General features: G+C 41.5%; 1 protein-coding gene across 1 annotated transcript; it reads left to right on the top strand.

Moving 5' to 3' along the window:
- Nucleotides 1-39583: 39583 nt before the first annotated feature.
- Nucleotides 39584-41818, top strand: LOC147605611 (U-box domain-containing protein 8-like). Its single transcript, XM_086793072.1, has 2 exons — nt 39584-39736; nt 39842-41818. The coding sequence occupies exon 2, from the start codon at nt 40310-40312 to the stop codon at nt 41477-41479; it is 1170 nt and encodes a 389-aa protein (XP_086649198.1). The 5' UTR covers nt 39584-39736; nt 39842-40309; the 3' UTR covers nt 41480-41818.
- The last annotated feature ends 30271 nt before the right edge of the window (nt 41819-72089 follow it).

Genomic DNA, 72089 nt, shown 5'->3' with positions numbered 1-72089 from the left:
CGCATCTAAGGGGTGGTTGCAAGATCAGGGTGCCCAGTTTTGTCCACTCAGGCACCTTGTAAACAGTAAAAAAACAGGCATTTGTTTACCTTTAGTGGCTAATCTCTCCTAATAAATGAAGGAATTTCATTTCAAGTTCTTTTGTTGGAATATCATATTCAAAGTTGGAAATATAGTTGCATAATTTGATTAAGCATTAGATAGTGAAAAGTCCTTATTTTCTTAGGTACAAAGTCAATTTATACACCCTGTCCCAAATTTGAACTGATTCCATAAAATGCTAATATCTTTTACATATAAACTCATATGAGATTCCCACTTTGTACCTTAGATCTTCACATAATATGGAGCTTAACTTGATTTTTTGAGAAAATTTTAAGATATTTGTCTATTTTCTTTAAATATTTCAAGGTCTTTAAAGTGTTATAATACACGCCACTTTTTGTACCCACAATAGCTACCACTTAAAATCCTCAATCTTGTAGATCAAAAGAGTGGGTAGATACTGAGACATTAGTAGAATGTGGTGGTTAGTAAAAATTGCAAATCCAATGGTTGGATTTTTAATGATCTCTTTTTCAAAATTCTTCTAGACTATCAGGAGGCCTGCAAATATTAATAATCTAATTAGTAAAATTACATTTTTGATGTGAATCATCTAAAACCTATAGGGACTAGTGTACTTCTAATGGTGCATCTATGGAAAAATAAATTGGATTGCTCTAAGTATGGAAAGATCATTTGTTTATCATTTCATCATATTTTTTATTAATTTTGATTAATTAGTCTAATTTATATTAATTTAAGTTATATTGGGTTAATTTAAGGGCAAGGGTATTTTCTATTATTTGCTTGATCTCATTTTAAGTACCTTGCCTCCCAAAATTTACTCTCCAAGCATTGTCCCAGTCCAGCATAAACTGGATAAAACTGGACACCCTGATCTTGCAACAATCAAGAAACTAGAACCCACCCAACCACCCCAAATTGAAAATCATGATCATATGACATATGCAGAATGCAAAAAGCACGCTTAGGAGAGCATGCTTAGCATGGTTGAGTGTCTTGTAGGATCACTGGTTGTAATTGAACCTAATAATGCCAATCCTAAAAAAGCAACCAAAATACAAAACCCAAAGGAGTACCGCTTCCCCTTTCAAGAGGAAGACATACTCTCTATAGAATAGTCATTAGAGACAGATTGCATAAATTATGCGGTTGATAAAGCACGTGAGGAATTCTCTTCTCTCATGGTGAAACCAGCATAGCATCAGCACTTGCACCTTTAAATGCTAAACATGAGTTATACCAAGACATAAAGAGCTCCATAAAACAGGACTGTGAGGATTCGCAAGTTTCCAAACAGACCTCATTTAGAATTGTCAAAGGACCCAGTGTACCATTGTACACATTGGGTACTATTGAAAAAGTTGAGAGCCAAAACAAGGATGGAAGTGAATGGGAATATGAAACCAAAATGAGATCTGAAGCTAAAATGCAAACTAAAACATCCATGGTTCCTCTTGAAGATTCTATCATGATATGGTTGGCTTTCCCTGCTGGGCAATGATGTTAAGCACAAATGTGTGTAGATTAGCCCTCGAGCTAGTCATAACATCGTGACAATAGACACTTGGGTGTCATTGGGAGATAGCCTAAACTGCTCCCTACAGACAATGGTCTTGCAAGAGGAGCCAATGCGGACAAAACATTGAAGTTCCCAGTTACTTTAGCTATGCTACTCAAACAATCGATGGAGATGTGGAATTTAGATTCCATGTTACCACAGATCCCCTTGAGTATGATGTCATCCTTGGTGGAACTTGGATACGTGACTCGTTGTATTCAATTGCTGAATCAGCCACCTTCTGACCCAACGAGGGCACAACGTCCTCTTGTAGAGCTATCGGTGTCATTCACCCCCATTTTGTAATGATACAATATCAGGAGATTAAGTTTCAGGAATGGCACTTTGTTTCTCTCTTCAAAATTTGATGTGTCCATTGTTTGAAATATTATCTCATTGAGTCTTTGCAATATCTCTCTCCTCTTGTGGTGTTTAAGTTTATGTTTTTTCTTCAAAATTTGATGTGCGCGCATTGTTTGAAGAATTTTTGGAGTCAAGTGGATATTTCTCATTGAGTCTTTGCAATACATATCTCCTCTCGTGGTGTTAAACTTTAAGTTTTTGAGGGTAATGGTCAATTTATCTTACGTTGATCTTTACAGTTCATTAAAATCCTAAAGTCATTTATGTTCATGCAGATATGGCAGAGACGCAAGCAAACGAGCATCAAGAGTTAGCCAAGAAGGCATATGAGCGAATGAAGGCCCTTGCACATGGCCTGACAGCCCGCGAAGCTACAAGAACAGCATGCAGGTTGTCGAAATGGACAAATCCTACTTATGCCCAATGGAAAGACATAAACAAACGCGTAACCACAGAGATGATAAAGGAAATATGGCCATGTCCAGATGGCAAGATTAAGAAGGGAAGATGGAAGATTTCACGTTGCACTCACAATGATATCAAAACTAATGCCGAGCGCATTTTCTTGGAGGTGTACGGTCGTCCTCTCCATAACGCCGATGCTCCACTCTATTTTGCTAAGATGCTATATGCACAATTTATCCTAGAAACTCCAGTGGACTTCGCCTCCAGAGAGGCCACTGTCAACACCCACAACATACGTGAAGAGACAGTGACATTCACAAGGGAAGAACTTGCTCTCATGGTGGAGGGTGCTGGATTGGAGTTAAACAAGGTCAAAGAAAGCTTAGGGGCACAGCTAGCAGAGAAGGAGAAAGAAGCTGAGCGATTATCTCAAGCGTCAACTCCTCCCCCGGCCAATAGAGGGATTCAAGAGCAGCCCACAAAGATCAGCCAACATGTATAGAGCATCTCTTCACGTATTGCTCCTGTGCACCAAGGAAACCACATCTCTCATTTTTTGATACATCCTGATCTTGTGGGAGTTTCTGCTGAGGCTACTAGTTCCTCCACCCCCCAATGTCATGTATGTTACAAAGTATTCGATGGGTGGAGCGGCCAGTATATACTACCCTGTGGACACTACTACCACTTAATATGTTTAGTGAGGCAAATGCAAAATACTTCCACATGTGCATTGTGCAGTGTCCCAATAAATCAAGGTATTTATACAGTGTTCGGCATGGCTAGCGAATATAAACCACCAGGACCTTTAGATGCAACTCCTAGTGCAATTCGTAATTTATTTCAAGATGAAAGCTAAGAAAGACATAAATCCTACTTTTGTATTGATAATTTCTCCAAATACGATCATTTGTACAAGTACTTTTTATGAAATTAATGAAATGACTTCTTCCTCTATGTCAGTATCTTGCTCCAAAATTCTTTCACCGTTTACTCTCTCGTCTGCTAAATTAAGCTCATCTAAGTCAATGTCTAAATTGTCTTCTATCTCAAGGGTAGTGCACAACGTGCGTCCAACATCAAAGTTCTCGTCTACTACATCATCACAATTGTACATCCATCTGGGCATATCTTCTTCATACTCTTCGCTTTCAATGTCTCGCAAGATCTTTTCATTGCAATACATGTAAACAAGTTTATCTGCTCGATCTGCAAGAAGTCGATTGTGAATAGTACTGTGAATATATTTGTACATGCTCCAGTTTCTTTCTGAGCCTGAGTTTGAAGAGCACTGACTTAGAACCTTCATCGCAAGGTTGCGCAATAAAGCATAATGCTCACCACCACCATTCATCATCCACCACTTCCATGCAGGTTGCTCTTTAGCCATTTGTTGAACAAGGGAGTTGAAAAATAAACCCTTTTTCAATCGAAATGAGGTCATCTCCTTTATGCACTTTACATGATCATCAACATTATTATAGAAAGTGTTTACCACTTTATAAAAATCTTGCACCACCTCAACGTTGGAAATCAAATCCATATTTCAATATTCAGGATCTAACATGTAAGCAGCACTGTGTAGTGGTGAATGCGCTCCAATCCATCTAGCATGAAAGTACTTCAATAGGACTTTTCTTTGTCTACTGGAGAATGGTACACGCCATTGCTTTTCCACCACTGAATGCTCTAATTTCTTAGGACACTCTAAACTCTGCTGGACAGTCCACCATTGCATCCATGCTTTCCCGAGATTAGGCGCTCTTTGATCAAGACTTCGTACGGCATACATAACAGGCATCATTACATGGTATGCATCCATCACACTGTTCCACCAACTTCTTCTCGTAAGCGCTGCCTTCAAGACTTTGATTTTCTCTTTCACTTTTTCAAGTTGAGTGCTCTCCCAGTCATGAAATGCCATGCATGTAAATGTTTCACAAACTGCATCTTTATTTCTAAGAAGAGACTCAAAAGTGTAAACGTGAGTGCAAAACCTAGTCTCCACTGGAAGCTTTAACATAACTGACATGCGAGGTCGAAAAATATCTAACACTCTCTGTCTCTTGAGCATGAATCTCACAAGCTGGCGAGCAGTATCGACGATTGAGGCAAACCATTTGGTATCATCACTTTTATACCAATCTTTTAATACAAGATTCAAACTATGAGTATTATAGCCTACCGGAAAAACATGTGGATATTGTCGCTGTAGGATTTTGGATGCATTTTTGCAATTCTTTGCATTGTCCATGACGACTTGGACTACATTTTTGGCACCCACTTCCTCTATCACAGAGCCAATGACTTGAGCAATGTAAGCCCCAGTTTTGATTGAACCAGCTGAATCCACGGCACGGATGAAAGTCTCACCTCTAGGTGAAATAACCATTATATTAATTAATGGTTTTCTTTGTACATTAGACCATCCATCACTTACTATACTACATCCAGAAAGCTCTATATTGCTAAGAATTATTCTTTGTACACGTTCTTTTACTTGCGCATAACATTTCTCTAATAGATCATTTCGCATAGCATGGTACGTAGGCGGTGAAAACCCTGGTCCAAACTCACCAATTTTCTTCCATGCTCACTGTCCACCATCATCATAGCACTCCCAAAAAAGTAAATCCCTTCAGCAAGGGCGAGTTGTGCATCATCGAGTCGACCTTGACGTAGGCTTTCTTGCAATGAAGTTTGACGCATGGGTATATTTCCTACGTCAAAGTTTCGCTTGCAGGAAGATGCACTGGGTAGATTACTTTCTGGTTGCACATTGCCGTTCGGGGTACAAGTAGGCGATGTAGCGGGAGTTTGATGATTAGAACAACAGTGTTCTTGCTGCCTTGATACATTAACGGTAGGAGTGTCATGTTTTCTTGAATCTTTCTTTTGAATTTCTTCTCTTATGCGTTTGGCCACTACAGGTGCAGAGGGGTGGGTACATGACTTTTTCTTCGGTCCGCCTAAAAAGTGTTCTCTTAGTCGAGGCGCCCCACTTGATTTTACTGCATAGCATAGCTTACACTCCCAATCTATGAATCTATCACCAATGTTAATTGCATATTGCCACTCTATCCCAGGTGCCTTTTTTTTCCTGCTACTTGAAATTTGGACTCTATTGGAGGTATCACTGGATCCAACATTGTCCTCCATCTGAACAAATAACCTATTCAACCAAGCATATAACAATGAATACACAAATGAAAAAACAACAAAGTCACTCACGTATTACAAAACATACATTAGCAGACAAAGTACTTCGAAGCTATCTTGACAAATACAAAAGATCATCACATAACACAAAACTACTTCAAACTATCTTGCAAGGTCTTACTACAAAACTACTTCGAAACTATCATGCACATTGCACCCCCAATGAAGGATGTCATTTGTACCCAATTAAGGATACTTTACACAATCAAAGATCTATGCTTGCCCAATACTCTAGTATAGGACAATAGACCTTCTCTAACATTCACAAAGAAAATCAAAGATCTATGCTTGCTCAATACTCTAGTATAGGACAATAGACCCTTGTCTACTCTAAACTATATCAATTATCAAGAACCAATACAAGCCCCTAAGCAGGACTCTTGGCTTCATCCAACGATTCATAAAGCAGAATGAGGTAGATTACCTACGTAGCTCAAATGCAAAGCTGAATGACTCCAAATTTGTCCCTAAATCTTCGCAAGTATTAGCTACGAACCACACCCTGCCCCCAATTCAAAGAACTAAGGACGAGTGGCTCAATAGCCTTAGGAGTGCCTACAAGGAAAGACGACAGCCCCTAAGATAAGGACGTTCTTCCCAAGAGGACACTTCTAGCAACTCGAGAGCTCTACAAGTACTTTGAGGAGAGATATCACGCCCCCAAAACAAGGACTATCTCCCCAAAAGTTCCACGATGGGTGTCGGGCAGTGTTTATAAACAGAATAGAACCCCGCCGGTGTTCTTTGCTTTTCTCGGCGGGCCCGCCGGGATAAGCAGTTATCCCGGCGGGCCCGCCGGGAAAACCAAAAGCCCATAGGTGTTACGGGACTAGTGGGTTCTGGTAGGTCATTGCTCAGGTCATGTGAATATACAATGTGATCACAAGTTTTAATATGTTGACAATAGGTTTAGTTAACGTGATCACGAAATTGTGAAGACGGTAATGAAATCCCTGGAGGCAAGGCACCCTGAAAGGAATCCTACCAAGCTAACAGAAGTATTTTAGCCACCTAATGCAAATAACATAATTTTTTTCTCGAACGATACTTCTATTAGTTAGCAAGAAAACTACCAAAATGGCTACATCTTCAAATGGGAAATGAGAGTCAAGATGCATAAAAGGGGAGGATGCTCTTCTCCACCGGTTGTTGGCTGCTCTAGAAGGAGAAGGCTATCTTGTACAATGGGGGGAGGAGAAAACAACCACACAGGTGGTCTATCATGCCAAGTGGGCTTGCCACCACTATCACAGTGAGAAAGCAACCATGTTGCCAGATCCTTAGGAAGGCCTCCAAGTGCTTCCACATGCAATGTGAGCCACACTAAAGCTGCCCCCAAACCATGCAGGGTATGAATGATATTGAGCTAGATGCTACGAACTCCACTAGTGGAGTGAGGGTGTCTTCGATGGCTTTGCTGCATCAAGCTCTCCATATGTACCACGCAATTATACTGTTGCAAATCTCCTATCTCTCTGGTAAGAACTAGGCATGACAAATGACCTGTAGATGGAGTTGGGATTGGCAGCGCAGAAATGTGAAGGTGAGAGCCCTGAGAAGGGCTAGTCCCCCACCTTCTTTCTCATATGACATGACAACCGTGGCCCCAGCGGCCCAAGCAACTGTGCCCCATATAACAATACGAGTGGGGGCCAAATCCATAGTAAAAATGCATAGGATCCTCTGTCAAATTTACCGAGCCTTTAGAAATCCCAAAGACAATGACGATGAGACTCCTAGTAGGGATGGCCACATCTCGGACATGATGCTGGTCTACCCCCAATTGCCATCTTGGGGATGGCCAAGCAAGTGTCAAACTGCCATCTTGGAGATGAACAACTAAGTCCCAACTGCCAAGATCCTATGTGCCAGCTGCCACATGAAGAGGGTGATCTTTCGGTGGCCGAAACTATCCCACAACTACTTCCAAAAATGTGAGAGAAAGTGCGGTGGGAGGCCCTAAGACCACCAATGTCCTGTTTTTGCAGGAGTGCCCTCAACCTTTGACATGTTAATCATGCGGCCCAGTCATGTAGTGTAAGCAAAAAAGAGGGTGCCAGGCGTCTCCTTGCTGCCCTATGGATTTTCCATGTCCACTCTCTCTCGAGTCTCCTTAAAGACTCGTGAGAGACCTGCCGCCCTCCCAATTCCATAACACCACTGAAGACTCGTGAGAGGCTTGCGCTCCCAAATCCATAACTACCAGAGTCCCTCTCTGGCCACTAGGGCCAGAGGAGCATGGATGTGCCACTCATGTGCATGAAAACCAATCACCCTAACCTTATGCAAGGTGCATCCCTTGAAATCCTCTAAAGGGGTCTTCGCTCTCTCCAATCTACCATGAAGCCCAATGAAGAAGGTTAGTAAGAAGGCGGAGCTCTCATCCGCGCCCATGAATTGGCAACGGTATGTCATTTTTAGTATGATTACTCCCAACCCACTACTACGAGGATGGAGGGTCTGGTATCGGAACCAGCCACTCTCGAGGGATGGAGGAGTCGATGTCAAGGCTAAGTCTATCTCGCTGCCCTGGATCCCTCTTCTAGGCCTCTCTGGGGGTAGTTGTCTAGATGTGAGCTAATCTCCAAAAGTGACCTAGTGAGGCCCATGCTCGAAGCTCTCCCCATGATACGTGCAGGCAAGACTCGAGCAAGTGACCACTAGTAATAAGCAGACAGACCATGGGGTTCCATATTAGAGGGTGTCGAAGATGCACCAAGAAGCCTACTAGAGCTAACTACTGAAAGGCCAGCTTGAGATGATCTCAAAGCATGTAAGAGATTAGTCGCAAATCAAGCTTGACTCAAGCACAATTAGGTTTCAAGATAGAAACTTGTACCCATAGAGAGGCTTGAGGTAGAAGTCCTTCCAAGGCTTGAGGTAGAAGTCCTTCCAAGGCTCGCCACCCCGGAAGAAGACCTCGAACAATCAACTTGCCCAAAGGGCACAACTCTAAATGGAGGGATCGAAAGAATACTTGGGTGTAGCCTAATTAACAACATAGTGATGATCTTAATGACTTAATCAAGCTTGACTCAAGCACAATTAGGTTACAAGATAGAAACTTGTACCCATAGAGAGGCTTGAGAGTTGCTTATATTCATTGCTTGAAAATGCCCCTTTTTATATGAGGAGGCTATACCTCTTACAAATGTGATCATGTGGGATAATGTCCGAGTGTGATGTGGCCACATTCTCCTGATCCTGGTCCTCCACTCATACCTTGCCCTCAATGGCACCACAAATTTCAACATTAGTCACATCAGTCTATTCCCACTCACCAACCTCCCATTGTAGATGTATGATGATAGAACATCCACCATATAGCCATAGGCACCATGAAGCATGAGTAACCATCACTAGGGAAGGGTCAGTATACCAACGCTTTTCCCAAAGCAAACTATCTAACTAGTGGATGGATCACAGAACCAAGTGTAACCACATGTACATCACATCTCTCTATCTGCCACATTTAGACTAAATGGAATAGAAGGTAACATCCTCTTCCTCCTCCAGTTTTAGGAATCCCATCACCTAAAGCAGCACGCTTGTCCCTAGAAAAAACCCCTAACCACAAGTGGTGCTGCATCAACCTATGCGATCCATCGGTGACTCCCTCAAAGATGCTGGGTAAAGGATGCCTCTTCGATCATTTGAAAAAATTTTAAAGTTCTTCGAGTCAAGAATTGTCACTATACATCTCTCCCAGCTTGGCCACCACATATATCATGCTATGACCAGGGGTCTACCAAGATCAACTCTGATAAGGTCATTCTACGTAAGCAAGAATAAGCTTACGAGACATGCTAGCAAACTGGATGACCATTTTGTTATAACACAACTCCAATGGCGATGTTACCACATTGACGATTACTTTGAATGGATCATCCCACGATGCAAGCACTAAACAAGGGGCCTTTGATAAAGAAACCTTGAGGTCTTTGCAAGCCTGCAATCCATGCAGAGTCATCTAGATGCACTGCCTAACTATGGGTCTTGACACCCTTGAGTAGATTTGTGAGAGTTGTTAAGAGGTTGAGGCTTGTATCCAAGGTAGTGAACCTCAAAAAAATAAAACTTTAACTTCTTTTCATTAACATAAAACTCGTTGCTTTCTAGCAACTTCATTACCTTTTCAATGTCGATGTCGTGTTGCTTGACTATAGCTTAAAAAACTAGTATGTCATTCAAGAAAATGAATGTGGTTAAATGTTGTGAGGGCATTTGTTACTCCCATCTCTTGACCACCAAGCAGAAACAGTCGAAAGGGTAGAATCCACTCAAGAAGCAATTAATCAAACACTTCAGTGTTTCTAAAGTTAGTTAGATCCTTTTCTAACATTTGCATCAACTCATCTTTGGGAATATTTGGCTTTACCTTCTGAATACTAAGCTGATTCTGCTGTAGGGTTTATGTAGAGTACTCTTCATAGCTTCCCGCAATACCTTAATTAGATTCTCTCTCTACCTCCAATCTCTCTCCGATCTCCAACATTTTCCAGTTTTCAAATCATACCTTAGTCTGTTCCCCTTGGGTCTATCAACAAACAAGTCAATGCACCCCCTATACCAATCTTATCTGGACCTCATAGCAATGAGCCAGGATCTTCCTAATATAATAGGGTATGCCCCAACCTCAGCTGGCATAATATGCATGTCAATCACAACCTTTTTCCCTAAAACATTCATTTTCCATGGCTTCAATTACTCCCAAGCATTTGGCTTTAGAGTTTTTGGCCATTTTAACACTAAAAATGAACTTCCATGGCACTTTCAAGCCTAGGTCATGGACTACCTCCTCAGTCATTACACATACTTGGGCCCCTCCATCAATATATACTTTACTTACCTTTCTGCCCTATATCCAAACATCCACTATTGGTAGTGTGTTAGACACCCTGCTCAGCTGCACTACATTGGCTTGAGGTGTTTTGACCTTGACTCTCCTAACACTAGTAACCAGCTTATGCCATTCTCTTGTAATGTTTGAATTTAGTTGTAGTAGCTGGCCAAAGGTTATATCTGCCTTCTTATTCTTGACATCTGTCAAGAGGCTATATAAGGTGGTTCCCCTTCTCCTAGTTGGAAATCATCCATCCCAATTTTCCTCCTCCTAGCTTTGACTTTCCCATGCTTACTAGACTCTCACTTCTCCATGGATTCCTTCCCTTTCTCTCTTTTCTTTTTTTCCCTAGTCTCCTTTGCAGCCCCCTCTGACTGAGATCTTTGGAATCTGGCCCTCTTGTTTGCTACCATTTATGCCTCATCTTCCTCCTCTCCTTCTTCAATAGTCTCCAACATAAGCACATTTCCTAAGGGGCCTTGGGGGGGTACCCGTCCTCATACTGGCCCTGGAATTCCATTGTTTGCCTCCCTATTTCCAACTCCCTTGTTCCCTTCAAGCCTCTGAATTATGGGATAAACTCCCCCAGGTTCCCTCCTTGGCTAGGTACACTGTGGAGCAATGTGCCCCCTTTCTCCACAGTTATAACATTGAAAATTCTCCATTCTATTCCTCAAAGGTCTATCAACCCATGGTATTCTAACCTGATTTTAAATCCCTTACACATCAAGTTTCAAGTTCCCTACTTGCTCTGTAAGCTTCTGGATATCCTAATGCAATCCCTCCTGACCTCTATCTCTAACCTATGCTTCCCTAAGAACCTCAGCACTACATCCTCTCTCTACATGTACTTCAACTGGAAATGGCTCCATTATAGGCCCATCAACTCCAAATTCAAACCTGGATGTCAGACCTATCTCCCTCTCTTTACGTGCCAACTCCTACCTCCTAAAACCTATCAGATCCCTCTTGTTGACACCCCGTTGTCTCAAACCTATCCTAGGTGATAAAAAACTTGGTCGGATACCTGATGTAGAATTCACTCATAGTATTTTCCCTCCTAGATCTCTATGATGACCTCTTCAACTAACATCAAACTATTAACCACAGAGCCATATTAGATATCCCTCTATGATCTACTGACCACTAGTTGACACAGATCTAATTGGATTCTACTATGCATCAGTTGTATCGTTCTAGCCCTAGAGCTGCCCTAATTTCATTATATGTTCTGAAGACACTTAGCTGCCACGACTTCTATAATTTGATCTAACATCTAATTTGCTAATTGTTGATTGTTGATACAACTGAAATAGACTCTTTTAGCTTTTGGGTCAACTAAGACCTCAAAAAACCTTTAAACACTCAAACCAACCTAAAATACGATCCACTTGACATTCAGCTGATCATTTTCTAATCACACAGCTGCTCTAGATAAATCAATCTACTCACAAACCAAGCTATCCTCTAACAAATTTTGAGCATCATACTTGACTTAGAATGCTCTCCCATGCACCCAAAATTATTAAAATAACCCCTTTTCTTAATCAACCAACCCCCTAGACACTTGACTGCCTGGTTGTCTCTCTTCTGACCCATTCTAGACCAGTATACTCTCAATAGAAGTAGGCAGTTTCAAACATAAAGCCGCTCAAGCCTCCTAAATCGATAAACACTACCTCACAGGTATTCAATCTCAACTAAATTCAACTGATCAACTCAAGTTAAATCCCAAAACATAATTACTCATCGATAAATGCTTAGATTCAAGCTTCAAAACTCATTGTTCTCTCTCGAAAGCCAAAAAGGATGTCTCAACAACCCTAATGGGTTTAAAAACATCAAACAAACACACAGAAAACTTGTAATTACTCCAGAGGTAGGCTCAAATTATTATCCAATCTACAATGAACTCACTGACTCAGACTGTAGGCTCTTCTCAAAAAGACTCTATTCAGTGCACTACTGACCTACTATAGTAATAATTAAGCATAAAATGGGCTAAATCAAGTATCTAACATAGCCGCCTTCTAGACACAATCAGGAGTGCCTCTCTTACTACTCGACTCCTTAGACCAAGGCACCACCTCTACTTTGATGTCCCCAAATTTACCTCAATTGGATGCCTCTCAAGCTTTATGACCTTTCAAAACTGGAAAATCCCCGGTTTGCAGACAGCTTCCTTCATTATAGCCTTTTCTTTTCTCTTCTCACAACAGCTTCTCCCTTCCTAGTCCACCAATTTCCCCCATTCTTTTTTCCCCTATTCTGTCCTCCTCATTGTCAAATCCCCCCTTTTTCCAGCCGCCTTCTCTACTCCATCACCTTCTACTAGAAACTTTGCACTGTCTCTTCACTTTGACCATACATCTTATATTTTTATTTTTTGGACATTTTCTCTTATCCCCTCTGGCTGCCACGTTGTCTCTTTGCCACCCTGGTCTTTTTTCACATCATCATTTATCATTATTATATTTCCTCATCTCATGTTTATTTTAGACCTTGGGCACCTCTCACATCAAAAAAATATTCTACTTTGCCAACAAAGGTGGGTCGTGGGGTAAGAAGCATATGTTGTTTACATGTATGGCGTATAGTTGTGGGATGGAATTGAAGTAAAAATAAATCGATCAGATTACCTCCAACAAATCGCTCTTAAGGGTGCATAAAAGTCATGTAAGTGTGTCTAGAAAGGTGGTATGCTAGACACTCTCTAATAATACCATCCTTGACAATATGGATCTAGCATTAGTGCATTGTTGTCACTTGAAAGCTTCTCAAGCTTGAGAGGGGTTGAGAAGAAGAAAGTCATTGAGATAAATTGGAAAAAACCATAAAAATTGATTTTACCTCCAAGTTTGGCTTGATTCTCTATTAGCAGCAGTGAAGCCCTCGACCAATCAATTGGTCCACCAAGAGGAGAAGAGCAACTCCAAGAGTTGTTGTAGAGAGAGAGAGCTCCAAGCTCCCAAGAGAGAGGAAACTTTAAGGGATAATAGAAAATATGATTATTTTAATATAATATTGGCATAGTATAGCTCTAATATTTTTTTACAAAATACTAAGGGTCTATTTATAGGTGAGGAAATCCACTAACCAAGTCCAACTAGGTTCTAGAATTTTTTAGGTTCAGTTTGACTCAATTTGGACAAGATTTGGACCAGTTTGGCTCCCTTTTTTATTTGGTTTGATCCAGGAGAGAGGAGAGATAAAAATATCACAATTTTTTTGAATTAAAAACCCTTCCACACATGTGAAAAAGGCGCCTACCTCAAGAGTCCCCCTCTCCTTACCAAGGTGTCAAAATGCATCATTATTCCAAAATATCTCATTTTTTTAGTAATATCTCATAATTTTTAACTAATAAACCTTGTACTCAGTCAGCTCTTCATCTTATGTGAGAATTTACTCATTTTTGGGTTTTTTTTATTCTTTTAGATTTATCTCATCCCAACACTTGAATTAATCCAATTGGCCCTTTGGAACCTTAATTGGACCATAATCCAAAAATTTATGAAAATGTAGACCCTTAGGCTAAGGTCCCTTATACACATTTTCAATTAATTCCTAATGCACCTTGGAAAGTTCATTTTGAACTTCTATTTCAGGGGAATCCATTTTAGACACTAGGAGGATTTTTATATCCAAAGATATCTCAATTTTGGATTATCTCTCTCTAGACATTTCCTCTCTCTAGGTCAAAATAGGGTAAAACAAGATCTTTCTTCTAATTTAGAGAGGGGAATAATTATAAGAATAGAAGGGGAGGTTCTTACACCTTTACACCTCAAAAGCTGGAGGGAGGAATCTTACACTCCAGACAATGGATCGTACCATGGGCGAGGCTTATGGCCTCCACCATGGTACCTCCATCTAGATATGTAGAGTGTTTGCATTAAAGAGGTTAGTTGTAGTAGGTACACGTGTACATGCATGCCATGAGATGCGAGAACTGAAAAAATTATGATGCTTGTAGTGAAATATGTAAATGACGTGTATGGGCAATGATGGGCAAAAGATGTGCTCGTGTGGGTGTACTCCTCTAGCATGAAGACTTCTCCAATATAACTACATTATTTGACTCTTTTTGCTACTTTCTTTGAAATTACTTCATAAGCCTTTTCTTGGAGAGTCAAGATCAGTAGAGTGTTTGAGGCATGGCAACAAATTTACACATGCTATAAGGGAGCCAAACGGCCTTTGTGTCTTGAGGGATGTGGCATTGTTGAGCTTGTGGGAGATAGAGGCGATGTGGGTCAAGGGCTAGGGTGGTCAAAGATGAGGCCATAGAAGGCTCTTACTAATTCTAAGAAGGTCCAAGTGATGGGTCGTACTATGGGCCAAGGCTTTCGCCCACCATGGTCCCCCAATCCAGAAATGTACCTAGAGGGTTGTTAATGATAAGGCTCCCTGTAGGTTTGTGTATGAATAATGCCTATGTGTCTATAACATGCAAATCCCATGTACATATTGTAGGTGGTGCGCATGGGCATTAACTAGGTAAAAGGTGGGCTTCATTTGGTGAAAACTCCAAAACACTACTTACACTTGTCTGCTTTCTTTGACACTTGTCTGCTTTCTTGGACACTTATTTTTCAGCTTTCGTTGACCTTACACATGGTTTGAGCTAGGAAACAACTAGTTGATGCGTAACGAGGTTGGCCAATAAGAAGGGTGGGAATGGAATTGGGTTGTCCATGAGAATAGATGATAGGACACCCAAACTAGTCGGTACATGGGAGAACCACGAACCATGGGTGGCTTGTTAGACATGGCCAAAGGGATCTAGGTGCTTCTTGAGATTTTTTTTTACATGTTGGTGGTGGCTATTTGGTCCACTTGTTTGAAGCATGGTGATGTCAAGGGAAAGAAGAGAAGCAATATCGAGCTTGTGTGTGGCAGGGGGTGAACTTTTAGAGCAAACACTACCAACCTTGGGCATGTAATGATACTTTGACCTTTTGGGCATCTCTACCTCAGTTGATTAGTAATGAATGTAGGCCCAATTTTTACCTTGGAGGGAGATGTAGAGCGTGGTTATTTGAATCTCTGCATTTTTTAGCTTCGGTTACATTTACTAGCTTTTCACCCTGGGTAGGTGCTCTTCTCGGGGGAGGCTTTTATGTGCCCTCTCTCTCTCTCTCTCTCTCTCTCTCTCTCTCTCTCTCTCTCTCTCTCTCTCTCTCTCTCTCTCTCTCTCTCTATTCTTCTCTTGCTCTCTTTCTCTCTTCTTCTCTTCTTTTTGCTTGCTTTCTTTCTCATGTTATTATGATTAGTATTAATAAAAATGTATTTTTAAAGAGTTTTTTTGTTTTAAAAAATCAGATGATGACATGACAACGTGAACCTACATGATAATGTGACAATGGTGGCTAGAAATAATTAAGGTATGTGTGTAGCTAGAAATAGTCAAGGTATGTGTGTAGCTATTTCTAGCTACACGTTTTGTCTGAGGTGTCTCATCTGAGGTATGTGTATGGATACACTTCAAGGGATGTGCATATGTGAGGAGATGGGTAGAGGATGGGTGCATACATGGCTAGAGGTCTAGGCACGTGCATGGCTAGAGTGGTAAAAGGTATGGGCTTGTGCATGGCTAGAGGCATAGGTATGTGTGTATTCAAACTCAAGACACATAGGTGGATTGATCCCCTAGCATAATTTTTAGCACTTTTTACTATCACGTAAATCCTTGATTTTAGTTCACCCTATATGTCTATGGGTGCTTGATTTGGTAGGAATAATTTATAGTGGATAAAGTGGGTGAGTGTGGGATGTGTCGAGATAAGAGTGCACTAGATGAGTGCTCTTGTTCCTATTCACAACATTACCTCCAATTCCTTTTCTCCAATGTTATCTACTGCTTTTTTCCTGGCTCTCAACAAACCTAATTTCTTCAATCCTCTTTCCTAATTTATTTAAAATTTTATTTCTCATTCCCTTTTTGAGTGTCAAGTTGGACATGCTAGCTCCAAGTTCTAGAGCTACTCTGGCACATACACTCCATGTTTTCCTAAATTCTTCCAATACTCTTGCTTTCTTGGACTCTCTTTGAATGTTTTCTTTGATATTTTACTCTCCATCCCTTTTTTAGTGGACTGAGAGCCTAACTCCATGGGGCAAGAAACTCCAAATCCTGAGATAAGGGGTTTTTGCACAACCTTTCCCTTACATGAATATGCAAAAGGCATGCTAAGGATGACGTTTAAAATGGAAAGGGGTGTTACCACATAGCTATTAGGCTGAGGCTGTGTCTACAACATTTTATATTATGAACAGGACTCCTACTACAGCCATACATGATGTAATGCCAGAGGAGAAGTTTATTGGCAAGAAACTTGATTTGTCTCACTTGAAAGTTTTTGGATGCATTTCATATATACATGTGCCAGATGAGTTGCGTAGTACTAAGCTGGATCCAAAGGTACAAAAATGTGTGTTTATTGTTCATTCCCTTGAGCAAAAGGAATATAGATGCTATAACCCTACTACACATGAATTGAAGGTAAGAAGGGATGCTATATTTGATGAGATGAAGTAGCTGGTATACTACTGAAAAAGATGTTGTTGGGACTGATGTAAGTGGAAATGTGGTTGCATAGAATGTAAGTTAGCAATCACAGTCATTGAGTGGACTAGGAGAGTCCTCATGCAAGGGTTTTGTTGATAGACCATAGAGTGGAAGGCTACATCATAATACTAGTCCTAGAAATGTAGTTGGTACATCACATAAAGGCAAAGAGAAAGTGGTTGAGTCCCTTGGTATGCTTAATATTTATGCAGGGCATTCTCTTGTTGATGGAGAGTATAGTGACTCAGAGATGAGCCTTGAGGAGCTTGGTATTCTAGCAATGAGAGGACACCTGGTGTAAAGAAGGGTTTGGAAGCCATGAATGCAAAGTTACAAAGATCTGGAAGGATCAAAAACCATGTGCAGAGGTTGACTTACGATCGTTATGTGGCACATCACTATGCTTACATGGAAAAAGTTATGCATGTTGTAGAGCCCACATGTTTTGATGAGGCTATTGGAAATGTGGATTGGGAGAAAGCTATGGATGAGGAGATGGATGCATTGTATGGAAATGAGACTTGGGATTTGGTGCCATTGCTTGAAGGCAAGAAAGCTATTGGATGTAAGTGGGTGTATAAGGTGAAACATAACAGTGATGGTAGCACAAGCAAGTACAAGGCTAGATTGGTAGCCAAAGGATATGCGCAAACACATGGGGTTGATTATGAGGAGACATTTGCCCCAGTTGCAAAGATGGCAATTGTGAGAGCTGTGATTGTGGTGGCTGCAGCTAAAGGCTGGTTTTTACATCAGATGGATATAAAAAATGTGTTCTTGTGGTCACCCAAGGTATGTATGTAAGCTTCATAAGGCCTTGTATGGGGTGAAGCAAGCTCCACGAGCATGGCATGACAAGATTGCTGAGTATCTTGTCACTATTGGGTTTCATATGGCAGATGCAGATCACTCTTTGTATGTGTGGAAGAGTGATAAGGGTATTGTGATCATCACCATCTATGTAGATGATCTTATTGTTGGGGGTAACAACTTGAAAGAGATTGAACATGTGAAATGTCTTCTCAAAAGGAAGTTTGACATGAAGGATTTGGGAGATCTACGCTACTTTTTGGGCATTGAGGTCATTCACACACCTGATGGCATTTGGCTGTCACACAGAGAAAGTATGTATTGGACATACGGTCCAAGTATGGGATGGTTGGTTGTAAGCTAATCTTGATGCCATCATTAGATCTAAATAACAAGCTCAATGAGGATGCAGGTTATGTATTGGAGGACCCCACTATGTACAGAAAGATTGTGGGGAGTTTGATCCACAGGCCAGATTTAAGTTACACTGTTGGCTTAGAGAGCCAGTTTATGCAGGTTCCGCGCACAAACCACATCTTAACAGTGTGTGACACGCACTTTGGTATTTAAGGACCATTGTTGATTATACATTTTTTTATGCAACAGGTGTACCATTAGAGCTATATGGGTACATAGATGCAGATTGAGCAGGTAGCATCTCAGATAGAAGATCTACAAGTGGATTTATGTTTTCATTGGGGAGTGCTACTGTGACATGGAGCAGCAAGAAGCAGCCAGAGTTGCCTTGTTAAGTACAAATGCAGAGTATAGAGAAGCTGTGGTGGCAGCATATGAGGTAGATTGGTTACACAAGCTACTTTTGCTAATTTGGGGTTGCATGTGGAGATAAAGGTTGTCATATATTATGACAATCTTAGCAGTATACAGTTGGCTAGGAACCCAGTTTTCCATGTGCGAATGAAACACATTGAGGTACATTACCACTTTATCAAGGAGAGAGTCTTGCCATGTAACATTGACTTGGCCTACATCAGCACACAGGGTCAGGTTGCTGACATCTTCTCATGAAGGCCTTGGGAGCTGAGAAGCTCCACAAATTTTGAGATATGCTTGGAGTTCACAAGCTGGAGTTGAGCTTGAGGAGGGGGAGTGTTAAGATGTCAAGCACAACATGAGCTGACACTCATGAGGCGACCATTCGACATTTACATCACTGGTGGGTTTGGTAGGAGCTAGCATCGGCATATCTTCGTCAGAGATTCTACAACTGGATTACACTGACTAGTCCACACCTAACTACCCACTCCACGTTAGCGTGTTCACATTATGGACCGTTTGTATATACTCTAGTATGTGTGTTAGTCACTTTATCTCCTTTTTAGGCCTCTTTTGTTGAAGAAGAAGAACAACAACAATTTTTCGCCTCTCACCTTGTGTGTTCTCTTTGTTGTGAAGTGTGTGTGTGTGTGCTTGCAAGAGCTCAAGATCCCTTCTCCCCTACATCTTTTCACCATTGATATAGCCTTCCATCTCAACCCATCTAGGTTCTCTATCTTTATTATGCCTTAAAGAGTAATTCTTGTGATTCGATAGGACATTGGCCTTGGTACTTAGGTTTTCATTTGGTGTTCTTGACATTGTACATGAGTGCCATGTCTCCTACCTCCATGACTTTATCTTTCATCGTAATCATCAATCCATACATGGGTCACAATCTTTTCTTGCTTAGTTACTCTAAGGTGAGTCTCTATGAGAGGGTTTCCCTTAGGTTATGCCTTTCTATCATTCAAAGTCTTGGAACTAAGTGTTACATTGGCATCACTATGTCAAGCCCAAACATAAGCTTAAAAGTTGTGTTATTGACAAACAACCTTATATATGTGGTGCAATAGGCCCATAGAGCAAAGTGCAACTTGTTCTCCCAATCATTTCTCGATGCCCCTGTTGTCTTGGTGAGAATGTCTTAGTGATAATGGTGCACAAAGTCTTGTTTTTGCTCTCAGCTTAGCCATGTGCTTATGGGTAGTGAGGTGTTCTTTCTATGCACCACAAGGAATTCTTTGAGTGCAAGAACTCCACCACTTCATTTAGAAAATGTGTACTAGCCTCTCACTATTTTTAGTAGGCAAATGTGTAATACTGATCATAGTTTGGCCATTTGCTTGTGGGTAGTAATGCATCAACTTTCTATGTATCACAATAAATTCTTTGAGCACAAGAACTCCACCACTCCATTTATAAAATGTATATTATGATTTGCAACAAGAAGATGTATACATGATGTAGCCACTACGTTAAGAGAGTGATGCACACCTAGATTTGCTAATAGCATTGCCATAGAAGTTATGTTGAACCAAGAAGGCTAACCAGTGACTTTTGAAAGTAAGAAATTCAGTAGTTCGCAATGCAAGTGGCCCACACATGTTTTAAGGAGTCTTTGAGTTGTTTATTTTTTAAACTCAACTCCTCATATATTCTCATAGGGTTTCCTAGATCCAAAATAGCATCCATCATCATGATAGGAGCTACTTCGTTTCTGATCAAACTTCCCTAGGTATTGAATGGGATCTCCAATTTCATCATCAATGCTCGTGCTATCTTTGCAATATGATTGTTTTTTTGCTCAGCAACTCGATTTTGCTGCGAAGTGCATCCACATGTAAACTATCTCTGAATGCCATTCTTCCACAAGAAATCAGAGAACTCATTGGAGAAGTATTCTCCCCCTCCATCGGACCTTAGGCACTTCACATGCTTTCCTGTTTGCTTTTCAGCCATCAATCTGAAATTCTGAAAATGAGTGAAAACTTCACTCTTCGCCTTCATGAAATGCACCCACTTTCCTCGTATGGTCATCAATGAATGTTACCTGTAGCCACCCATAGACATAGTCTTCGCAGGACCCCATACATCTAAAAGCATAACATCTAGTACATTCCTACTCACATTTCTATCATGTGGAAATACATGCTTTGTTTGCTTTCCAAATTGACATGCTTCACATACTTTCTGCATACCTTCAACCTTAAACTTAGGCAGCCTTATCACAATTTCTTTAGTCTGCATAGACTTCATTCTTTTCACATCTACATGCCCAATTCTCTTATGCCAAATGTTTGTATCTGCAACAACTCCTAAACCATTTACAAACATTGCAACACTCGCTTCTGGCATATTTACATTCAATGTAAACATTCTAACCACTCTATTGCCTTTTGCAACCAACCTACACTTATCTTTAAAATCTTCTACATAACAACCATCAGGGTTAAACCGCACCTGCAAACCCTTCTCAATCATCTGGCTAATAGAAACCATATTCTTTGTAATGTTCAAAACATGAAGTACATCTGCAAAAGGTACTTCACCTTACCATCCTGCATAGACAATGGCACATCTCCAACATATGAGTAGTGTCATCCCTTATTTCAACAAAACCTGGTCTTTCAAGACTCTTGATTTCCTTGAACCACTCACCATGACTTGTCATGTGGTTTGAAGAACCTGAATCAACATACCATACATCATCCTTGCATACTGCTACATCATTTCTAGACACATCCATTATCCTCATTATTTCTGCTAGAGGATGTATAGTTCTTTTGTTACACTTTTCCATTTCGCATGTCATTCTGCTTCTTATAGCAATCTGTATGCACATGTACAAGCTTACCACAATAAAAACAACCTCATGTATCATTACTGCCTTTGCCAATTACCATAACCTCTTTGACTCCCCTACCTCTAAACTCGTCTCTTCCACCTATGTGTTGTTGTTGTGAATCTTGGGACTCTTGCTGTTGTTGCTAACCATAATTCTAATTACCTGTTTGTTGGCCACGGCCTCGGCCTCTACCTACGCTTGTGTAGAAATCATGTCGCTCTGAAGAACTACCTTTGTTTTGTGAAGACTGGTCTTCACCCAAACTCTTTTCTTCAATGATCAGCATTGACACTAAATCTGTAAAGTTGGGAATGTTCTGACGTCTTAAATGCCTTGTATTATGGCCCGAGACCACGTACGTATACATACTTCCACCTTATCATCATTATCAACAAAAACACCAATAGTTAGATGCAAGAGATTCCACAATGCCCTTGATCTTCAAGGCATAATCATTCACAGACATGTTTTTCTTCTCCATAGTATGAAGCTCATTCTTCAACTGAATCTTTCGTGCCTTGGTGTTAGTTTCATACAGCTTCACCAAGGTGTCCCATGCCTCCTTGGGTGACTTGGCATCCTATATATACCCAATCATGGTGTCCTATATGCTAATAGAAAGCTAATACATGAATTTCCTTGCTCCTTGATTCCAATCCTTGTATTCTTTTATATCTGTAATAGTTGGATTAATCTCTGGTATCTCTGGTGCCTCCTCATGTTTACCTTCAATGTAGTCCTAATAGCCTTTTCCCATCAAAAAATTTGTCAATCTAAACCTCCAAACATGGAAGTTGTTCTTGTCAAGATTCTCCGCAACAATTTAGTTAATTCCATCATTTGACATCTACAACACAAATTCACTAAAAATAGCACCCTTGTTTGACCTACACAAACTATTGTATTCTTTGTTGCAGCGGTACTATGCTACACCAAAACTATCACAACCAATGACCTCAACTTGCATACATACTCCCAATAGCACCTGTAAAACCTCTTTTTTGCAGTACACACAGTGTCTGCACAACCAATCGCCCTTCCTGTGTAGTACCAAAAATATAATTTTGTAGAGAGTCAAAACTTACCCACAATGCCCGTGAATGCCTGCAAACTAAAGAACAGAGGTCCAGACTCACCTGAAACATGTTTTCAGCCTTAAAAATTAGTCCAAAGGACAGAATAGTTGCCCTTAAGCTCCGCTCCCATGAAGGAAGCTCCTCAATCAGAGTTCATTTGCCAGTGCATCTTGAAGAGCTCATGTTGACAAGGGTGTAGTAGCCAACACAAAGGGGAAGGAGTAGATGAAGCTCTTACCCTCGTACCACTTCCTATGCTTCTCTTGCTTGTGGCTAAGCTCTTAGCATGAACTAGGCTTTGATACCACGAAAAGATGCAGGGGAAGGGAGCTTGAGCTCTTGCAAGCACACACACACACACTCTCACAAACTCTAGAAGAGAACATACAAGGTGAGAGGCTGAAAATTGTTCTTCTTCTTCTTTAACAAAAGAGGTCTACAAAGGAGATAAAGTGACTAACACACATACTAGAGTATATACAAAGCGGTCCATAATGTGAACACGCTAAAGTGGAGTGGGTAAGTATGGACTAGTCAGTGTAGTCCAGCTACTATAGAATCTCTGGCAAAGATATGTCGGTGCCAGCTACCAAACCCACCAGTGATGTAAATGTCGAACGATTACCCAAGCACCTCTTGAGTGTAAGCTCATGTTGAGCTTGATATCTCAACAAATGGTAGCAAACTAAAACGCTACTATTATGAACCTCTCACACCCAGGACATGATCTATCAAATCCATAAAGAAAAGGGGGGGATAAATGAGAGGTAGACAATGAAAAATAGAGGGCACACCTCAAGGCAATCTTTCGGATGAAAAAATAATTAAAGAGTTTATAGGACCCCAAGTGTAAAGATCTTTGTACAAGTAGCTAGCCTTTTAGGATGCGGCTAAAACTGAAACACTAGAGGAACGTGCTTGTCACCTTGAGCTAGAGTTCCTCCAAAAAGGCCACCTAGTTAAATGGCTAGCCTTGGTTAACAGTAGGGCTAGTCACAATTTCTTTCTGTGAGAGACATAAACCTCGTTAGACCACCCACCTCTCATACCATCTGTAACTACCATTACCACAGTAAACAATTCCTAATCTATAATCATTGCTTGTTTTGAAGTGGAGTTTTTCGTTAGATTTAAACCTACATCTTATAAGTTTAATGTGACCCTCATAGTATAATGAAAGAGTGCATCGTCGTTATAAGGGGGATGGATCATGGCCACAAGTTGTGTAGTGAGCTGGGAAAGAAGAACCATGAGACACTTGAGCTAGGGAATGGTTATCGTACCCTCGAAGATGAGGACACCTTGAATATTTCAACACCCCAAGCCTCCTCGTCCACCTCAACTCGATGGACCCCAATCACAATGTGTTAGAAGCTCAAGGATTCTACTAGGGAAACCCTTCTGTCTGGGTCCCAAAAACCTCATCATCCACACCATAACACCCTAAGCCCAAGAGAGCCAAATGACAACCCCAACAGCCAATGCCACACCCCAATAGGCATCACTTCTCTAGATCACAACAAAGCTATTGGAAGCTTAAGGCTTCTATGAAGGGAACCCTACATTTGGGTTCCAAGGCCAAAGAAACCCATGGACAAGGCCTTGCAAATGCACCATCAAATGTCAAATCCAAGATGGTGTGGTGACATAAGGCCATGCCTCTGACACTGCCCCCAAAGTTTAAGCAACAATGGAGAGCAGTGGTGGCTACCACCTCACCACTAGAGTCTATGCACGTATCACTAATCCCATGTGTGGTGGACCTTACCTCGTCAATTCAAGTCAAAGAAGAGTCACCCTTGGTGCCAAGACCCAAAGAGAGTCATGCACACACTCTCTTGGCACCACCAAGCAACCCCAGGGCTAAAAGGGATCACCACAATCCCATAACACCTCCGTATACTATGCCACAATACTAACTCATATAGTTGGTAGGCCCAAGTTCCAACAAGTATACCAACAAAGCTAACTGGCGGCAGCGTCCAAGCTTTCAACTTGGATAGGCAAGCGATTCTCACCTTTTCTCATTAAGCCCACACGATAAGCCATAAAATTTAAACCAAAGTTGTACATATGTAACGTAATAATCCTTACCAATTATACAAACACCTCTATTAAGAATGATTATGTCATGGATTATCCGTCCGTCCTTCTGTGGTTAATTGGGGATGCCTAATTACCACTATGTTCGTAGCATGGCACTTGGGTAATTCTAAATATTCCATGCATAGGACATTAAATTAGGGATGGCTAGAACTAAGTGGTGGAATTAATACCTATGTGTTGTTGTGTACCTTTAGCATGTGTTGCTAATTTATAATGTGTTTGAATGGCGAACCTTGTGTAGGTTGGTGAGATTGACGAGCTTTATGCTCATAAGCTGGGATGGCTGGGACGTGATGGTGGCGATATGGCGTGAGCTATTACCGGGATGGTTTTCACCTTGGTATTTTTGTCGTAGTATCTACTGCAAGATTTTGTACCGTTGTTGGCCGCCCAATTTTGATGTACTCAGGTGTGGACCTATTGAGCCGCCCACTTTTGTTATATTGGGCGTGGACTTATTTATTTGCACGTGAATTAGCCCTTGGGATTATTTTTGTAATTCTCCTTCAGTGGAGTTAGATAGGAATACTTTACATAAGCTTGTGTTAAAAGTAATCCCCATTTTTGTAAAGGGCAAGCCCATGCATAAGCGTGCATCTATTTTTGGCTTATGGGCTATTTTTATTAATAAAGCATAAATAATCAAGAAGTGGAAGAAGGCCGACACTTCTTGAGGGGGGATAGATTGCACCCAATACTCTCTCATGTGTTTATTTCATTTATGTTTTTATGCTATCTTGCTCATGGTAATACTTGAAGTTTATATTTTAATCCGTTTGAATAGTAAATGATGTGTTTGAACAGTAAGTTTATATTTTAATCCGTTTGAATAGTAAGTGATGTGTCTCTCAAAGATCCTATTTCCTGTCAGTGGTATCAGAGCTTTGGGTGAGAGAAGGTGAAAAATATTTAGTGTAAGAAGAAGGATTTTTTTTTTAAAGAAAAATTCCAAGGCTTCAAAGTGGATTCAAAATTCTTCACGTCGACACCAAAAGAAGGTAAAAGAAGGGCAAAGAGAAAAAGAATTTAAAAAGGCATAACTAAGGCTAATTAGTAGGGCTAGTACAAAGGCTAATTTCTAGCCTCTATAAGGTCTACACACAAGACACACAAAAAAAAAAGGAAAAAAGAAAACGCTAGTATGCAGAAAACGTAAAAGCGCATGTGCCATGTGCTTGGAAGCTTTGGAAATCTGACGAAGTTGATGAAAGCTAGATCCACTCCATTGGATGCATCCGAAATGCTCTCTTGCATAAAACTTATACCCTGTCTGCACCTTCGTCAAGGATCTAGTGATTTGAAATTGCAACGATGGTTGTGAGTCTGCAAAAATCTATGGCCTCCATAATTCCCATCTTCTTTTACTCATAAAAAGCTTAAAAGATAAGAGGAGATTCATGTGTGGGAATCTTTTGAGTCAAAAACCCTTCAAAAAGTGTGGCTTTGAGCTGAAGAAATTTTCAGTGTTTCACGCTTGTTCTAAACGCAGAATTACAACAAAGTTTTCAAGATTTTCAAAAATTGGTCACCATTCAGTCTTTTGAAGCTCAAATTCACTTCCGGTACTCAATATTTTTCCACCGGTCGACCTTCCCCAACGCTTCACCACCACTACTTTCGGATAATTGGGGATTACGTTGGACAGCTGCATCACTCTTCTATTTTTCCACGAGTTACACAAACTTCACAGTTATTATCAAGAGCGGGAACTACTATAAGTATTTATGAACTTTTGCTATTCTTTTTTATTTTTCATCAATTATGGCTATTTTTCCTGCATCTCCGTCTATTCAAGAGCAACTGACTGCTTTGCAAAATTGGTCACCATTCAATCTTTTGAAGCTCAAATTCACTTCCGGTACTCAATATTTTTCCACCGATCGACCTTCCAACGCTTCACCGCTACTTTCGGATAATTGGAGATTACGTTGGACAGCTGCATCACTCTTCTATTTTTCCACGAGTTACACAAACTTCACAGTTATTATCAAGAGCGGGAACTACTATAAGTATTTATGAACTTTTGCTATTCTTTTTTATTTTTCATCAATTATGGTGGCTATTTTTCTTGCATCTCTGTCTATTCAAGAGCAACTCACTGCTTTTGCAAGAACAATTAGTTAATGAGTGCACTCATAGAATTACATTAGAAGACCAATTGAAATCTCGTAAACGGCACATGCATGATAATGAAAGTGATAGTGACAAGGATTCTATTCTTTGAACTGTGAAGGCAACTTTAGATGCTCAAACGGCTTAGAAAGAATCTCGCATTAGTCGCAAGGCTTTCTCTTTTCAAAATTTTTATGGAAAGAAGGATGCACACATTATTTTAGCTTGGCTTAGCCAATTTGATGACTATTTTTCAGGAGAGAAATGTTCTAAGAAAGATAAGGTCAAGTACACTGCAAATCATTTGATTGTGAATGTCGCTTTATGGTGGAATGCTACCAAGAATGGGCAATATAAACCTCGTACTTGGGAGGATATTCAGCATAAAATTAAGAGACACTTTCTACCTCCTCAATACAAAGCCAAAGCCCGACAAACATTGGGACACTCTTAGACAATTGAAAGGGGGAGGATGTCCAAACTTACATTGAAAAATTTTGGAATGCTCTCATTCAAATGCAGTCTATAGAAAAAGTGCATGAAAAGAAGCTTAATAAGAAGTTTATTTCAGGGTTGGATCCAAAGATTAGAGCGGAGATTAACATGTTTCATCCTCATACTCTTGTCTCTGCTAAATCTCTTACTTTAAATTGTGAAAAGAAAAATGGTGTGCCCAAGTTCCAACAGGAGAATCGTGCTTCTAAATTCTCCAAAGCTTTAACATCTTCTAGTGGTTTTGATAGGCGTTCTTCATTCAGACGACCTTTTTACAAGTGTCAAGATCAACAAAGAAGCCAGCAATTCAATAGGAATAAAGTAAATATTGGCAACAATAATAATGGAGCAAGTGGAGAACCAAAGAAGATAGATGTTCCAGATTCAGCAACTCGATGAAAAAGCAAAGAATATCCAATGTTACATTTGCCATCAAAGGAGACACTATGCTAATAGGTGTCCAAGTGACGACTACAACAACAACAACAAGAAGCCAATTGCACGACTTAACATGGTGGATAGAGATGAAGACCTTGGCATTGGAGACAATGATGATGCTTACGATGATGACTATGACCCAAAGTTTGATAGTAACGAGTTCAACAGTAATCTGATCAAGAAGGTACTTCTAACCTTGATCCTCATTCTTTTTCACCACACACTTTACTTAAAACGAAAGAAAAAATTCAAGATAAAGAAATCACAATCTTGCATGATGATAGTAGTACACATGATTTTATTTGTGAACGTCTTGTACATGCTCTTCATCTTGACATGATTCCTTCTCATTTTAAAGTAAAGACTGCTTTTCAAAATCAAAAGTATAATTGCACTAAGAAAGTGAAGAATCTTGCTTTGTCTATTGCACAATTTTCTAATGAACGTACTTTCTTAGTAGCACCTTTGCATGGTATTGACATGATTTTAGGAATGTATTTTTGACATCAGTACACACCACATATTGATTATGCAAAGCACACAATGTCTTTTATGAATCATGGTAAGAATGTTTGTTTACAAGGAATTTCTAAAGGCAAGAATTAACCACTTTTGAGCCATACTCAGGCCAAGAGGGCTTTGAGGAAGAGGGAGAAAACTTTTTCAATTTTGGTTAACCAGCTTAGTACTGAAGAACCATCTCCCAGGGATACATCCCATGACTCTTTCCTTTCTAAAATTTCCAATTGTTTCCTCAATGAGTTACCTCCTGGACTCCCTAGCACACGTCATAATATCATCAAATAGACATTATTCTTGGAAGTGCACCGCCTTGTAGAGCACCTTATAGAGTTAACCCTCTTGAGCAAAGAGAAATTCAGCCCTCAAATCAAGGAATTTCTTTCTCAAGGACTTATTAGACCAAGTAGTTCACCATATGGAGCACCGGTCCTTCTTGTAAAGAAGAAAAGTGGTACTTATCGTATGTGTGTAGACTATAGGGCTCTCAACAAGAACACTATCAAGAATAGATTTCTAATTCCTAGAGTTGATGATCTACTTGATAAATTAAGGGAAGCCAGTGTCTTTAGCAAAATTGACCTAAAATCCGGATATCATCAAGTAAGAATGACCGAGCAAGATATCTATAAAACTGCTTTTAGAACTCAGACTGGTCACTTTGAGTTTTTAGTGATGCCATTTGGTCTTACTAATGCTCTTGCGACTTTTAGTCGCATGATAAATAGGATCTTTCTTGGTCATCAAAACTTTGTGGTTGTCTTTTTTTATGATATCTTAGTTTTTATTAAGTCCAAAAGAAGAGCACGAAAAACACTTGGAAATTGTATTTAATTTGCTCAAGGAAAATAAACTTTACCTTAATCCTGAAAAGAGTAGTTTCTTCTAGAGTGAGATTGAATATTTAGGACATATAGTTTCTACTGAGGGTATCCATGTTGATCCCAAGAAAATAGAAACTATTGCGTCAAGGACACCACCTAAGAATCTGTTACAATCTTTTCTAGGGTTATGTAGCTATTATCACAAGTTTGTCCATAATTTTGCATATAAAGCACATCATCTCACTGAACTTCTCAAGAAAACCAAACCTTATGAATGGATTGAACTTCAAGAGAAATCTTTTCTTGCATTAAAATATGTACTCACTCATGCACCTGTGTTACAATTGCCTGATTTTTCACGTCCTTTCTTTGTGGTTGTAACTGATGCTAGTGGTAAGGGCATTGGTGTTGTATTAATGCAAGATCATGATTCTATTAGGAAATTTCGTCTTGCTAAAAGTAAGTATAGCACCTATGACAGAGTTACTACTGTAGTCCATGCTTTAAAATTTTGAAAACATTATTTGATGTACTCAAAGTTTGGAAACATTATTTGATGTACTGAAAGTTTCTTATAAAAACTGATCATATTCTCAAACACTTGCTTTCTCAACCGCTTATTTCGAATAGACATATTAAATGGGAAGCTTTCATTCAAAGTTTTCAGCCTATTATTCAATACCGACGTGGTAAAGAAAACATGGTTGCTAACGCTTTGAGTAGAAGACCTTCCATTCAAAATATATCTGTGATTGAGAATACATCTTTTGACTCTATGCGTGAGACTTATAACCAAGACACTGACTTTAGTGACATTTGGTCTAGATTGAGAGAAAACCATTGGAACCCTTTTGTTGAGTATTCCTACGATAATGGATATCTTTTCTTCCAGAAAAGATTATGCATTATTCAACCCTTTAGACATTCTATTCTAGAGGAATTACATTAGCCACCTTATGCGGGGCATTAAGGTGTTTCATCTACATTCCAAACCATCTCTAATGATTTTAATTGGCCTAAAAGGAAATATGATGTAGCTAGATTTGTTTTTGAATGTGATGTTTGTCAAAAGTGAATAGTTACAACAGTAAGAAACTTGGTTTTCTTATGGGTCTTCCTATTTCCTAACGCTCCTTGTTGGGAATAGATTTCTATGGATTTTATCATTGGTTTTCCCATGACTGTAAGCCATAATGATATGATTTGGACCATTGTTGATAGATTTAGTAAACATGCATATTTTCTTCCTTGTAAAAAGACTCTTACTACAAATTAAGCTGCACATTTGTTTGTTAAACAGATTTTCACACATCATGGTTTACCACAAGTGATTATTTTTTATAGAGATTCTAAGTTTTGCAGTGATTTTTAGACTACATTGTTTGATAATCTAGGTACTAAATTAGATTTTTCCACTGCATTTCATCTTGAATCTAATGGTCAAACTAAAGTGATAAATAGCATAATATTGGATTGACTTCATGCATAGGTTTCATCACAACCTAAACAATGGGATGAGTATATCCATATTTTACAATTTGCATACAACAACACACCGCATTCATCCACTAGAAAAGTACTTTTGCAATTGTGTAATGCAAAGATTTACCTACTCCTATCACTTATTTGTCACACACTATTGAAGCTGCAGATCAATTCACCATTGATTTTACTTCTATTCATGATCATGTTCGTAAGGCTATTTCTAACAACTCTCAAGAGAAATACACTAAACAGGCTAATAAGAAAAGAAAACACATGGTTTTTCAAGTAGGTTAATATGTTTTTCTTCATATTAAAAAAGGACGTCTTAAAAGTGTTGAGACTAACCCTGTTGTTAAGTTAGCTGCTTGTTTTTGTGGTCATTTTCAAATTACTCATCATAATATTAATGACCTAGCATATAGGCTTTCACTTCCTTCTCATTGGAGAATTCATAATTCTTTTCATATCAGTCTTTTGAGACCTTATAGGGGACAAATCCCTACGCATCCTGTATATGAGGAAGCACCCAGTCTTGTTGACCATTAACCATGGGACCACTACTACTCGCACATGTACTGTGTATCTTAGATATCTTTTGACATTCAAAAACTATCCTCGCGAAAATGCTAAATGGATGCTTGAGTGGTTTTTTCGTGCCTATCCCGACCTCACCCAATCTTACTTTCAAACATGGGCCAGTTGATATGATGCAACTAAGGATAGTTGCTATCCCCCCAGGCAGGAGGGATGACACAGCTTGTCCATCCATCCTTCTGTGCTTAATTGGGGATGCCTAATTACCACTACGTCCGTAGCATGGCACTTGGGTGATTCCGAATATTCCATGTGTAGAACATATGAAATTAGGAATAGCTAGACTAAGTGTTGGAGTTAATCCTTATGTGTTGTTGTGTACTTTTAGCACATGTTACTAATTTGTAATGTGTTTGAATGGACAACCTTGTATAGGTTGGTGAGATTGACGGGTGCTCGTAAGCTGGAATGGTTGGGACATAATGGCGATGATATGGCGTGAGCTATTATCGGGACAGTTCTCACCTTAGTATTTTTTCCATAGTATTTACTACGAGATTTTGTATCATTGTTGGCCGCCCAATTTTGATGTACTCGGGCGTGGACCTATTGAGCCGCCCACTTTTGTTATATTGGGCATGGACTTATTTATTTGCACGTGAATTAGTCCTTGGGGTTCTTTTTGTAATTCTTCTTTAGTGGTTAGATAGGAATACTTTACCTAAGCTTGTGTTAAAAGGAACCCCCATTTTTGTAAAGGGCAAGCTCATGCATAAGCGTGCATCTATTTTTAGCTTGTGGGCTATTTTTATTAATAAAGCATAAATACTCAAGAAGTGGAAGAAGGCCGACAATTTTTGAGGGGGGATAGATTTCACCCAATACTCTCTCATGTGTTTAGTTTATTTATGTTTTTATGCTATCTTGCTTATGGTAATAGTTAAAGTTTATATTTTAATATATTTGAATAGTAAGTGATTGTTGGAATTAGGGTTGCAGGAAAGCACACAAAGCTTGGAGAAGAAGAAGCAAGAATGCACACAACACAAAGTGTATTAGATTGTGTCAATGTACAAAAGATAAGTTAGCCCTAGAAGGATGGGCGTATATACAAGCCGGGGGAAAAAACCTCCTAAAGAGGGAAAAAGTGCCCCGGCGGTCCTAAGTGTGTTCACACACATCACTGCCTATATATATATGGCAACAAATCCCCCCTGGGAGTGATGGTGTGAATGAGAGCTGGCACTCATGTATAGGGGAGTGCCATGCCCGAAGTAGATCAGTCCACAAAGGGGAGCAAGCCCAAAGCTTTGCGAAAAGCTTCGAACTTCTCACGAGGAAGCGCCTTTGTGAAAAGATCGGCGAGGTTGTCCTGTGTTGGCACATAGGCCAAGCTGATCTCTCCTACTGAGAGTCTCTCCCTGACATAGTGATAATGCACTTCAATGTGCTTTGTGCGAGCATGAAAAACTGGGTTTCTCGCAATTGCCAATGCACTCTGACTGTCAGTGAAGACAGAGGTGGCAGACTCCTGTCCAACACTCAACCGTAGCTGTGAAAGCTGCCCTGTACTCAGCTTCACAACTAGAAGTGGCCATAGTAGGTTGCTTCTTGCTCAACCAAGATATGCATGAACCACCGAGCATGAAACAAAAACCACTTGTGGACACTCTTGTGTCATAGCAACCAGCCCAATCTGAGTCCGAAAAGCATGTAAATCTGGCGGCAACGATCCCCCCTTGGGATAAAACAACCCAAGATGTATGGTGCCACTCAAGTAGCGAAAGATGCGTTTAACTGCCTTCTAATGCTGAGACCCTGGGCTATGCATAAACCTGCTCACCTGTGAGACTGCGAATTGAATGTCCGGCCTCCTAATGCATAAATAAATGAGGCAACCAACAACTGTTTGATAAAGTGTGACATCAAAGTGATTTTAGCATCATGAAGACTCAACTTCAAACCTGTCTCCATTGGAGTAGCAATAGGCTTGCAGTCTTCAAGGCCAAATCTCTGCAACAATGTCTCAATATATTTTGTCTGACACAAAGCAATACCTCCATCACACTGCTTAAATTGTATCCCCAAATAATGATGCAAATGTCCCAAATAATGATGCAAATGCCCCAAATCTGACATCTCAAAAGAGGCATTCAAATCAGCCTTAAAATCAGCAATATGACTTTCATTTGGTCCTGTGAGCAACATGTCATCGACATAGAGAGCAATGATTAGATGTACATCATCCACACATTTAACATATAAAGTGCTTTCTGTTGGACTATTCTGAAAACCATGTGCAGTCAAATATGCATGTATCTTTTCATACCAAGCTCGTGGAGCTTGCTTTAAACCATATAAAGCCTTTTTCAACCTGCACACTTTGTTTTCCTGCCCTTTTTGAACAAAACCACGAGGCTGCGATATATACACCTCCTCATGCAAATCTCCATTCAAGAACGCAGTCTTTATGTCTAACTGATGTACATTCCAACCATTATGAGCTGCCAATGCACAAATGCTACGAATGGTAGTCATACGACAAGTGGGAGCAAAGGTCTCATCAAAATCAATGCCCTTTTCTTGAGCATAACCCTTTTCAACAAGTCTAGCCTTATAGCGATCAACACTGCCATCTGGCTTTCGTTTCAACTTAAAAACCCACTTACATCCAATGGCCTTTTTACCAATAGGCAAATCACATAAAGACCATGTACCATTCTTCATTATAGCATCATATTCACTTTGCATTGCAGCCAACCAATTTTCTGATTTTTGTGCCTCATCAAATGAAAGAGGTTCTTCCTCTTCACACATACTAGACACAGCCAAAGCATAGCAATCTGATGCATAAGAGGCATGCTGAAAACCTGAACGAGTACGACTAGATATAGGTGCATCAATTTTACTATCACGCAAGGTTTGCACCAGCCATTTAGGCATACCTCTAGCCTGCTCATTTTCAGCCCTATCCTCAGAAATTAAATCCTGTAAATCTGCATCATCAGAAATGGGCTGATCTATGATGTCGTTTGATATCTACATAGGCTGAATATTTGCCTCATTAGGACTTACATTTGAATTCTCACCTGTAAACAGAGGCAACAATGTATCAAATACATCCCGTGAGCTCACACCTGTCTCTTTGGTACATGATAACAAGGGCTGCACAGCATCTTCCACAAAAACAACATCTCGACTAATCAAGATACGCTTTGACTGCGGATGATACAATCTGTAACCCTTGCTCTCAGGACTGTAACCAACAAAAATGCATTTAACAGCCTTATCATCCAATTTTCTACGTTGTTGCACAGGCACTAAAGCATAGGCCAAGCAACCAAAGACACGCAAGTGACCAATAGAAGGCTTCCTGCCATGCCAAGCTTCGTATGGAGTAATAGACTGCAAGGCCTTAGTGGGACACCTATTGAGTACATATGCAGCACACATGACAGCCTCAAGCCAAAACGCATGTGGCAAAGCTTGGTGGCTCTTGACCATACATCGTGCCATCTCCATAAGTGACCTGTTTTTCCTCTCAACAACACCATTTTGCTGAGGGGTATACGGCACTATACATTGGTGTTTTATCCCACGACTAGCCCCACGACTAGCCAGAAATGCATCAAACTCTTTAGACAAGTACTCCCGCCCTCGATCAGAACGGAGGGTGCCCACAGTACAATTGGATACATTTTCAACCATAAGAAAAAACTATTTGAAGCACAAAAACACTTCGGACTTTGCCTTCAGTGGATATACCCATGCATGCCTTGAGTAATCTCATCAATGAAAGTCACGAAGTACAAGTGTTTACCAAATGACGGAGTTTGCATAGGCCCACATACATCACTATGTACAAGTTGCAATTTGCGAGTGGCCCGCACAAAACCATCCTTTGGAAATGCAGAACGCTGCATTTTGCCCAAAATACAACCTTCACAAACATGTTTCAATGGTGCCTCAAGAGGGGGCAATGAAGCAACCATATCAAATTTCTGCAAACGCAGCAAACTAGCAAAGTTCAGATGACCAAAACGAGCATGCCATAGTTTTGCATCTGAAACTGCCTTTTCATCAGAAACTGCATTTGCTGAATCTTCCACACACTTGTCATAAGAATTGAGCCTATACAGCCCACGAAACAAGGTGCCAGATGCAATAATCGTATCACCAGAAGTTAAATCATGAACAGTACATCTGTCATCCACAAATTTGACCACAAATCCAAGTCTAGCAAGCGCAGAGACAGACAATAGATTCTTCTTTATCCCTGGCACATACAAAGCATTTGAAAGTGTGAAAGCGCTGCCATTTGCAGCAGTAAGCATAATTTTACCAACGCCCTTCACTGGGTAAGAAGCATTATTGGCACGTGACAGTATTCCCATTAGAGACAGCCTCAAGACAAGTGAACATATCACGATGTGAGGTAATGTGCTTTGTAGCACCACTGTCAAAATACCATACATTAGAGTCAACAAAAACTGCCAAACATGCATCATGTACAGATGGGTCATACTGGCAATACACGCTAAACGCCCATTCTGTATCCTGCACAACATTTGCAGAATTTGCATTTGTAGAAGCATCCGCTATTGTGGCTGCATTTGACTCTTTCTTCTTTGCCTCTTTAGCCTTTAGCTTAGGGCAATTCTTAATGACATGATCATTTGCCTTACAATAGTTGCACCTGGTCTTTTTCTTACCTTTATCAAGAGCCTTCTCAGACTTATTGTTGCTACCTGTGGAAGGAGAAGAAGTTGCATACCTACTAATAGGAGAAGAAACAGTGGAAGGGGCTGCCTTACCACTTCTTCTCTGCTGCTGGGCAACAATAAATGCTTGATCAACTGCATGCTGCCTGGCCCTGTTTTGCCTGGACTGCGCTTCTTGCAAGAGCTTGTTGACTAAAGTATCATACTTGACAGCATCAGGTCTGTCCTTAGTAAGAAGTCTCCACGTGGAAGCAAAAGTCCGATATGTCTCAGGTAAAGCATCAAGAACAGTCTGCACAAGAGAATGATCAGGAATAATCTCACGTGCAGAAATCAACTGTTCTTTGAGATCTTTAATCTCAGCAAGAAAAACATTCATGTCATCATCTTCCTGCATAATCTTCAATTCTAGCTCTTTACGCACGTAAGAGATTTTTGCCTCGTTACGACCTGCATACAAACCAGCTAGAATATCCCAAGCCTGTTTTGCTGTTTTAGCTGAACGAATATGTGGGGTGATGTTACGTTTGACAGAAAGTGCAATCAAGGCATGAGCCTACGCATCTTTACCATCCCAACGAGCTTGTTCAGCAGTGGGTAAAACAACAGCAACAATAGAGTTGCTAGAACCTGCAACATCCTCAACAGATCCTACATCCACAGAACCTGGACGTACATCCATACCCTGCATAATGTTCCACACTCCTTTTGCAACCAAAACATGCTGCATCTTGTATGCTTAAAGTGGGTAGTTGCCGTCTCCATCCAGTTTGTCTTCAGCAGACAACATGCGAAATACATCATTGCTGTTATCAGCCATGGCCACTGACTAAAACTGATGCAAAAGCTGCCTGTAATGAAGCAAAGACTGAACAGAAAACAACTCGTGCTATGTAGCACCGTCCATAATAGAATATGTATGCCTGTTTTGTAGAAAACTGCACTGTCAAAATTTCTGCAGAAAATGACGAACACCTGTGCAGAGCTTGCAATGCAAAAACGGAGCCCGAAATGACCTCAGATGCGATTTCTGAGAACGCTAAGCCCTACGGGCTTACTTGCAGAGTATAGGGACTTGCAAGCGATCGTGAAAGCTCACCTCAATTGGAGAACATGAGTCGGAGGGTGCTGACGGCGTAGCCCTGGGAGCCGATGCCTGCTCTGATACCAATTGTTGGAATTAGGGTTGCAGGAAAGCACACAAAGCTTGGAGAAGAAGAAGCAAGAATGCACACAATACAAAGTGTATTAGATTGTGTCAATGTACAAAAGATAAGTTAGCCCTAGAAGGATGGGCGTATATACAAGCCGGGGGAAAAAACCTCCTAAAGAGGGAAAAAGTGCCCCGGCGGTCCTAAGTGTGTTCACACACATCACTGCCTATATATATATGGCAACAGTGATGTGTCTCCCCAAGATCCTATTTCATGTCATATTATAAACCTAAAAACCAAAACAAAACAAAAAACAACAAAAAACTAAAACAACTACATGGACACATAAATTACACCCACATATAACACACCCCCCTCTATCTATGCACACACGTTCACAAACACACTTGCACGCATGCAAACACATAAAACACCCTCCACACACCCTACTCGTAAGTGCATGCACATGTTCACATACGCACATACAACATGCACACGCACACAATTGCACATGAACACACATTCACATATACACTAATAAACTTGTACACACACACATGCATGTATGTGCACATGACACTCACACAACCACCCGCACATGCACACACATACTCACTCGCATGTACACACACATAAAATGCACGTACACACTCCCTAAATATAAACACCTACACATGCACACCCTCTAAAAACTACACATCATGTGCACAACATAGACACACCCACTTACACTCACACACACACACACACACACACACACACACACAAAACCCCCCCTCCCCCTCCCTCTTTAATTTTTTCTTATCCCCCCTCTTTAATTTCATTAAAAAAGATTCTCTTTTTTTTAAGGGGGGAGGGGAAACTTTTATTTTCCTTTAAAAAAAACGTAAATTATTTTTATATTTTTAAATAATATTAATTTTACAAAAATTATTTGTGGCCACATGGCCACTTATGCATGTGGTTGCATGGCCAACCAAGGGCCACAAGGCTCCCCCACATGGGTCAGGGCCGTTATACGCCCATGGCCAAGACCCTTATAGGGGCCAGTTAAGGGCCACAAGGCCCGTGCACACGGGTTGGGGCCGACCGTCGCCCATGGACTCGATTAGCCTTATGCACTCAACCATCACGTAGGTCCCCGTCTCTCAACCCCTTGGCATAGATCCGTGTCTACTAACGCCTCTCGACACTCACCGATTTACGTTACTAACACCTCTTGACACTCACACAATAGCACGCCTCCTTCACAGCCCCCCAAGTAAATTGGACGCAAAGCAGTGCTACCCACAAGCACTTTCTTACTTCTCCACACCACCACCATGTGCAAGCGTTACATCACCCCACAACACCACGAACCCTTATCGACATGTGCACCATCTTCCATGTAGAGTCGCTCCTCACTTCTCCATACCATTGATGCCTTAGATCCAATGAGAAGGAGCCCCTTTTTTTGCTTCTTTTTTTGTTTCTATCTTTTTTATCAGATCGAGCTGTTTCGTTCTACTAGTGCACAGAGAGAGAGAGAGAGAGAGAGAGAGAGAGAGAGAGAGAGAGAGAGAGAGAGAGAGAGACCACTGACAACGACTGAAACAAGCAAGACATGCAAAGAAAACCGAAAGAGAAGGCCCCAAGCCATAAAAAGAAGGCCGGGCACACAAAGAAGAAGGGGTGTATCATACCACAGAAAGTAAGAGGGCAACAAAAAACAAGATGGTAATGACCCATGAGAGACCCCCTAGAAAATGTGAATTGTGAGGCCCATTATACACTTGGTGTTGTGGATTCAATGAGTGGAGACTTCAAATATGTTGTTAGATTGACGTGATGGTATTAGAAAAGAGGTATTGGAAAGGACGTTCTACACAGTTCTTTGTGAGCTTGAAGTTGTGTACATGTCCTTGCAAATGTGAATGCTCCATGCGAGCAATCAACCCCTTGCAAATTTTAAGGCCTTAGTTGTGGACTTCAAGGGTGAAAAGTTCAAACATGCTCTTAATCTAATGCACTATTGGAAGGGATGCTCACGCGATTATTTATATGCTTTAAGTCATGCATTCACTGTTGCAAAATTGAATTGAGAGGCCCATTCCACATCGTGGAGTCCATGGTGGGAAGTTCAAAAATGTCATAATAAAACGCTATAAAATGGTATAGAAAGGGATGTTCGACGTGATTCCTCGTGCGCTTGGAATCAGTCTTACAAACATGAAACAAGCCTTGAAGAACCCTCTACGAAATGTGAATGACAAGCTCTTGCAAAGTGTGCAACGAAAATTGTGAGCTCCAGTGCTCCAAAACAACTTAGCATATCTTTACCGGCAACTAGAATTATCTTTACTTACAAAGTGTGGAAGGAAAATTGTGAGCTCGAGTGCTCGAAAACAACAGCAAGGTAGTGTATCGTTAGTATTTACCAGCTAGAATTAAGCAAAAACGCCTAGGATTTTTCATTGAGGTTATTTAAAGATGGTATATTTTAGTGATAAGGCTGGGTAGATTAAAGGAGTAATGTTTATTAGATGGTGGGCTGCTCCTCTGCAAATAAATGGGTTTAAAAAATGGGAGTTATTGCATACGGCGTCAAGCGGACGGCTGAGCGCGTGAACTCGAGGGCCAATCCTTGTTACACCGCGAGGAGGGGTATCCTGTGGACTAATCGCTACACGCTAGGAAGAGAGAAATCGTGTGGGGCGCACACACACAGCATCACAAGAACGGACACCCCAAGGGCCGAGAGAGAGAGAGTGAGAGACACAGAGAGAGAAGAGAAGAGAATGCCCACCATCAGACCTGCACCAACACTCAGGTAACGCCTTTCTCCCTCTTGTCTGTTGTGTTTTTGCCTTTGATTAAATCAATCGCCGTTTCCTGCATTGATTCTAGGGTTTTTGCCCTTTGTTTCTCCTCCCAGCTTGCTTTCAGCTATGGCTGTGTAGCTTTTAGGGTTTCTGCCCCCTGATCTTTTCCCATTAGGGTTTCTCCCCTTTCTCTTTGCCCCCCCTTTTGGCTATGGCTCAGTAGCTACTTGGGCTTTTTTTAAAACCTCACTTCACTTGCCTTCTTTTAGTCATCGCTGGGTTTCTTATTTTGCCTCTGCCCCTCGCATATTTGGCAACATAGACATTTTCTTTTTTCTCTGAATCTCTGAAGCTTTCAGGATTTATCTGCTTTTCCAAGCTGATTCAGCGCACCTTGTTTGAGCCATTAGGGTTTATCTGTCCTTGCTGCTTTATTACATCTATCACGTTCTAGCCATAGCTGAGTATCTACTTCTATCTGATCCAGTTCTTACATGTACACGTCCTGTCATAGTGGTAATCAGAGTTTCTTCTTCTTGTTCTTCCCTTTGTTTGCTGTCCTGTGAATCCCCCTGCTCGCCATGGCTTCTGCTCCACCTGAAGATTTCCGCTGCCCTATATCTTTGGAACTTATGAGTGATCCGGTCATACTGGCCACTGGACAAACCTATGACTGTGCTTCCATCCAGCGATGGCTGGATGCGGGACACCGAACTTGTCCTAAGACCAAGCAGGTTTTGTACGACATCAAGCTTATCCCCAACTATGCCCTGAGAAGTCTCATCTATCAATGGGCAAATGCTAATGGGGTTGACCTCAAGAAGCCGGCAGAGAATTGCACATCAACTCACACTGCAAGCTTTGGAATAGCCAAGAGGGAGGGCCTAGTACGCTCGAAGGTTCTAGTGGAGGACTTGGTGAAGAGTCTCTCCAGCACAGTTCCACAGACCCGCAGAGATGCCATCAAGAAGATCAGCAACCTGGCAAAAGAAGGTAAGGAGAGCCGGACTTGCATTGTGGAAGCAGGCGGAATTGCTCCCATCTTGTCGTTGATATCATGTGGGGATCTTCAGATAGAGGAGGTTGGCTTACAGTCTCTTTTGGAGCTGAGCTTGGATGATGAGAACAAGGTCGGTCTTGTGGCAGAAGGGGCCATCGATGTCATTGTACAGGCTTTGAAAACAGGCTCCATGGACACAAGAATTAAGGCAGCCACGACTCTGACCAGTCTAGCTCTGGTTGATGTCAACAAAGCCACAATTGGCAGCCATTCTGACACAATTCCAGCTTTGGTGAAGCTGCTTGCTGAGGGGAATCTGCGAGGAAAGAAGGAGGCAATGAGTTCCTTGTGCGCGCTGTGCATGTTTCACGACAACAAACCTAGGGCAGTATCTGCAGGAGTTATCCCTCTTTGCCTTGCCCTTCTGATTGAAGGCCGGAGTGAACCGGTAGAGCATGCTCTTACTGTACTTGATTTTCTATCAACCTCTGCAGAGGGCAGGCTTGCTATAATTAGAGAACCTGCATTGCCAACTTTGGTGAGGTTGCTCAGATCTGGGACAGCAAGAAGCAAGGAGCATGCGGCAGCTGTGTTGTGGTCCTTGTGTACAAACAGTAAAAAGTATACATTGCAGGCTTCTAATGCAGGAGCCATGGAAACTTGCTTGAGTCTTATGCAAGTGGGCACCATCCGAGCAAAGAGGAAGGCTTCAGCACTTGTGAAGGCTTTCCAAGAATGTGGCCGATGGTAGCAAACAGTAATTACTGAGCGCATCAAGAGTATTCTAATACTAGCAGAGGAAAGAATGAAAACCTTGGCTGTCACTTGAAGGGCACAGGTGTTTCGTCACTTTAACTTGTCTTTGTTATTATTATTTTAATTATATATCTGCAAATGGTGAGTTTGAAGACATCACCAGTATGAAAGGAATTATTTAATCTAGGATATTGCAGGCTCTTGAGCCTTCTAGCATATGCCAGATAATTTTCCCATAAGAAGACTGGGATTATTACAGTTTCCATTGCATGCGTTGCTGTCTTGTAAAAAAGTACACATACACTACTCTATTTATTGGTGGATTAAGTAGCATTTACTGCTGGCCCAAAACATCATGTGGTAGGTGGAAATTGCTTGTTACTACATGACACACAAAATCATCTTTATTACATGTAAACTTTTTAATCATAACCTTTTTTGATTGACTGCCTGACTATCTTTTGTCTGCATGTGCCTGCCCGTGTGTGCGTGCGTGTGAGAGAGAGAGAGAGAGAACTTCCTTGAAACCCTTTCCAAGAGAACTTGCTACCAGTCTTTTCTCAATCAATCTACATGAAAGCACATCATCTTAAAATCCTAGTATTCTTCTTTTAAAAATAGAGACCCGAATCCACATCATCTTAAAATCCTTTTATTCTTCTGTTAATAAGACACTCAAATCCATGCTAGAAGCTCTCATCACTGCACCTTACAAAGCTTTGTGGATTTTATCATGTTGGTGTCTGTTCTATATCATCAGGTGATCAGCCTGAAGTATTCTTAAGTGGACTGGGGTCCACATGTGCTGCTCTTCATGCTTTGAATTCCACATATATTGCCATAGTATTTGAGATGGTAAAACCATGTACTCTTTTTAAACATCATATAACTTGAGCACAAGAGAAGTTCTGGATTCATTTTAGTTTATCGCTTGACACAAAATCCACGTTAAATTGTACTTTTATAACTAATAAATTTTAAAGATATTGTCTTGTAGATAGTCTTTGTAAACTTGAGGATTGTCTATAGTAGTTTGAGATTTCCACCCTATATGTACAATTTGCATATGTGCCTATGATTGAGCCCCCTTTTCTATCTTTGACTCATTTTGTGTACTTGGCTCACTTCATAACTCTTATGATTTTTTTTTTTGGGAAATTGCTTGTGTGTGTGTTTAATGGAGAGAGAGAGAGAGAGAGAGAGAGAGAGAATTTTCATTCATATGGAATTGAAGATTAATATTCCAAGAGTGACTTTCTTGACATGAGTCAAGGTTTTTCAATCAAGTCAATTTTTTGAGCAACTGAGATGGAGGCATGCAATTTACACAAATAGACATGTTATGTCTATGTGCCTTACACTAGTGTTGAATTGCTATTGAATTGCTAGTGTGTATGCAATTTGTTGAATGAGTAACTAAGATTGAGGCATGCAATTTACACAAATAGACATGTTATGTCTATGTGCCTTACAAGCAATTCAACACTAGTGTTGAATTGCTAGTGTGTATGCAATTTGTTGAGTAACTGAGATTGAGGCATGCAATTTACACAAATAGACATGTTATGTCTATGTGCCTTACAAGCAATTCAACACTAGTATGTGTGCATATTGCAAGCATGCATGACATAACTAGACATAACTAGTGTGTATGCATTAGAGAGAGAGAGAGAGAGAAAGAGAGAGAGAGTGTATGTGTGCATAAAACTCATATCCCAAATGCATAATACACTTCTACACCTCTTTGTACGATGCATTTGAATATATTTTTTTTCACTCACTCTCTCTCTCTCTCTCTCTCTCTCTCACACACACACACACACACACACACACACATATATGTACTATGCATTTGAATATAAGTTTTTCACTCACTCACTCTCATGTGGGTGTTTGTGTACATGCATAAAAATTTTCAAGGCTACAAAGTATCCAAAACACCCTTTTAAAAAAGGCACATTTGCAGAACCTCTTTTGAATAACAATTTTGGAATTTTGGGGAAGACTTTGCACTTTGTGCAAGATCACTTTTCCATGCATCAACTTGAAAAATATCTTTACTATATGTTTAGATCAAATACGACTCGCAAGATTATAGCAAGGTTGTGCCCACCCACACAGTGTATGCACAAAAGAGAGGAAATAAAACTACCCTACTACTAGGGATTAATACATCCATCTATTTGTTGCTTCCCATGGGAGGCTTCCTAGCTACTATAAAAGACCGCTTTGATTGTCATCCTCCAACTGTCATAGAGAAGCACCAAGGGCAAGTCCACCCCATAGCCTAAGGAAGGCCATGTGTGTGCAAAGAAGCTAATATGCAAGAGAAAACCTCACTCACTCACTCTCTCAGTATCTCACACAAGAGGATAAGGAAGCAATGGCTTAAGAACTCACTAGTTTGCATAAGGAAAAGCTCACTCTCATTAGTTGAATATTTTTTATACATCATTATAAGTGGTCATGCACCCTATTTGGGCAATCACACATTGTTTATAATGTCTATGTGGCCTAGGCCATCTACTAGTGTACATGAGAAATCGATGTTGACATTACACATAGCTTGATCATCTATTGTTTACATCGGTGTGTCTACTAGTGTACATGAGAAATCGATGTTGACATTACACATAGCTTGATCATCTATTGTTTACATCGGTGTGTCTACTAGTGTACATGAGAAATCAATGCCAACATTACACACAGCTCGATCCTCCATTTTTTACATCATGTATAGCACATTTGAGCAAAAAAATTCCATAATATATACATTAAATGTAAAATCACTTAGGCAGACATAAAGTGATGTGAAATAAATGATTCCTTGATGGCAAACACTCGCGTAATAGCTTCAACTTTGCAAAAAATTTACCTATGTGACTCATTAAAATCATCCACCACTGAGTTAACCACCATAAAAGTGGTTAACATCTCCCCCCACCTAATTAGGTATGTCCTTGGAGATGGAGTCCACCAAAGTCGTCTTCATGAACTAATGTTGCAGCTAGATTACCTACATGTGCTTAGTTAGCTTCCTTGAAGGATTTAATCAGATGTTGCAGCTAGATTACCTACATGTGCTTAGTCGACTTCCTTCTAGGATTTAATCAGATGGATTGCTACTTTGAGGAGGTGGCAAATATCATGTACAATGTATGTGCATGGGCAAAAAAGAATAAAAGTGTCTCTACTGCATGCACTTGAGAGATGAAAGTGCATATACGCTCCACATAAAAGAACATCATGTTGTGCAAAGAAGCATATGGCAGGGTTATCCAAGCGCTGGGTTGTACCTAAATAAAAGTGTGCCTAATGCATGTGCTTGAGAGAAGCATATGGCAAGGTTATCCAGGTGCTGGGTCGTACCTTGGGCCAGTGTTGCCCCACCGCAAAGATCCCATCCGAGAATGTTCTTAGAGGGTTTTCATTGTCGAGGCTTCTATCCTAAAAAGGTTATGCACTATGTCCATATGTAGAAGCCAAAGCAAGGACGATTCTGTTTTTAAGATGCTTTTATATAGAATATGATGTGCAAGACTCAAAGACTATGTCGTTGACTTAAAAGTCTCAAGTGACTTTGACTCTGAAAAATTACTCAGGAAGGCATAAGTGATGTGAAATAGATGATTCTTTGATGATGATTGACAATCACTTGTAAATAGCTCTGACTTTGCAAAAATTTATTGATGGGCCTCATCAAACTCATCCACCCAATTAACCACTATAAAAGTGGTTAACATCTCCCCTTGCTTGATGATGTGAGTCTATCCTTGGACATATGTGAAGCAGTGCAAGGGCTTGGAGGTTAGTTCATGTGTCGATGAAGAAAAAGCTAGGGACTTGGAGATGGAGTCCACGAGAGTCAATAAAGTGCATCAAGGACTAATGCATTAGGAATTTTTTGAACCCAAAGAGGGCCTCTTGGATTAACTTTTGATTAGGAATAGACCAATAGGAAGAGGGCTGGGTGCACATTTTTTTAACCCAAAGAGGGCCTCTTGGATTAACTTTTGATTAGGAATAGACCAATAGGAAGAGGGCTGGGTGCACATTTTTGACTTCTTTGACCCTAGGGGGCCTAGGCTTTGGTTTGCTAATGGGGCCTAATTACTACTCTTGTCCCCCTACCTCTTGGGCCCAAACTTAGAGGTCCCCCCACCTAGAATTGCGCAGATTAAAAACCCTACCCTAAAAATTTTCAATTTTCAATTTTTTCCCAAAAGTGTGTTTTCCCTCTCAAACTCCCCCCCAACATACTCTAGGTTTGGAAAGCTCATTTTGAACCTCTTTTTTCCTCTTCTAATCTCTCGATTGCTGCAGAAACTCCATACCTCTCAAGCTCTCCCTCCTTGTCAAGCTCCCTCAGTCTCAAGCTCCCTCTCCCTCTTTCTTCCTTTTCTAAGCTCTCCATTGCTGCAGAAACTCCATCCTTCTCAAGCTCTCCCTCCTTCTCAAGCTCCCTCCCTCTTAATCTCCCTCTCTCTCTCTCTCTCTCTCTCTCTCTCTCTCTCTCTCTCTCAAGCTCCCTCCCTCTCCATTGTTGCAGAAACTCTATCCCTCTTTAGTCTACTCTAGGTTCAGGAAGCCTATTCTCAAACTCTAGCCCTCTTTTAAGCTTTCCATTGCTGTACTGAAAACCTTGAACTTTCTCTCCTCTCCACTCCTCTGTTGTAAAACAAGCTTTTCTTTTTCCTTCTTCTCTTTTCTTACCACCATGGCCTCTTCCAGTAATGTGAGAAGACCTAGGGAGAAGGTGGAAGAGCTTGTGCTGCATAACACAAGAAATGAGAATGGAGTTTGGGATCCAACAAGATTCAGGGTTGGGGCTTAGGTCTACATGCAACCAAGCTCTAAGGGACCACATCAAGTGCGTCAAATTGGGGAATATGCTACATCATTGGAAGGGGCAGCTATAAGGCTTCAAGCATACTAAGAAGGAAGGACTGGTTGCCATAGTGCAACATGTGTATACCCTTGGAGACCTGTACATTCAAGGCCAACGACCAATCTAATTATGTTGAGGAACAACCACTCCAAAGCCTCACTGGAGTTTTCTGTGCTATACATGCATCCATTGGAGAGGTAATGTTTGTATCTCAAAGCCCAAGTGATCTTGTACAGAACAATATCTTTTTCTTTTCTCACTCATATTTTGTAGATAAAAAACCAGGTTTATTTGGCAAGCTAGAAGAGATCCCCAACCGCCCTCTTAAATCCCGAATGGCCCAAACCTGATGCTTGGACCATCTTATGCTTAAAGTTTAAGATGGTAAGTGATATTAAGACATCACTCAAGTTTTCAAAGGCATCTAGGTCAGTAGGGCTAAATTGGTTTTCTCCTTTACATGTTTTTGTGCACATGTTCAATTCCATGCCAATGCACCAAACAAAAACAATGTATATTTGTAAGGAGGTACGGTCTGACCTTATTCAAGGATTACTAGGAGAGGGTTGGGAGGTTAATGAGGGGTCACATCAAGGTGATGTGTACAAGTGCAATGTAGTAGATTCTACAGTGTCTTTCAGGTTCTTGAAGGCACGCTCTATTTTGTACATGCGTGTGCACTACCAAAGATGGATGCAAAAGCACGGGACATGGATCCCACTTCAAGCGTCAGAAGAAGAAATTATGTCTATTGAGGTAGCTGTGATGATAGTCAACAAGGAGATGGAGATCAACATGAAGTAAATGTCACAAAAGGGGCAAAAAATGAAGACATTATAACAATTTTAGATTAGATGACATGCTTGTAATTTTGTAGCAAGCTCTTTTTTAACCAATCTTTATTTAATTGAAATCTTAATATTTTTACAAACTGTAATTTTTTTGTCCTAGCGATCTAGTGTGAAAAGACCAAACTTTAAATTTTAACTATAAATAGCCAAAGGTGCCTTCTTTCTCATTTTCACGCGATAGAAACCAAGCACGAGCTCACACTATCTCTTTGGATTCACATGGCTACCCACTTTGACAACTTCTGTGAGTTCCTCTACTCCACCAAGAGTGAGCTCTTTGTCATGTTCTCTCGTGAAGTCAACTTTGAAAAGTTGCTCACCCTTGCGTCCCAACAATATGAGACGCAGATTGCATACATGGAGCAATACTTGGCTCCCCACTCCATCTCCTTTCCCCATTGCCCCTCCAATGATCGATGGGTGCCTGTTGAGCTGCTAAGTACATTCAACAATATGCCCGCCCCTACATCTAGCGCCTTGAATGCTTTATCGGCATCTACATCCTCGCAGGAGCTTATTGTACCTTCAATAAGCAGGAGGTGAAGAGGTTAGGGAAGGGCAATTTAGGAACTAGGTTCCTCTCGTGGCTCGCCACTTTTGCATTCCTCATCAACGATGAGGATTCGGATGAGGAGGTAGAGATGCCTGCATTGCAGTTGGTAGGGTATTTGAGGGATGACAAGGAAGTGAAGGCAGTAGGAAAACGAGTTTCTAGAGGGTGCACAATCTGCAACTGAATAGTCCACTGTAGTAGAAGATGCGGGGCCATCTTCCCCACACGAGGAGAGCAAGGTGCTGCTAGAGCTTGAGATCAATCTCTCGAGCACCATTGTGGTGGAAGGTGAAGAATACTTATTTCTTCATGACCTTGAAAAGGCAGCTGGCTTGAGAATGGATGAATGCTTGGGCATTATATGCATGCGATGTGAGGTGGACCTTGATACGTCCAACCTCGGTCCTCACCTAGATAGTGCTATATTACCCCTTGGAGAATCTATCGCAGAGACAGCTGCTTTGGTCAAGGAAACTGTGGTTAAGACCGCGGAGCAAGCCCTAGTTCCAGAGGAGGAATTCACAACCTTACAAGATAAACTAGAGGCTAAAAAGAATACCCTTGCTGTTGCTGGAGTGATGGAGGAGACCAAAGCACCAAAATAGGATGAGGCTAAGTCCTCGATTGACCTCTCCGCCCCCACGAGCACTTTGGCAAAAGAAGACATTGAGCAAGAGGTAATAATCGACCTTTTACAACCTAGAAACATTTGTAATTATGTATAGGAAAATATTTTGATTTTTCCTTTGATTGCAGAGGGTGGTTGAAATTGACGCATTTGCTGGGAGAGGCGGCGACAGCAGAGACCAGGCCAAGGTCCATGGACATGATGCTACGTTGGCGCACTATCTTGGTCGACTTCCTGTGGATGGCATCGCCATTATCCACAGGGACTACACCCCTCAATCTGCCTTCACTCTCTTCTTTTTGAAAGCCATCTCTAAGGTGCTCTCTATAGCCTCTATGGCATAGAGCACCAAATGTATAGTTCTGATTAAAAAATCCCTTGCCTTCGATGTTTTTTTGTTCTGGATTCAGGGGTTAGCTTCTTGCTTGTATAGGTATAGCCAAAAGCATAGGCATAGAGGATCCTCAAGAAATAGCCCAATCACTCCTTGAGCACACTCTGCCCAATAACAAGAGAAGGAAGCTCAATATTGTAAGAGCTTTTGACGTGGTGATGTGCTGGTGTCCTTACGTGGGTGTCTACGTAGATCTTGAGCTCAAGCTCTCTAAAAAAGTGAAATGAAAATGAAGTGAGAGAAGGAACTATTAATAGTTTTTTTAAAGGGAAAAAAAACCTAACTAAACTTATTTTCTTAGCCTTATTACATCTAGATTTATGCTGGTGCGTGCACAACCCAACGCCTCCCTTGTCTCCTCATTCGTGCACACCAAGCACCATGCCTATAGGAAGCATTGGTCTGAACCATTCAAGTCGAGCATGACTTTTTACAGCTTTGCGTGCCTCTTGCGCAAGGAATACGAATGTGTAAATCAACCTTCCATTTTCTAGCTTCACAAGGGGCTACACACACAGCTTGCAAAGGCTCCATAGCTAAGCAAAGGAAGAAGCTAAAGCAGAGAGATCCTCATATAGGGAGGGAGAGAGAGAGAGAGAGAGAGAGAGAGAGAGAGAGAGAGAGAGAGACTGTTAAAACTTTGCTATTGCACGTTTAACACAAATCTGTTTTTCTAAGTAAAAAATGATATTTTTGATATACAAATATAATAACATGGATTTTTTCATCAATAAATTACATTTATGAGAAAAATTAAAAAATAATAATTTTTAGGGTCCCCACAATTTCGGGATCTCATGGATGTAGTGGTTCCTAACAGTTAGTTATGTTTATGGGGTTGTGGGGACCTGACAGTTAGTTATGGATGTACTGGCTCCTGATAGGCTTCTGACGTGACCCTTGAATTACAAGCTTTTTGGAGGGAAAAATTATTTTCATCATACATATTGGTTGGGTGGTGTTTTTTCCACCTCAAAATGTAAAAAAATAAAAAATAAAAAATTTTCACTTTTTAGGGCCCACCTAAATACGAGAATGTTTTGCTGATATGGAAGGGAGATATGGTGGGAGTTAATGAGAAATGAGATTTCAAACTGACAAGAAAGATTCAATTTGTAGAGAGTGAAGATAAAAAAAATTCAAAAAGTAAGAGAGAAAGTATGAGAAAAGTCAAAAAGTAAGAGAGAGAGTATGAGAATATTCCCTTTATAAAGTGAATCTAGGGGGTATGGCTGATGTGGCAAGGCAAAAAATAGGGGTTATCATAGCCTTTCTCTCCCTTAAGCTCAGCTTTTTAAGCTTTAAACCCTTAAAATTAGGAATCCTTAGGAGGCCCTTTTTGGGTCCAAAAAATTCCTAATGGTTGCAACTAGATCAGTTGCATGTGGTTGGTCCGCTTCTAGGATTTGATCAATTTAGATGGATTACTACTACTGATTGATGAGGAGGCAAATATCATGTGCAATGCATGTGCATGTGGTTGGTCAGCTTCTAGGATTTGATCAATTTAGATAGATTACTACTGATTGATGAGGAGGCAAATATCATGTGCAATGCATGTGCGAGTAAAAGGGTTCCTAATGCATGTGCTTGAGGGATGCAAGTGCCTATACGCTCCACATAAAAGACCATCATGTTGTCCACATAAAAGACCATCATGTTGTCCAAGGGAAGTATATGACAATGGTTATCCAGGCATTGGGTCATACCTTGGCCTAGTGTTGCCACCTCCAAGATCCCCCCATGTAGGAATAATAATGTTCCTCCTCAAATCAGCAGGAACCTTCTGTAGCCTCTTCTTTGGCCCCACCATCCATTGATCTACATTACCTCTATCCCTAATGTGTGCCAACACTAAATCTCAAGCCATAGAGGCCACCTAGCTCCATCATAACTATGGGCAAAGTCCATTGCCATGCCTCAACAATCCTCTAATCTTAACTCCCTAAGAAAATGTCAAAGAAAGCAACAAAGAGAGTCGAGAAAGTAACTGAGTTGGAGAAATCTTCAAGTTAAGAGTACACACATAGGGGCATAACTTCTGTCCATTGCCCCATCACCTATATATTTCACTACGTGCATCATTTTTTTTTTATATCTCATATCTCACGACATACACACAAATACATGCACCTGCAATTAACCTTGCCAATGCCAACCCTCTAGGTATATCTTTGGATGGGGGGACCATGGTGGGTGCAAGCTTAGTGGCCCATGGTGCCAACCTTGTTGGATGAGGGCGAAGATGCTCTACACACTCACACAGACACACACGCACACATCGTGATAGACAAGCTCAGTGAGCAAGAGCGATGAAGCTCGATGCTAGAAAGTACTCGATGATAATGATATGAAATGAGTGGACTACAAGAGTACTATAGCCCTTGCCCTAGGGCTGATGTGGCTAACACACAAGAGTGTGTTCACACGGGAAAAAAAACCCTTGCCAGCACAAGGTCAAAAGTGCCCGTGTGTAGGGTTCTTCACACTAGGGACTTCTAGGCTAACAAACCCCCTTGAAGTGAATGGTGTGAACGTGTACATGTTGTAGTAGAAACTTTGTAAACCCATCTACCACATTGGCTTGTGTAGGCACATAAATCAAGGCAAAGTGGTGGTAGAAGATGGTTGTCTAATACCAAGATCTGCCAATTGATAGACAAAGCCATACTTATTCGTGAGAATAGGTGTGAATGCTACTATACTGAGATTCACATGGAGTGTCTTCTATCGGTGGAAACAATTACCACTGATTGACACCTTAGAGCTAGATCATCATGCGCAATAGCTATCAGTGGAGGCGGCAAGCATGAAGAAAACACATTTCTACTTTACTACATGACAATGCCGAAGTTGGGGCAATGCTAAAATCCGCTTAACTGTGACGCTTAACTGTGACATTGCATACTGAATTTCAAGACGGGGACTGTATATGTAATAAGGCAACTGAATGGTTGATCAATCATCAAGTACAATTGAAGCTGAAGCTGAAGCTGAATGCTAAATGTTCAAGTGTTGACTGAGAAAAGCCGAAGGCTGGTCTGCTGACTAGGCCAAGCCTAATGGACACAGCTTAATGGTGGCTAGCTAGGAAGAATCAACGGACACATAAGTCCAATGCCAAAGGGAGTGTTGAATGGCTGACCATGCAGAATTGACGGACTCAGAAGTCCAATGCCAAAAGCTAAATGCTAGTATTCACACAACATCAACAATAGCATAAACAACAAAACTCGATGAATACCGAAATCCAATGCCGAGAGCTTCTAAAAGCTTGAGTTGAGTGTAGTGCTAGTGTGTGGGGTTGGCTAGAATATACGACAGCATAGAGAAAAGTTAACCAATGTACACAGTAGGCAAAAACCCTAGATCTATGTAAAGTTAGAAGTGCAAGAGCTTACCCAGGCTTGTGGCGAGGCGGCGAAGATGAATGGATATACAACGACATAGATGTAAAACAGCGGCAATTTACACCAAGCTTCACCACTTCAGAGACTAGTGAGACGAGGAGCTAATGGCTCTGTGGCCAAGCTCTGAAAAGCCAATAGGTGGCCATGCCAAACGAGGAGAGCATCAAGGCCAATGGCAAGAAGTCGAGGCAAGAGGAGGCGTGAATGTCGATGGTAGGTGCCAACAGTCAAGTGCGTGCAAGCTCAAAAACTAAGACACTGGAACTGAAGCAAACCTTAGCTATGATACCAATGTTGGATGAGGAAGAAAATGCTCTGCACACTCACATACACACACATACACACACAGTGACAGACAAGCTCACTGAGTGAGAGAGACGAAGCTCGATGTGCTGGAAAGTACTAGATGATAATGATATGAAATGAGTGGAGTAAAAGAGTACTATAGCCCTTGTCCTAGGACTGATGTGGCTAACACACGAGTGTGTTCACATGGGGGAAAAACCCTCACTCTAGCATAAGGTGAAAAGTGCCCGTGTGTAGGGTTGTTCACACTAGAAACTTCCAGGTTAACAAACCCATCACTTGGAGAACCCTCGACCTTGCAAGTACCTCCAAAGAGCTTCAATGCATGTAACCTCTACGTCGAGTCTAATTCAACCAACATAACCTCGCCCTAGCCGCCAACATGTTAATCATGACGAAGCCTAATCTCTAGGCATCCCGCTATGAGCTCGAGGTATAAGATCATGACAATCATCTATCCATGCAAATCATTCCATGTTGTTCCGGCCAATCGGACCTCTTCTACTACTACATAATTTTGAAGGGTCCTAGAATTTTCTATAACAAAAGGCCTCACATGAAGATCTTCTACATCACCTATACCTTTAATGCCACCTCGATAAGATGCCTACCACCATGGCTACCCAAAGTTGATCCCCAATATGCCCTACATTTGGTTGTGGAGGATTGGTCCCAAACTATACCTCTTAACCTCACACGCTAACTTCACGACATATCCTAGACCATTTCCACCTTTCCAGCCCAAAAATAACTTCACCAAATCGATTGGGTAACATGAGGACATCACCATTAGGAAGGGTGATATGTCAACTCTGTAGGTTAACATGGTTTTACCCACTCGACCTATCGTAAGGTGCTTTGTCCTCTTACCCGCTTGAATGGCCACTTGTCTTTTGTAAGACGGTGATGGAACATAGAAATCATCCTTACCTTGTGCTTAACATCAAATAGGGAAAGTCTAAGGACTTCATGTACATACTTGCTTAAGACTAGTAATAGAGGTGGACCATTTTTAAGTTTGGTCGGCTTAGTGTGAAAACTAGTCATTTGTATATAAGTCATTTTTTTACAATAAGCTATACACAATCATTCCCTTGCAATAGAATACTTGTGAGCTCTTCTCTTCTCTACCCTTGCTTTCTTGTATGCTATTGGATTCATGCATGCTAGATGGATGCTTGCGTGGTTTCCCTCTTCCATTACCCACCTTTGTGAGAGAGAACCACTCACGAAGGACCATCTATTTGGCTCCATCTAGGTGAAGAGAGCTCTCCGTTCACCACATGGACAAGGAGCATTCTGATGTGATAGTGGAGTGAGAATGCAATGACGATGAGCTAGCGCACCCACATAGGGAAGTTACAATTATAGCCCTAAGGCAAGACCTAATGGCAGCAAGGCTAAGGTAAGCTCTTGGCTTCAACACTAGCCAACCTTTTCATTTTTTTTGTTTCATTATTTGCACATGTTGATTCTTGAGAATTTTCATTGGATATCATCCAACATCATTACGTTCTTCATATTTTTATATATCTTTAGGTGTTATATATACAATGTAGCCCATGGAAACCCATCATTACTTTCTTCATATTTTTATATATCTTTATGCGTTATATCTACAATGTAGCCCATGGAAACCTCTTTTAGAAATTCCAAATCCCCTCTCTCTTCTACTCCCTTTTTAATTGCTCATCTTGAGGATTAATGATTTGACTTTTTTGCTATCTAGCATACTCCTTATATTGTTCATGGATTGAATTCACATACATTATCTTAATATTTCCAATATAATCATCTTTGTCCTGTAATAAGTTGGCAAACCATCAAGCCATTTTATTTTATGATTGATCCTCCTTGATTAGATACACATCTTGTATCTGCTCAATTGCCACACTTTCTGGTGCATTAGCCAACTTTGGCATTTGGCAATTCCATACCCAAATTTCTCATGTAGCCCACATACTATTGGAAGGTGTAGATGAAGTCCATGAGTTTAGTGGATTGGTGATCCACATGTGCAACAAAAGCTCTTATACTTAGTGTAGGTTTGAACTCCTCCAAGAATATTGGCACCATGGTGTCCCAACTTCTGATTGAGCAACCACACCTTTGTTGCCATATAAAGGGAGAACAAAGCTAACTTTCACATTGGGATCTCAAAATTCCCACAATGTACAAGTGTAAGGATAGTGTAAATGGGTTTTTGGGTCTTGGCAAAACATAGGTAGTCGCAATCTACAATCCCTAGGAATACGCACCACTGGGTGCCATTGTTACTAAGGTGTCAAGGTGACTACCATCCTTCTTCTCCAAATGGTACTTTGAAAAGCATCATTGACAAAAGTGTTACTAAAATAATAAGTGTCAAGTTGACTACCATCATTCTTCTCCTAGCATTGTTACTAGGGTGTCAAGTTGCCCACCATCCTACTTTGAAAAGTATCATTGTTAAAAGTGTTACTAAAATGTCAAGTTGACTACCATCCTTCCGTAGGTCTATCATGAAGCATGTCAAATGGCCTCTTGCTAGCTCCTCTTTGCCTCTTAGAGCCTCCTTGTGATGACCCTTTTCATGGGTTTACCCTTGCTCTTTGTGTGATGGCCCTTTCTATGGATCTAGCTTGAAGCATGCCAAATGGCCTCTTTCTAGCTCCTCTTTGCCTCTTAGAGGCTCCATGTCCCTTTCCGTGGGTTTACCCTTGCTCTTTGGTGTGATGATCCTCTCTATGGGTTTAACCTTGCTCTTTGGTGCGAGCAAGCATCGTGGTCTCCTCTTTCCCTTTCATTTCCCCTATTTCTTGTAGGAAAGAGCCGTCTTTTTTTCCCCTATTTTATCACATTTCAGTCAGATCGATGTGCGTACGTAATAAGATTTACGGGCTGGTGTGCGTACTGATCGGAACGTGGACGCGTGCGGCGTGGGCGTCTGGGTGCCAGGTGGTCCGTGGTCGCGACTCTGCACGGGTGCCAGGTGGTTCAACACGTACCATTGGGCTGGAGACTCGAGACTCCATGCGGGGCGTACCAATGGCTGCTAAATCGGCACGTGTGGGTGCCGACCCGTGCGTACGGCTGATCATATCGACATGCGTAGCTCTGGCCAATGGCGAGCCAGTTGCTGCCATACCGCGGCATTTTGCAGCATCGCTAGTCTCCAGGTGTCCACGTGGGTGCCAGGTGGACCCGTTTGCTGCCAAATGGTCCGGGCTTTCTTCCGACATGGTGGGCCGTTGTGCAACTCCGTCCCTCGCTGCGGCTCCGTCAGTCCCTACTGACGACCACCGTTTACCCCCCCCATTTGACCATTAGTTGTTGCTACCTTTTCTTTCTTGTTCAGCTGCTTTCCTTTCCTTCCCTTTCAAGGTTTTATAACAATGTTCCAGAAATTATTTTTACCAAGCATCACATCAATCCTTTTCTTCACCACATTGTAATTTTGAACAATCAGTTTCTTCATTATAATTAACTCTTGATGTTTTTGAGGAGGAATATATAGAGGCATGTTCTAAAGCCACATCAAAGGGTGAGAAGCAATAGCAAATAATAGAGGGGCAAGTGGACAGCCCTATCTAACTGACTTGTTTATTCAAATCCCCCAACCACCCTCCCATTCAGCAATAACTTGGAGTTTCCTCCCAAAGTAAGGATATGTATACAAGAGGCTATTCTGAATCCAAACCCCATTTTTTCCATTACTCTAGCCACAAATGACTTGTTTACCCTTTCATAAGCCTTCTCCAAATCAAGTTTGTAGAAGGATGCATTTTTGCTTAGTTCTCAGAGCCAAATCTCTCCCCAACATAGTAGCATAGATATTGTCATGTATAGACCTTCCTTTAATAAAGCCATTTTGTTTCTTAGATATGATCTCTTGAAGAGCAGGAGTAATCCTGATGGCAATGATTTTAGCCAAAATTTTGTATATAATAGTCTCAGCAATGTAATAGGCCTCCAATGATTAAATCTATCATAGGCATTCTATTTAGGGATGAGTTTCACCAACCCTTCCTTTAAATCCTATCCAAATTACCTACCCTTGAATGCTTCTCTGCAAATTTTCCATACAAATTCCTTTAATGATAGCCAGAATGCAATGAAAAACTTAACAAATAGTCCATCCCATCCAGGTGGTTTCTCTCTTCCCAACTTTAGAAGGGCATCCCAGCATTCATCTAACTCAATATTTCTCTCAACCATTTGGCCATATTAGGATCCAATCTCTTGCTGATTTTCTCTAGAAATTTGGCCTCAGCTTGGAACCTTTTGGTTGAATAATCTTCTTTGAGACTAAGGGTTGACCCCAAAAACTTGACCCATTTTTTAGCTATTAGCCTCATCATCTCTATCTCCATTGGGTCTTAACTTTGAGCCGTTAAATGCAACTTCCCATTGTGGGTGCACTATCTCACGTCCTCACTCCGTTATCACACCGAGAATGCCCTAAAGGAGTGAAGGGAGAGCTCTGAATGCTTAGATGGAGGCAAGAAGAGAGGTCCTTCACGATGGTTCTCTCTCACAAAAGGGAGGGGGGAAGAAGAAGCTAATCAAAGAGGGAAACCTACAATCAAACCTATTCAAGCATGCATCCATCTAGCAAGCATGAATTCAAAAGCATAAAAGAAAGCAAGAAAAGGGAATGATTATGTCTTGCTTATTGTCAAAAATGACTTATATACAAGTGACTAGATTTTACATTAGGCTAACCAAACTTAAAAATGACACGTATACAAGTGACTAGCTTTTACGTTAGGCTGGCCAAACTTAAAAAATGGTATAGCCTCTATACTAGTCTTAAGAAACTATGTACACTAACTCCATAGACTTATTTGATATTAAGCTCTTGGTAAGGCTTCTTTATATGTTCCAACGCCGTCTTACAAAAGTTAAGCTGTTCATGTGGGTAAGATGGCAAAGCACCTTATGGGTGGTAGGTCGGTCGAGTGGGTGAAACTATGTTAACCTACATAGTGGGCTTAATAGATCACCCTTACTAATGGTGGCCACGTCCTTATGTCACCTAAATCGATGGTGAATCTACTAGTGGTGGGAAGTGGATAGTCCAAAAGATACACCATGGAGTTGGTGTGGCCGAGGTTAAGTGGTTAGTTCGGGACTAACAGGGCAAAGTGATGGGAATCTTTAGGTAGCCTTGATGGCAAAAGAATATTCTCGAGGCATCATGGAAAGTGATAGGCAATAAAGAGGTTCTTCATGCTAATTGTGGAAGTGGCGTGGACCTTCAACATAAGGTAGTTAGAAGAAGCAGTTCACATCCTGCGTTTAGCAAATAAGTGCCAAGATGAGGTTTTGTTGGTGCTGAATTAGAGTCAAAGCAAAGGATATAGGCATAGAAGTGTGTTGGAGGTACTTGTAAGGTTGAGGGTTCTCCAAGCTCTTACCGTGGGCCAAGCTTGCACTCGTCATGGTCTCCCCATCCAGAGATATACCTCGAGGGTTGGCATTGATGAGGTTGGTTGAAGGTGCATATGTGTGTGTGTGTGTGTGTGTGTGTGCGCGCGCGCCATGAGATGTGAGATGTGAAAAACTTTTGATGCCCATAATGAAATATGCAGGTGACGTGCATGGGAAGTGGGAGAAAGGTGTGCCTGTGTGTGTGCACTTCTCCAAACAAAGAATTCTCCAATTTAACTGCTTTCTTTGACTCTCTTTGTTGCTCTTTTTGACATTTACTTGACATCCCTTTTCTTAGGGAGTCAAGATCATTAGCTTACAGCAGATACATGACAATGGACTTATACATGCCCACAGTTGTGCCACAAAAGAGCTAGGAAACCTTTGTGGCTCTCCAAGGATTTGGCATTGTCAGTCTCTTAGGATAGAGGTTGAAGGGGGGGAGAGGGGTTTCAAATCAGTGGCGTGGCTGGGAAATAGAGCAAGTTCCTCCTATGTTGAGGAAGATCCAAGCGATGGGTCGTACCGTGGGCGAGGCTTGCACCCCATCCATAAATGTACCCGATGATGAGGCTCAAATGCAGGTTCATGAAAGAATAGTGCGTATGTGTGCAGAGCCAGTGGATATATTGCAGGTGGCATGTGCATGGGCATCGGAAAAAAGGTGGGCCCATGTAGAAGCTTCTTTTAATGAAAACTCCAACATTCTATTTCTATATGACTTTTCACTCTGCTTTCTTCGACTCTTTACATATGGTTTGAGATAGGGAATTGGTGGTTGATGTGTAATGAGGGGAGCCAAAAGGCAGGTGTGGCTGCAGTTAGGTTATCCTTCAGAATGGAAGAATTTAAGACACCTAGTTTTGCAAGGACATTCATAAGCTTTGAACTATTGGTGGCTTCTCGGACATGGCCGAATGGATCAGGGTGCTTCTTAAGCCTTATTTTGAAATGTTGGTGGCTTTATGGTCCACTTACTACTAGAAGCACGACGATGTTAGAAGATGGAAGGGAAGCATGGGGGTGAAACTTGGAATCATCAGACATTGTCGACCTTAGACATGTGGCGTGTTGCTGCTATGACCTTCTGGGCATCTGTACCTTTCTTGTTTAGCACGGATGTGGGCAAGTTGTGTGTCATGGAGGGAGATGCAGAACATGGTGGATTGATTCACCGCTTCTGTGAAGATCATTCTTTAGGTGTGAGGGCTCCATAGAGACTACAATCGGGATGCCCATTTGATTGGGTACGATGGACCCGATGGCATCCTCACAAATTCCTATCATGCCATGCAAAAATGGTAGGCTAGGAGCCCTTGTGAGTGTGCAGACATCGAAATTGTGTCATGGATGGAAAGAGGGTTCGATTGAGCAAGAACAAGACTTGATGATTAAGACGAGACTCCGTGAGGCACCTATTTTTGGCCCACTTCACAAGGCTGGAGAGGGAGGTCAGTGGTGGTAGGGAAGTGGGTGATGCGTGGCCCTCTACTGCATTATAAGCAGCGGAGTTTGAGGTGGAAGGAATATTAAGGCCCATGTATTCTTGGAGAGAGTCTTGGGTTTCCATGAATTGGTAAATTTTTTCCTTGCCCTTTGAGTGGTTTGCATCAAGGGTTACTATGTTGCTGGGAATCTTGAGTTGCCAATTGCCATCGCTCCTTCTAGTGCTTTTTGTTGTGCTTGAAGAGGTTGGGGGAACCGATTGTGTGACCTTAGGGACCTAAATGTTTCTCTTCCCTTCATAATACCCTTGGGCCACGAGAAGCATGTCAAGCACCCACCATCTTTGTGTAGCACATTGTCATGGATCGGATTCTCCGATGAGGCGGCGTGCAAGAGTTGCCACTGCCCAACATAGTAGCCATGGGCCTCCAACAACTCTTTTTTGACAAACCATGTTTTTGGTTTGGGTTGGAGATTTGGTGTTCTAGTACATGGTTTGGCCGCCATTGGTGGTGTGGCTTGGACTAGTGTATGCGAAACCTTCTGCTTGGATACCCAAATTTTCCATTGCCCCTCATAGTAACCTTGTTTGGAGCAATACTTTTACTACCCACCACTTGTTGCCTTTTTCATGGAAACATTGGTTCGGGTGGGGACGGATATGTTATCTAGTTTCTACAAGTTTATAGTTTCTACAAGTTTAGATATGTTAGTGATGTTAGTTGCATTAGTTTTTGGAGAGGCCACTTATGTCGAGGGAGTACTCGATGACGAAGGTGTATCTTACATAGGTGAAGCATTTATGGAGGCTTGGTTACTCACCCCTACAAGGATAGGAGAGCCCTCTTTTTGTGCGGCTTGACTGGGGTTGCACAGGCCTTTAGCTACTTAATCCAATAGCCTGTGGGTGGGTAGTGAGATGATAAATCACGCTTGAGTGGCACGAGCCACCGCACCAACAAAGTCAATGCCCCACTTTTCAAATGGTTGAAGAGACACTATAAGGTGCAGTGACATTTTATCACAGTTGTTGTGAACACTAGTGAATCACTGACATTCGTCTCACAACCCTTTTACAAATTTGGTTGTATCTCCAAACAAAGTGCGCCACCACAAGCCTTCCAGTAGTAATTTTTTGGTGGTGATGTGTCCGCGGAGAAATGTCCTCTAGCTACCTTGGAGTGGGCTTTCTCAAGGATGTTAATATATCAAAATTCTTGAGGACAGTGTCCAATTTGTACAATTGTCTAGATATCGATTGGAAAGGGGCTACCTTTTTGATAAGGCATCAGGCTCTGTCACATTGACGGGTCTCTCTTGGTGGCGAAGGCCATCTTTGACCCATTTTTCTAGAACAATGTAAAGTCTGAAGAACGGGGTGTCAGGAAGTTTGTCCTCTACTCTGACCAACAATTTACCATTGGGGATGTGTGACAAGTGATCAGCATGCACATGTTGTGTGAGCCTTTCTACACAGTTTCCTTCAAGAGTTTGATTTCACGATTTCATCATCATGAAATCAACACTAGAAGGATTAATAGCCATCTGGTTATCCTTCTTGTGGCATAAGGCTTATTGACTTGGTAGATAGGTGCGTGATGGTCAACGAAGAAGGTAAATTTATTGGCCAACAGATATTGGTCATACTTCTTTACAGCATAGACCATCAAAACTCTAGAAGGATTAATAGCCATTGGGTTATCCTTCCAATGGCGTAAGGCTTATTGACTAGGTAAATAAGTGCCTGATGTGGTTAACGAAGAATACAAATTTATTAGCCAGTAGGATAATGGTGGTACTTCTTTATGGAATAGACCATCCAAAGTCCTTTTGGTTCTGTAGTAGTGTAGTTTTGCTCAGCATCATTCAACTGGTGGGGGAAATCCACACTATACTCTCCTGATTATGCCAAAATGTAGCCAATTGTGAAAGCTAAGGCATCTATGTCCATGTGAAAAATTATATCCCCGTTGGGAGAGCATAGAATTGGTGCATTTTGAAAGTGTTATGCACTCATCCATCCACTCAAAGATGAAAAGTAGCTTGTACAAGGGTCTTGCTATGTCAGCGCGTATAGGATTATAAATTGTCTATAGTATCCGACATGTCCCATGATATGTTGGACACCCTTGAAGTTAGTGGTGGTGGAAGCTCAAGAATTAGCTTCACTTTACTTTGGAGCTGCCATGTTTGGAAATAATGTGGCCTAGTATTACTCCATGTATTACTAAAAAATGGCATTTGAGGAGGTTGAGGGATATTTGATATAATCTGCATTTTTCCAGTAGCTTCCTAAGGCACCAGATATGTGCTTTACATTTGGGATTGACATAAAGGTCATCCATGAAAACTTCAAGGAACTCCCTAAAGTATTCCTTGTATGGAGTGCCACATAAGCCTTTAGAAAGTGCTTGGGATGTTGGATAGGCCGAATGGCATAACTCTATACATATAAGTGTCCTACTCTATGGAAAATTCAATTGTATGTTGATCATTTGGGTTTATTTCCACTTGGTTATGGCCTGAGAACCCACCAAGGAAGCTCTAGGCCTCCTTTCCTGCTACTTGTTTCCACTTAGTTATGGCCTGGGAACCCATCAAGGAAGCTGTAGGCCTCCTTGCTTGCTACTTGTTCCAGGACATGCTCGATGAATGGTAATGGGCATCTGTATTAACCTTTTTGAGGTTAACGCAAACCTGGATCTTCCTATTTTTCTTAACTACTATGTGACTATTGGGGATAGCCATTTCGTGATTTTTCACTGATCTCATCCTTCAGGCCTTCTAATAGAAACATTACAAGGTGCAATAGATTAATGAATGGAGTTGGGGCACCAAGTGCGATGGTTCTATGAGGATACTCGGCAACACAGTGTAGGCCTTGTAATGGAAGCATTACATATTGGTGGCCTACGTGGCATGTTACTAGAACAAAGAGGTATGGTCTATGGTTTGTGGTTGTTCTATCCATATGAATCATATTGCTCATATGACTCATAGCTCTCCTATTTAGACACTCGTAAGTCTACTCGTACTGTCACCAATTACTATTGTGCTAGTGCAGTTCTAGGAGGAACCGGTTGGGGTGGTAATACTGGAGGCGGGTATGGCATTGGTAGTAGTCTCTAAATACCCCTTGGAACAAGGTTTTGATGAATGAGCACTGAATTATGCACTAGTTGAGAAGCATTTGGTATAAGAAATAGTGGTTGCTTTAGCATTGGAAGCATAGGTTATGGTGTCGCGTTTCCCTATAGTACCAACAATGGGTTATACCATGGTTCCCATGGCACTGGAAATGAGCACAATATTATTGTTATATCTAGGCCTTAGCAATCAGACACTCTGTGCTTGTATGGTTTTGAACAGCTGGCGAGCGAGGAGTCATCGAAGGACGTCTCTCGCACGGTAAAGCCTGCCAAGGTCTTGACCAGCCTCAGTACAGTTGAAAATGGTGCGCTTCTGGTACAATGGGCGAGGGCCGATGAAGCGGTCCGTGAGTGAAGTGCTAGGACACCTAAGGAGGATCCTAGAGGGTTCTTACCAATAGGCGATGCACAGGCTCACGGGCTACTAGGACACCCATGCGTATGTCGAGGAAGATATTCATGGATTGGCGAGAATTGTTTAAGTGAACTGGAAAACTATGAAATTGGATCTCGTTGATTGACTAGCTGGTCTTCAACTGAGAGTCCGGATGAGACTTGTTTGTAAAATAATGGAACTTGAATATTGTTGGAATTAGGGTTGCAAGAAAGCACACAAAGCTTGGAGAAGAAGAAGCAAGAATGCACACACAACACACAATGTATTAGATTGTGTCAATGTACAAAAGATAAGTTAGCCCTAGAATGACGGGCGTATATACAAGCAGGGGGGAAAAACCTCCTAAAGAGGGAAAAAGTGCCCCGACGGTCCTGTGTGTTCACACACATCACTGCCTATATATGGCAACAAATCCCCCCTGGGAGTGATGGTGTGAACGAGAGCTGGCACTTTTGTATAGGGAAGTGCCATGCCCGAAGTAGATCAGTCCACAAAGGGGAGCAAGCCCAAAGCTTTGCAGAAAGCTTCGAACTTCTCAATGAGGAAGCGCCTTTGTGAAAAGATTGGTAATGTTGTCCTGTGTTGGCACATAGGCCAAGCTGATCTCTCCTGCTAAGAGTCTCTCCCTGACATAGTGATAATGCACCTCAATGTGCTTTGTGCAAGCATGAAAAATTGGGTTTCTCACAACTGACAATGTGCTCTGACTGTCAGTGTAGATAGAGGTGGCAGACTCCTGTCCAACACCCAAGTCAGCCACCATAAGCCGTCTGAGCCACACACACTCAATCGTAGCTGTGAAAGCTCCTGTACTTAGCTTCATAACTAGAAGTGGCCACAGTAGGTTGCTTCTTGCTCAACCAAGATATGCATGAGACTACCGAGCATGAAACAAAAACCACTTGTGAACACTCTTGTGTCATAGCAACCAGCCCAATCTGAGTCCGAAAAAGCATGTAAATCTAGCGGCAACGATTCCCCCTTGGGATAAAACAACCCAAGATGTATGGTGCCATTCAAGTAGCAAAAGATGCGTTTAACTACCTTCCAATGCTGAGACCCTGGGCTATGCATAAACCTGCTTACCTGTGAGACTGCAAACTGAATGTCCGGCCTCATAATGCATACATAAATGAGGCAACCAACAGCTGTCTGATAGAGCGTGGCATCAAAGTGATCTCCAGCATCATGAAGACTCAACTTCAAACCTGTCTCCATTGGAGTAGCAACAGCTGTTTGATAGAGTGTGACATCAAAGTGATCTCCAGCATCATGAAGACTCGACTTCAAACCTATCTCCATTGGAGTAGCAATAGGCTTGCAGTCTTCAAGGCCAAATCTCCGTTAACAATGTCTCAATATACTTTGTCTGACACAAAGCAATACCTCCATCACACTGCTTAAATTGTATTCCCAAATAATGATGCAAATGCCCCAAATATGATATCTCAAAAGAGGCATTCAAATCAGCTTTAAAATCAGCAATATGACTCTCATTTGGTCATGTGAGCAGTATGTCATCGACATAGAGAGCAATGATTAGATGTACATCATCCACACGTGTTTAACATACAAACTGCTTTCTGTTGGACTATTCTGAAAACCATGTGCAGTCAAATCAGCTTTAAAATCAGCAATATGACTCTCATTTGGTCCTGTGAGCAGTATGTCATCGACATAGAGAGCAATGATTAGATGTACATCATTCACACGTGTTTAAAATCAGCAATATGACTCTCATTTGGTCCTGTGAGCAGTATGTCATCGACATAGAGAGCAATGATTAGATGTACATCATCCACACATGTTTAACATACAAACTGCTTTCTGTTGGACTATTCTGAAAACCATGTGCAGTCAAATATGCATGTATCTTTTCATACCAAGCTCGTGGAGCTTGCTTTAAACCATATAAAGCCTTTTTCAACCTGCACACTTTGTTTTCCTGCCCTCTTTAAAGAAAACCACAAGGCTGCGTTACATACACCTCCTCATGCAAATCTCCATTCAAGAACGCAATCTTGTTGGAATTAGGGTTGCAGGAATGCACACACAACTTCAAGAAGATGAGGAAGCTTGAGCACAACACAGTAGTGTATTATGAGTGCCAAAAATGAAAGATTACAAGCCCTAGAAGATAATGGGCGTATATACAATGCACGGGGGAAAAAACCTCCTAGTGAGGGAAAAAGTGCCCCGGCGGTCCTAAGTGTGTTCACACACATCACTACTATAATATGGTAACAAATCCCCCCTGGAGTGATGCGGTGAACAAGAGCTAGCACTCATGTATAGGGAAGTGTCTAGCTATGTGGACGAATCCACAAAAGGGAGTAAGCCCAAAGCTTTGCGAAAAGCTTCGAACTTCTCACGAGGCAGAGCCTTTGTGAAAAGGTCTGCAAGGTTATCCTGTGTTGGCACATAAGCCAAACTGATCTCTCCTGCAGAGAGTCTCTCCCTGACATAATGGTAGTGCACCTCAATGTGCTTCGTACGAGCATGGAACACTGGGTTCCGCGCAACTGCCAATGCGCTCTGACTGTCAGTGAAGATGGTGGTGGCAGATGGCTGCCCAACACCCAAATCAGCCATAAGGCGTCTGAGCCACACACACTCAACCGTAGCTGTGAAAGCTGCCCTGTACTCAGCTTCACAACTAGAAGTGGCCACAGTAGGCTGCTTCTTGCTCAACCATGATATGCATGAGCTTCCAAGCATGAAGCAAAAACCACTCGTGGACACGCGTGTGTCATAACAACCAGCCCAGTCAGAATCTGAAAAAACATGTAAATCTGGCGGCAATGATCCCCCCTTGGGATAAAACAACCCAAGATGCCGAGTACCACTCAAATAGCGAAAGATACGCTTCACTGCCTGCCAATGCTTAATGCCTGGGCTATGCATAAATCTGCTCACCTGTGAGACTGCAAACTGAATGTCTGGCCTCGTAATGCATACATAAATGAGGCAACCAACAGCTGTCTGATAGAGTGTGACATCAAAGTGATCTCCAGCATCATGAAGACTCAACTTCAAACCTGTCTCCATTGGAGTAGCAATAGGCTTACAGTCTTCAAGGCCAAATCTCCGCAATAATGTTTCAATATACTTTGTCTGACACAAAGCAATACCTCCATCACACTGCTTAAATTGTATCCCCAAATAATGATGCAAATGCCCCAAATCTGACATCTCAAAAGAGGCATTCAAATCAGCCTTAAAATCAGCAATATGACTCTTATTTGGTCCTGTGAGCAGCATGTCATCGACATAGAGAGCAATGATTAGATGTACACCATCCACACGTTTAACATACAAAGTGCTTTCTGTTGGACTATTCTGAAACCCATGTGCAGTCAAATATGCATGTATTTTTTCATACCAAGCTCGTGGAGCTTGCTTTAAACCATATAAAGCCTTTTTTAACCTGCACACTTTGTTTTCCTGCCCTCTTTGAACAAAACCACGAGGCTGCGATACATACACCTCCTCATGCAAATCTCCATTTAAGAACGCAGTCTTTATGTCCAGCTGATGTACATTCCAACCATTATGAGCTGCTAATGCACAGATGCTACGAACAGTGGTCATACGACATGTGGGAGCAAAAGTCTCATCAAAATCAATGCCCTTCTCTTGAGCATAACCTTTTGCAACAAGCCTAGCCTTATGGCGATCCACTGTGCCATCAGGCTTACGCTTCAATTTGTATACCCACTTAGTGCCAATGGCCTTCTTGCCAGGGGGCAAGTCACATAAAGACCATGTACCATTCTTCATAATAGCATCGTATTCTGCTTGCATAGCAGCCATCCAATTTTCTGAACTTTGTGCCTCATCAAATGAAACAGGCTCACTTTCATCGCACATACTAGAAACAGCCAATGCATAACAATCTGACGCATAAGAGGCACCATGAGAGCCAGAACGAGTGCGACTAGACAAAGGGGCATCCAACTTGCTGTCACGCAAAGTCTGCACCAGCCATCTAGGCATATTCCTAGAGCCCTCAATCTCTTGTCTCTCATCCTCAAGTGCATCATGCACATCTGCATCAGATATAGGCTGATCTGTGCCATCATTTAAAACCTGCATAGGCTGAAAAACTGCCTCATGAGGTATTGCACTTGACTGTGCACCACTGAAAAGAGGCAACAATGTATCATAGACATCACGTGAGCTGATATCTGTCTCCTTAGTACATGAAACCAAGGGCTGAACTGCATCTTCCACAAATACAACATCACGGCTAACCAAAATGCGCTTTGTCTGTGGATGATACAAACGATAGCCTTTGCTCTCAGCACTATATCCAACAAAAATACATTTGACAGCTTTGTCATCCAATTTTCTGCGATGTTGCACAGGCACTAATGCATATGCCAGGCAACCAAAAACACGTAAATGGCCAACAGATGGCTTGCGGCCATGCCAAGCCTCATATGGAGTGACAACCTGTAATGCTTTGGTGGGACACCTGTTTAGTACATAAGTGGCACACATGACAGCCTCAAGCCAAAAACCATGTGGTAGACTTTGACTCTTAACCATACATCTTGCCATTTCCATGAGAGACCTGTTTTTTCTCTCAGCCACACCATTTTGCTGTGGTGTATACGGCACTGTACATTGGTGTTTTATCCCATGCTCAGCCAGAAATGCATTAAATTCTGAAGACATATACTCCCCCCCTCGATCTGAACGGAGGGTGCCCATCTTACTTTCTGACACATTTTCAGCCATAACCAAAAACTGTTTGAAGCACAAAAACACTTCGGACTTTGCCTTCAAAGGATATACCCATGCATGCCTGGTAAAATCATCAATGAAAGTCACGAAGTAAAGGTAGTTTCCAAATGATGGAGTTTGCATGGGTCCACAAACATCACTGTGAACAAGCTGCAATCTGCGTTCAGCTCTCACTGATCCATCTTTGGGAAAGGAAGCACGCTGCATTTTACCCAATATGCAGCCCTCACAAACATGCTTGACAGGTGCCTCAAGCTTAGGCAAAGAAGACACCATTTCAGATTTCTGCAGGCGCAGCAAACTTGCAAAATTCAGATGACCAAAACGTGCATGCCACAGTTTTGCATTTGAAATAGCCTGCGTATCCATAATAGCACATGCTGAATCCTCTACACATTTGCCATCCATATTGAGCTTATACAGCCCTCGACATAGTGAACCAGATGCTACAATGATGTCACCACAAGAGAGATCATGAACAGTACATCTGTCATCCACAAATTTTACAACCAAACCTGTTTTGGCAAATGCGGAGACTGACAGCAGATTCTTTTTGATCCCTGGCACATACAATGCATCAAAAAGTGTAAAGGTGTTGCCATTTGCAACATTCAGCACAATCTGTCCAACTCCTTTAACGGGATAAGAGGAGTTATTGGCACAAGTGACAGTATTCCCTGTGGGAGCAGACTCAAGGAAAGTGAATAAACTGCGCTGCGAGGTGATATGCTTAGTGGCACCACTGTCAAAGTACCATACATCTGAATCTACTGCAGACATACATGTGTCATGCAAAGATGGGTCATAACTGCACTGCGCATTGAATGCCCATTCTGTATCTAGCACAACATTAGCAGATTCATTGTTAGAAGGAGAGGCATCTGCAACAGCCATACCAGCCTCTTTCTTCTTAGCCTCTTTCGCAGCCAGCTTAGGACACGCTTTGATGACATGATCATTTCCCTTACAGTACTTGCAAAATGTCTTCTGTTTGTCACCCTTCTTCTCATCTTTGTCTTCCTTCTTTGGTTGCGCAGCATTTGCAGATTTCTGCTTACTAGAAGAAAAGCCAGCTTTACCTTTCCCGCTTCTCTGACTAGCACCGAAAGCTTGATCTGCGACACGCATACTATTCCTGTTTTGCCTTGACTGGTCTTCTTGCAGCAAAACAGAAACTAACTCCTCAAATGATAAGGCATTGGGATTGCCTTTCATCATCAAGCGAAGAGTGGAAGCAAAACCCTGATAAGAATCTGGTAGACCATTCAAAACAGTCTGCACAAGTGAACTGTCTGACAGGATTTCATCTGCAGAAATGAGCTGCTCTTTGAAATCCTTGATCTTTGTCAAAAAGCTATCCATAGAATCACCTTCGTTCATATGCTCATTCTCCAACTGTTTTCGGAGGTAAGCAACACGAGCCTCATTTCTTGCCTGATACAATGTGGCAAGTACATCCCAAGCATCCTTAGAAGTCCTGCAGGAGCGAATATGTGGGATAATGGTACGTTTGACAGACAGCGCAATCAAGGCATGAGCCTGCGCATCTCTACCATCCCAACGAATCTGCTCTGCTGAAAGTGGTGGCTCTCGAACAGCTGCTACAGCACTTGTGCCTGCACCATCATCAACAGTACCTGTTTCTGATGTGTTTGCAGCATTTCCAGCCACAATAGGACGTGCATCAATACCCTGCACAATATTCCATAACCCCTTTGCTACCAATACATGTCGCATCATATATGCCCACAATGGATAGTTGGTGCCATCCAACTTATCCTCAGCAGCCAACATGCGGAATACATCATTGTTGTCAGCCATGGCCAATGACTGTACTACTAGATGTAAATGCTGTCTGCAAGAGGTAAACCTGTATAAAATCGACCTGTGCTATATAGCACAGCCCAAAATAGACGAATGGGCACCTGTCCTGCAGATTTTAATCTTGACAGAAAATCTGCACAGTAGGACGATTTTGCCTGCGCAGTACTTGGAATGCAAAATCGGAGGGCGAAATGACTTCAGATCAAAATTCTGAAACGACCAAGCCCTACGGGCTTTCCCACGGCATATACTAACCTGCAGACGCTCGTGAAACCTCGTTGCAATCGGAGGAGATGAAGCGGCAGGTGCCGGTGATGCTGCCCGGGAGGAGGAAGCCTGCTCTGATACCAATTGTTGGAATTAGGGTTGCAGGAATGCACACACAACTTCAAGAAGATGAGGAAGCTTGAGCACAACACAGTAGTGTATTATGAGTGCCAAAAATGAAAGATTACAAGCCCTAGAAGATAATGGGCGTATATACAATGCACGGGGGAAAAAACCTCCTAGTGAGGGAAAAAGTGCCCCGGCGGTCCTAAGTGTGTTCACACACATCACTACTATAATATGGTAACAAATCTTTATGTCCAACTAATGTACATTCCAACCATTATGAGCTACCAATGCACAAATGCTACGAATGGTAGTCATACGACAAGTGGGAGCAAAGGTTTCATCAAAATCAATGCCCTTTTCTTGAGCATAACCCTTTGCAAAACAACAAGTCTAGCCTTATAGCGATCAACACTGCCATCTAGCTTTCGTTTCAACTTAAAAACCCACTTACATCCAATGGCCTTTTTACCAATAGGCAAATCACACAAAGACCATGTACCATTCTTTATTATAGCATCATATTCACTTTGCATTGCAGCCAACCAATTTTCTGATTTTTGTGCCTCATCAAATGAAAGAGGTTCTTCCTCTTCACACATACTAGACACAGCCAAAGCATAACAATCTGATGCATAAGAGGGATGCTGAAAACCTGAACGAGTACAACTAGAAATAGGTGCATCAATTTTACTATCACGCAAGGTTTGCACCAGCCATTTAGGCATACCTCTAATCTGCTCATTTTCAGCCGTATCCTCATAAATTACATCCTGTAAATCTGCATCAAAAGTAGGCTGATCTATGATGTCATTTGAAATTTGCATAGGTTGAATATTTGCCTCATTAGGACTTACATTTGAATTCCCACATGTAAACAGAGGCAACAACGTATCAAATACATCCCGTGAGCTCACACCTGTCTCTTTGGTACATGATAACAAAGGCTGCACAGCATCTTCCACAAAAACAACATCTCGACTAATCAAGATACGCTTTGACTCCGGGTGATACAATCTGTAACCCTTGCTCTCAGCACTGTAACCAACAAAAATGCATTTGACAGCCTTATCATCCAATTTTCTACGTTGTTGCACAGGCACAGGCACTAAAGCATAGGCCAAGCAACCAAAGACACGCAAGTGACCAATAGAAGGCTTCCTGCCATGCCAAGCTTCGTATGGAGTAACAGACTGCAAGGCCTTAGTGGGACACCTGTTGAGTACATATGCAGCACACATGACAGCCTCAAGCCAAAACGCACGTGGCAAAGCTTGGCTCTTGACCATACATCGTGCCATCTCCATAAGTGACCTGTTTTTCCTCTCAGCAACACCATTTTGCTGAGGGGTGTATGGCACTGTGCATTGGTGTTTTATCCCACGATTAACCAGAAATGCATCAAACTCTTTAGACATGTACTCCCCCCCTCGATTAAAACGGAGGGTGCCCACAGTACAATTGGATACATTTTCAAAAACTGTTTTAAGCACAAAAACACTTTGGACTTTACCTTCAGTGGATATACCCATGCATGCCTTGAGTAATCATCAATGAAAGTCACGAAGTACAAGTGTTTACCAAATGACGGAGTTTGCATAGGCCCATATACATCACTATGTACAAGTTGCAATTTGCGAGTGGCCCGCACATACCATCCTTTGGAAACGCAGAATGCTGCATTTTTGCCCACCAAAATACAGCCTTCACAAACATGTTTCAATGGTTCCTCAAGAGGGGGCAATGAAGCAACCATATCAAATTTCTGTAAACACAGCAAACTAGCAAAGTTCAGATGACCAAAACAAGCATGCCATAGTTTTGCATCTGAAACTGCCTTTTCATCAGAAACTGCATTTGCTGAATCTTCCACACACTTTTCATAAGAATTGAGCCTATACAGCCCACGAAACAAGGTGCCAGATGCAATAATCGTATCACCAGAAGTCAAATCATGAATAGTACATCTATCATCCACAAATTTGACTACAAGTCCAAGTCTAGCAAGCGCAGAGACAAACAATAGATTCTTCTTTATCCCTAGCACATACAAAGTATCTGAAAGTGTGAAAGCGCTGCCATTTGCAATAGTAAGCATAATTTTACCAACGCCCTTCACTGGGTAAGAAGCATTATTGGCATATGTGACAATATTCCCATTAGGGACAGCCTCAAGACAAGTGAACATATCACAATGCGAGGTAATGTGCTTTGTAGCACCACTGTCAAAATACCATACATCAAAGTCAACAGAAACTGCCAAAC

The sequence above is a fragment of the Cibotium barometz genome, chromosome 59 (assembly GCF_041138505.1).
Source record: "Cibotium barometz isolate CiBa-2024 chromosome 59, ASM4113850v1, whole genome shotgun sequence".
Taxonomy (NCBI): Eukaryota; Viridiplantae; Streptophyta; class Polypodiopsida; order Cyatheales; family Cibotiaceae; genus Cibotium; species Cibotium barometz.
The sequence above is the reverse complement of the archived record's forward strand: the minus strand, read 5'-3'. Positions and strand labels throughout refer to the sequence as shown.

Bases quoted from the DNA above. Each gene is read 5' to 3' on its own strand.
- LOC147605611 (XM_086793072.1), top strand. From the start codon at position 40,310: ATGGCTTCTGCTCCACCTGAAGATTTCCGCTGCCCTATATCTTTGGAA.